Genomic DNA, 72089 nt, shown 5'->3' on the forward strand with positions numbered 1-72089 from the left:
GTTAATATTAACAAATAAGTAAAAACAATGTCTCCCTTGTTTCCACAACATAGGATTGAGCAGAATGATATAAATTCCAAAATTTCTTTAAAAGGTGGGGAAAGATGTGGTCCTAGGGGAAAGTCCTTTCACTCCAATGCCTGTGGTCCTTACAGAGACTGTTGGGAAGACTGGATGAGACAGTGAATATGCTTGTGCTATCAGAAGTGGAGGCATCCAGGAAACAAAAGGGATCTGAACAGCAGGTTGACCAGTGGTCTAAGCAGGACCCAGAGTACAGTTCTGAGACCTGATCAGTGCCCTGTGCACAACTCATCAGGATGGTGAAGTCTCATATATAGAAAAAGTGTGCTCCAATTCAAAGCAGGATTTTTAAGATGGCTAAGGGGACATCTCAGGGTAGGTGATTCAGGGAGATATAAGGCACACATTATTTTTCTATGTAGGTAGCATCTGGGCCACTCCTTACCCCTTTCGTTGCTAGGTGGCCTACATACTAGTGAGATGATAACACCAATGTGCCTTGAAAACCAAGGAGGAGACAAAGTGGGCAAGTTAACATGGAAGGAAGTCCCATGGTATATGGTAATTAATTATTTGTTACAGTTTCTAGAAATAAAGCATGATGAGAAACAGGCTGTTCAGGCTGGACACTAACAGGTAGGCATTCAATGGAACCATTGTCTCCTTAGGCAGCTGTACTGAGGGAAGAGATCTTCTGGGAGAGTGACTGCAGTGACCTCACATACACAGGTCACATGGCCTCGGGGTGGAGGGACTAAGTTTTCAGGAGGAAATGAGGGTGGAGCCAGGCAAAGGCCAACCATGCAGACTCTAAGGGGTCAGTGTGTGGGTCACTTGTCCTGTAGTGGTTAAGAATGTGACCCTAACAGCTCAGAATCGATCACAGCTCCACTGCGACCTTAGATAATGCACTAAGCTGTCTGTGCCTCAGTATCCTCAATCTGTAAATGGGAATACCATCGACAGGAGCCACTCCATCAAAATGTGGTGAAGATTAATGGAGACACTGCATGTGGTATGTTAGCATAGTGTTAGCACAAGGAAAGCTCAGTGAATGTACATCATCGCTGTGAAGGTGCCGCGGGGAGGGACACATGCAGGCTGACCCCAGCCCCAGCTCTCACCACCACAGGCCCCTCCTGAGGAATTGAGCCATTTCCTTGTCAAAGGTGTCCAAAGCCCAACACTATACAATATGGCCACCTGAGAAATTTTGAGCAACAGTGTTGGGATGCAGGTTGGTGGTAACAGAATCTGCTAAGTTGCTGTGGGAGACATTTTACTTTAAGGGTCTATTTTCCCCCATCCTACACCATCCCTGCCGACACCAATGGTTCTCAACCTTTTGGGGACCATGGCCCCTTCGAGAAATATGTGATTGCTAAGGATCTTCTTGCTCAAACAATGCATATCCACATAGCTGTAGCATTCTTCAGTTTATTTCAGGGGTTCTATGGATATGAAGGTTTGAATCCTATTCTAGACTTTGAGACTCAAAGACCTCGAGGCATCTCTGCTGTCTGCCTACTCTCTCTGAAGCCACAACTATACAACTCCAAGGTGCAGATAGACCTGCTTTTCTGGATCATACTCTGAAAATTGCTGTTCAGAAAAATGGATGAGGTGTCAGTATTGCCGTCAGAGTTGCAGCCCTAATGAGGCCACTAGGATCAAAAGGAGCCCCTTGAGCCATGTCTTCCCTAGAAACAACAACATCAGTAGTAACAATGAAGGCAGCTGACTTTTCTGGGCACAGCTATGTGTGAGATACTGAGCTAAACTCTTTACATGCATTAGCATATTTGATTCTCCAAGACCCCCATGATGAGGATGCCATTATCTGATGGCATCAAATGGGGATTCTCATTTTACAGATGAGAAGCTAAGGCACAGAGTGATTAAGTAACCCACCCAAAGTCACACAGCTAGTGAGTGGTAAGGTAGGCCAGTCCCACAACCCTGCTGTCAACCAGTATACTTTTTGGCTACTCAGGGACATCACGGGTACCATACTCCCATCTCCTGTTTTAATGTCCTGAGCTTTCACCCTAGTAAAGACACATTAGACGTGAATGGGTGCAAGTTCTGGAAAGAGTGACTCTCATATCCTGGGCCAACCTTTTTCTTCAAAACGAACCTGCATGGGAGCCAATGCTGAAGGATGGAGAGAGGTCCCAGGCGGGCCTGGTATCCATGAGAATAAGGAGAGAAAACAATCTCCCTGCATCCCACCCCGCCGTGAAATTGTCATGGGCATGTTTGAGCCGATGAGTACTTCAAAAAATTCTGGGAACACCCCTTTGTCAAACCACAGCTCTACAAAAGGCACGCACCAGAATAGGGGAGGTTGTGCACCCTGTCCTGCCTGCCGGGGAAGGAAAAAGCATGCTTTCCCCAGGAAGGTTGCATGTGACAGTGGCCTATGGATATATCAGGGCAGGACAGAAGGATGGATTTCTTGCTCTGCTGGGGAGAAGGAATGGGAGTGAACAGGAAGGAAAGGCCACCTGCAGGAGGACTGAGCAACCTTTCTGAGGGAGGAGGGGAGAGGGAGGGAGGCTCTGGCAGGAGGGGAGGCGGGAGCAGAGGGAAGGCAGGACCTTTCAGGCAGTGAGAGAGGGCAGCCCCACTGTATTTCCCAGGCTGCTCTCTGGGATGCAGGCAGGAAGGTCGAGTGTATTACACTGGCCCCACCTCCTGAAGCTCTCTCTGCAGCTGCTGGACTGGACACAAAAGAGTGAGGGACAGAGACACCACCTCCGCTGATTTGTACCAAACTCTGGTTCCAGTGGCTGAGAGGCCACATGTGACAGAAGTCAGGGTGGGGGACCCACGCAGCTGTGTGCATTTCCCAGGTAAGCAACTATTTGTGTCAGAGCCAGAGGTAGAGAGCAAGGCCTGAAGGCAGAGGAGAAGGCGGGAGGAGGTGGCTGCCCGGGGATGGACCTAGAACTATCGATAAGTTACCTTATTGATAAGTTACTATCTATAAGATTACCTAACTAATCTATAGAAGGAAAGTAGGAAGAGGGGCAGGGGCCAGCGCCAGAACAAGCCCTCAGGCCAGGCTTCTACAAGGTGTCCCTGTCTGAGGTAAGTAAGGCTTACATTTGGGCCACTTCTGGCCGGCAAGTGTGGTGGCAGTTCCAGGGCAGGGCTGTGCTCTGACAGCCTCTGGGGGTCAGCAGATCCGGAGAGCAGAGGCACCCGCCACACCATGGCATCAGTGTTCTTCCAGACCAGGAATGTTTGTGTAGGCTTTGCCAGAAAGCCCTCCCCTGGGCCCCTGCCTTCCTGTCGGTCTTCTTGGTGGTCAAGAGAGAAACTCTGGAAGCTACAGAAGGAAGAAAACAGGATATATTCCCTAGGGCTGTGGCTTCAGACAGGGGAGGAACTCCCCACCTGAAAAGACAGTCTCCTGTCAGGCTTCTGAGAAGCTGTGAGCTGGCGGAGCGTGCCCTGAGGAGGCTCACCTGTGGCCCAGAAGAAGGGGAACGGGACACGTATGTAAAACAGGGTCTGTGTGCTGGAGGGGGTTGGGGGCGGGCGAAGTAAGTGGTCTGCAAGCAGTTCCTTATGAACGTGCACAGAGTGTTGTCCCAGAGAAAGAAAGAAGCTTAAGAAGTCTATCTCAATCAAATCCAGCATCCCTTTGCTGTCCCTGCTGGTGGACCACCGTCCCTGATCGGGCATGCTGGCCTGTGCTGTGACCCTTCTATTGACTAGACACACACACACACACCCACACACACACACACTCTTCTAAGAACCAGTGTGCTGAAAATACATCCAGCCTGGTTTCCTTTCGAGGGATATGCTAGCCATGACATGGTAATGCTCTGACATGGTGATGGGAATAGAGCAGAGAGGTCTGAGGGAGGGAGTGGTCCCTGGGCTTCAGGTCACAAAGGGACATTAGATGCTGAACCCCAGCCACCATTGCACCATGTGCTCCCTCCGTCTGTGGCTTCTGTTTCCAGGTACAAGGTGAGGGTTCCCCCGGTTTGCTCCCCTCCTATAAGCACACACACACACACACACACACACACACACACACAATAACTGGGATTATGATCAGGCAGGAGCTGGGGGAAGGACAGTTTGATGAGCTGGGGCTAGGACATGACTTTATTGTGTGAACCTTGACCACCAAACTATGACTGTCCATCTAGACACCTCCCAGAAGTCCCGCTTGGGTGCAGAGGAGCTCATGGTACAAGGGACAATGCGCTAGTCATTGAATGCCAGCTGCGTGCAGGAGCTTCCCACAGACTACACAGTAGGGTATTACCTTCCATCTTTCAGAGGAAGAAAAACAAGGCTCTGAGACCCTAATTGATGCACAAGCATATGCTTTTGAGTTTGATACACATCTGCTGAATGAATGACTACTCTTTGCTGGGGTAATAGAATGCCTCCTGCCATACGGGGAGCACACTGGAGCCACACCAAGTGCACAGATCACTCCTCTCATCCCGCCCTAGACGTGGAAGGTGGGAGGTGGGAGGTGGGAAGTGGGAGGTGGGCGGAGGAGGAAAGAAGGAGCTTTCTGAAAGTAAATACTCAGTGACTAATACTCTTGACCACCCCAGGCAACAGTCTCCACAGCATGTGTCCTGGCCTCTCTCTGCGGAGGGCAATTTGGGTCAACACGAGCAGGGAGGAGCCCAGTGGTGGGGCCCCGGAGCCAAGGTTCCTTGGCCCGGAAAACACAAGGCGCTTTGATGCCTACAGAAAGCAGTGGCTCTCCCCCAGGACGCTGTGGCTGCTCTTGGGCAGGGCCCTGCCCCAGGGCAGGCCTCAGTCTGGAGGCCACATCTGGGAGGTAGGCCCTAAGGCTCAGGGTGTAACATGATGGCCTCAAGTTAAAGAGAAGCCTCAGGGCTGCTGTCTATGAGCAGTGTGGTCTTGGGCAGGTAGGAAACCTCATTCACCCTCACTTTCCTGGTCTGTAAAATGGAAAGATTAACAGTAACATCATTCCTCTTAAAGGCTGCCGGAAAGAGTAAATGAAATCACGCTTATGAGGTGCTCAGCATTCTGTCTGGCTCATAATGTCTGCCCAGAAAGTGGAACTGCTAGCATTATCCCCTCTGAGAGTCCCAGAAGGTTGCCTCCAGACAGAAGCAAACTCAGCCCTCTGGTCTGAAATTGCTCCTTGCCCCCGGGCCTGCAGGAGCCCGCTTCTCACTCCAGCGGCTCCTGTAAAATGTGTCACTCACACAAACAATCCTTAGTAAGCCAACCCCGGCAGGCTTTCTCTGTGTCTTCAAGCTAAAATAAAATCACTCAGAAAACAAAACTCAATGGCTTCCTTGTCTCATGCCTTGCTCTCAAAACCTTAAGTCTATGCTTCTCAAATCGGGGTACATGCATCCCTGGGGGCATATGGGGTTTGCCAGAAACACATGAGGCCATGGGATAAATATTGCATGTTTAAGGGGGAAAAGTTAAACATTTAAACCAAAGGTAACTTAAAACACGATCTTTGGAAAAAAAAAAAGACAGTATTTAGTGGAAAAGAAAAAGAAACACAGGGTAAATGTGTGTATAAATACATATATACATGTGTATATGATTTACTTAAATTAGAAATACATAAATATAACATTGTATGTCAATTACACTTCAATAAAACTATTTCCGTAAGAATACATAAAAATGAGATATGTTAAACAAAAAAATCAACATGACATAGAATGTAAATTCTCATGACTGTTTAAGATGAAGCAATGTATTTTTTTAAATATAATTTATCATCAAGTTAGCTAACATACATTGTATACAGTGTGCTCTTGGTGTTGGGGGGTAGATTCCTGTGGTTCGTCACTTACATACAACACTCAGGGCTAAGACATTTTAAGGATAGTTCAAGTTTCTACAAGCACCCCCCCACTCAGGGTGCATATGTTCACTGCCTCCCCAGCAGCTGGGGGCTCTTTATTGCAAAGGCCTGAGAAGCTCTGTTTAAGCAGGGAGGAGCGGCTGGGTATCTTCTTGGGTACGTCCTGACCCAACTTCCTGACCCACCTGCATTCTCCCAGTGGCTGCTCCTTATCTTTGGAGGACATGGCCTCACAGCCCGGAGCCTGGGAGGTAGTCCCAGCTGACGCCACCGAGAGATGGCAGACTTGGACATGTGGCAGGGACATCAGGAGCCAGCCTGGTTTTCAGCTTCCCAGGTGGGCCAACAGTTTAAGAAGCCTGAGGAGGCCAAGACCTTGCTTCCTGCCCTGTCTTCTAGTCTTCCCCCATGCTCATAGAGAAGCCACCTGGCCAGCAGCTGGGGTTTGAGCCCCCTGGACAGGGCAGGGCCCAGCTGGCACTGGGCAAATATCCTGCCCTTGCCACTCCTGACAACATGCTCTCCTGGGGCTTCTGGCAAGTGGACCATTAAAGTGATTAAGGATGGCCGTGTGGGTTTTTCGGGAGCGCCCAGCTCCCCCTTGCCAGTGAGGAGCAACAATGTGCCAAGCACAGCTACCAGCTGGAAAGAGACCTGTAGGGAGAACCTCAGTCCCCGTGGCCACGAAGGTGATGAAGTACATTCTTTGTGATTTCTCTTCATACCTCCCTTTTTTGCAGGTATCCTGAGCCAAGCAAAGGTTCTGTCTAGGAGGAGCAGGAATAGAAGTGCCTGAACATCATGACACAGGTGGACCCCCAGGACAGGTGGGGCAAGGTGTCTCCTCTTTGCAGCGTGACCGAGGAGGCTCATGACCCCCGGATGCTGAACATGAGCTTAGAGAGTGAGGATGAGGACGGTGGGGAGGCAGGAGACAAAGGGAGCCCTAGGGGCCATGATCACCAGGCCTGTCCAAGAAGCAGCCCCCAAGTGACTCAAGACAATCCTGACTTGCCATGGGATCATCCATCCAGTGAGGAAGAGAGATTCTCTGGCTCCTTTAGTTCTGGGAGCCCGGGGAAGGAACCGATGGGGGTACCTCGGAAGAAGGCCAGCTGGGGGAGAGATGAGTCAAAGATCACCCGGACCCAGGACTCCTCTGGGGCAGGCGTAGCTCCGGGGGCCGTCCCCAGTGACCCCTCACACAAGTTGTTAGGTCCAGCGCAACTGCTTAGGGACTCACTACCTTCAGGTGCTGACGGAGACTCCACGGAAAACCTGGACGCTGCCTTGGGTGTCCCATCCAGTTTCCCTGATACTGGAAGGTATTTCTGTGCACAGAGGGGTGTAGATACCCCAGACCACTCCTCCCTCATGCGTTTCCCCAAGCCCGGTGGCAGCTGGGACCTCCCCACGCAGGAGACTCGCACACCAGCGCGGGGATCGGCCTCCCCAGCCGGCCTGGCAGCAGCGCTGAAGGCCAAAGCGCGGATGGGCAGGAAGGGCCAGAATCCCGAGGGCACGTGTGAGGGTGGGCAAAGGGAGGCGCACCCCTACAAGTGTCTGCGAGGAGGAAGGGCCTTCCAGAAGTCCGGCAGCCTGCTGAGCCCATCGCAGCCCCGAGGCACGAAGCCTTACGCCTGTGAGCTGTGCGGCAAGGCCTACTCCCACCGGGGCACGCTCCAGCAGCACCGGCGCCTGCACACGGGCGAGCGACCCTACCGGTGCCCCTTCTGCGACAAGGCCTACACCTGGTCCTCGGACCACCGCAAGCACATCCGCACCCACACAGGCGAGAAACCCTACCCCTGCCCGGACTGCGGGAAGGCCTTCGTGCGCTCCTCCGACCTGCGCAAACACCAGCGCAACATGCACAGCAACAACAAGCCCTTCCCGTGCGCGGAGTGCGGCCTGACCTTCAACAAGCCGCTGTCGCTGCTGCGCCACCAACGCACGCACCTGGGCGAGAAGCCCTTCCGCTGCCCGGCTTGCGACAGGGAGTTCGCGGTGGCCAGCCGAATGATGGAGCACCAGCGCGTGCATTCGGGCGAGCGGCCCTTCCCCTGCCCCACCTGCGGCAAGTGCTTCACCAAATCCTCCAACCTGATCGAGCACCAGACCCTGCACACCGGCCAGAGGCCCTTCAAGTGCGCGGATTGCGGCGTGGCCTTCGCGCAGCCTTCGCGCCTCGTGCGCCACCAGCGCATCCACACCGGCGAGAGGCCCTTTCCTTGCGCCCAGTGTGGCCAGGCCTTTGCCCGCTCCTCCACCCTGAAGCGGCACCAGCAGATTCACTCTGGGGAGAAGGGCTTCCTCTGCGCCGAGTGCGGCAGGGCCTTCCGCATTGCCTCCGAGCTGGCCCAGCACATTCGGGTGCACAACGGGGAGAGGCCCTATCAGTGTGAGGACTGCGGCCAGGCCTTCACCAGGTCCAATCATCTCCAGCGGCACCGAGCTAAGCACAGTGCCGGCAAGAAGGAGCCCATCCCCTCCTCCTCTGATGAGTGAGGGCTCTGTCAGCTAACTCTCAGGACGGTGAAGACACTGTCGACCTCATTACCTGGAACCCTCCTCCGTGGGCAAGCCCGTTCACATGGTATTGTCACCTCGCCCCACTGGTCAGCCATTTCTCCCAGCGGGTCGCCGGCCATGGGGCGATCCATTTGATTTGTATGTTTGGTCTCTTTGTGTAAAAACGAACAGGAGGGCTGGCATCCCTGTGTGTGGCTTCGTGTCAGTCTTCTGAATCTCAGAGGTCATATTACATTGGAAAAGGATAAGAAAAAGTGGCAAGAGCTGGTCAAGAGTTGAGTTCCTTGGCTGAGGGATCTCGATGGATTGGGAATTATAGAATTCAATCGTGGGCACTGTGCAAGGCTCCAGAGATAAGTAAAGAAAAAGACTGTCGTGTCCTGCCCTGGAAGCCATATGCAAATACTAAGAAGGCATGAGGGTCTGGGCCTCTTGGGGAGAAAGGTACTTTCAGTTTTTACATGAATAAAGGAATCCCCAGACGTGGTCTCTGTGAGCAACTCTTCTCAAGCAGCAAAGCCTCCCTGGGGCTAGCTCAGACCCAGCCAGACAGCATATTATTTCACTTTCCTCCCAAATTACTTTACCCTTGGGCAATGAGTCTTGGCTTTGAAGTAGAGAAGGTCTCTATCTTAAAGAGAGGGGAGCTTATGTTCTGTGTTTTGGAACCAGTTATTCTGGTTCCAGAACAACCTTAGCATCTGAAAAACATCCATTCCTCTTTTCGGTCAAACTCAGTAACTGGATCCAACCTGAGTCTCACCCACAAAATTCACATGTGCCTCCTGTCTGGCCACCTCTTTTCCTGTTCCCACCCTGGGACCTTACCTCCTGTGTAATAGAGAGTAATATGCCCATTTACAGACAGATATATAAAATTTCTCCATATGGGCCTGACCATAACTCAAGAAACCTTTTAGATTCATTGAAATCTTTGAGTATCATTAGCTCCAATTTGAAGTAAAAAAATAAAATACCTCTTGCCCAAGTGCCAAGTGTCTGTGTTTCAAAGTCATTAAGACCAGGTTTGGAAACCAAGATGACTCACAATTACTCTGTAATGAGGTTATTTGCAATTTGGATTACCAACAGCCATTCTCCATAATGTATTGATTTTCTGTAGTTTATTTTTATTTTTAAAACATTTTAAAATGTATGATTTATTTTTGGGAGAGAGAGAGAGTGAGGGAGGGACAGAGGGAGGAGGAGACACAGAATTTGAAGCAGACTTCAGGTTCTGAGCTGTCAGCACAGAGCCCGATGTGGCGCTCAAACCCGCAACCTGCAAGATCATGACCTGAGCTGAAGTCAGAGGCTTAACCAACTGAGCCACCCAGTGCCCAATTTTCTACAGTTTAAGGTCAGTGGTTCTTAGTTCTGGACCTCAACTGTGAAGAATCCATGACCTCACAGAGTTCCCTTGATGCCTATGGGAAAAGAGCGCTTCTAATCTTACCAAAGTTAAATAAGCTATTCCATAAGAATGTATAGTATATTCCTTTTGTAGCTATCATTAGCATTTTTTTTTAAATTGCCACCAAAGATTCCATCTTGACACATGGGAGCCAAAGAGAAGGGGTACATGTCATGTCTTGTTTGACAAAGGTAACCTTGGTATAAGAGTTCTGACTGCATGTCTGGAGGTTTTGTGTCTCACCTCCCTTAGATACATCTGCATGTTCAAACAACAGAGTTGGCCTGGTTCTGAGTCTGACATGACAGCCAGTGGTTGAGTTATTAGTCCATTCCCATTATTTACCAGTGATATGACCTTGGCTTCAACTTCTGTATCCGGCTAATTAGGAAGGACAATAGTGGGGTAATGAAAGTTGGAGTTATCCTGCCAGGAAAGGAAATTAGGTTGAAGTCACAGGTATTAAATTGGTAGATAAGTCATAAAAATCAACCATAACCTCGTGATTATGAACAAAATAAAGGCTAGTATATTTTTCCTAGGTAATCAATGAAATCTTTGAAGATTGAAGTTATTGCTTTTCTTTGTATTTTTTTAAAGATAATTGTCAGTACAGTTTTAATAGTTAAAAGTTTTAGTTTGCTTCTATAAATTTTTAAGGCATTGTTCCCCAGACCAGTTCATAGAATGGCTGTGTAGAAATCACCTGGGCTGTTTGTTAACCATAGAACTTCCTAAATCCTAGCTTGGAATATTGGAACAGGTCTGTAGCACATCTTGGATTCTAATCTTTTAAGCTTCCTGTGTGTCCTGATGCACAGCCAAGTTGGGACCACTGGTATAATTAATGTGTTGGTAATAATTAAGTTTTATCATCTAGTAAGCAGACAATATGAAAATAAACAGGCAATCAGGATGAGATCACAACAGAACGAAACTAAAAATAGGTTCCAACTGCTAGAACTCCTCCTGACTTGGATATGGAAAACTCAAATTAGCAAGCAGGTTTTGATATGGTCCCCTAATCTCATTTCTGCAGATGAGAGGCAGTATCTAGGTATAGGTTTCTGGATGGGCACATCTTTGGGGAGATGTTGAACATCCTTTTTTGTTAATATGCAGAGAAAAGCTAGATTAGCTTGTTCTGGGTATCTTTAGAGCTACATCCTGTGTTTCTGGAATATAAGGGAATATAATATAATGAACAGACTGAAGAGAAGTTCACTAATCCTTCAGTGCTATCATATAATCAAGTCACAATTTAAGGAAAAGTCTCCCAACCAGTGTTTTCTCGCACCAGCTGCAAGGGTCATGCTGAATAGGTATTGCAGGGGAAAGCAGACCCACTACTGTAGCCACAGGTCACTGGGCTGGGCAGTGGCACTCAAGTGGAAGGCAGCGATACAGGCAGTGGAGAAGCCAGTACAGAAGAGAGGCCAACCAGATGCAAAGTGGCTTGGCACAAATTCTTCCCACTAGAGTCTGTCCTTCCAAAGTGGAGGCAGTTGGAAGAAGGAAGACCTATGGTTTACTTAAGAATGGATTTAGGAGAACCTGGGTTGGCAGCTAGTAATCATTATTTTCTTAGAAAAGGTGTCAGTAACCTGGCCAGGAGAAAGGAATTTGAGTTAAAGGAGTGATGGTTCCTGGAAGGCCCACCAATGTTTTACCTCAATGACTAACAAAACATTCTGTGTCTATGCCATTCACAGAAAAATACACCAACAATGAATCTTGACACAGTATTTACTCAAAATTTTATAACCTAAATGCATACACATCAAAAAGCTATATTATCTCTGATATGAAGCCAACAGATCACACGGGAGTTCCAGCTAGGCCTTGACAATTCTTGCAGGGAAGAAAATCATTGTTTAATTGATAGAATACTTGAGCAGATGTCACTGTTAAACCCAGAAATAGGCTGTGAACCACAAATTCAAGGATCCATGAAAATATTGCCAAAGATGGAACAGCAATGTTTCATCAAGCCAGAAAAATGGTATCTTTTTAAAGTTGAGAGGGAAGCTCATCTTTAACATAAGTTGCCCTCTCTCCATTTTGCATAAAATTTTGCCAGAACAGTTAAAAATTTTCCACCATGGTACAATAATAATTTCCTATGTTTTCTTCTTAGCCAATTCCCGCACCCTCAGTCAGAGTTGGCTCAGAGTTTCAATGTCTTAGGAGTGTCAGGCACTCAGTAGAATGGTTCAGTGAATAAATGGAGCCTCTGTAAAACCCAAGCTATAATTAAGATGTAAAGTAAAACATTTCTTCTGTAAAGGAAAGAGGATGTAGAGGAGGCTGAGGACAAGGAGGGAAGCAAGGATCTTCTGTGGTAGTTTAGGTGAAGTCAGGACAAGTGGGGGCTAGTAAATAAGATGAAGAGATGCCCAAGATTTCAGAGATGGAATCAATAAGGTTTGGTGGCAGGAAAATAACAGCTACCATTCAGTGACACTTTTTAGGGGTCTGACACTACACCCATTATCCCAATTAGCCCTTACAACAATCTGTTATGTGAGAAACTTGAAAATATTCCCACATGAGGTAAATAACAGTGTTCTTTTCTAGGAAAGCAGGTAAGACTAATAGGTCTTGGCTATTGTCTATCAGTATGGTTAAGCAAGGGTCACTAAGGTTTATGTGCTCCTTCTCAGAAATAGGTTGCATATCTGCCACCAGGAGAATGTGCTGCAAATCCCCCATTTTTGGTTTAGAAACATGCTTGCTTACATTTTTATTTTCTACCATTGTGGTGGCTTAAAAAAATGTACCCACAGAGGTGTCCATCACGGAATGATTGGGTAAAGAAGATATGGTGGACACATACACACACACAATGGAAAACTATTTAGCCATGAGAAAGAAGGACGTCTCCCATTTGTGACAATACAGGTAGACATGGACATTACATGTGCTAAGTGAGATAAGTCAGAGAGAAAGACAAATGCTATATGATATCACTTATATGTGGAATCTAAAAAAGTCAAACATATAGAAGCAGATAGAATAGTGGTTGCCAGATGCTGGGGGTGGGGGAAGTGAGGAGATGTTGGTCAAAGGGTACATGCTTTCAGCTATAAGATGAACGAGGCGTGAGGATCTAATGTAAAACATGGTGACTGTAGTTGATAACATTGTACCATATAACTGAAATATTTTAAGAGAGTAGAACTTAAGTATTTTCACCAAAAATAAGAAAAGATGAATATGTGACATGATGGATGTGTTAACTAGAAAGAGAGAACCCTTTCACAGTGTATATGTATATCAAATCACCACAAGGCATACTTTATCTTAGAGTTTTATATGTCAACATACCTCAATAAAGCTGAAATAAAAAACCCAAAGAATTAAAAAATTAAATAAAAATAAAAAATATACCCACAAATTCTTTGATACCCTTCCTTTTAAGAAGTGAGCTTAATCTCTCTTCTTTTTTGTGTGGGCTGAACTCAGTGACTTGGTTCTAATCAATGGAATAAGGTGGAAGTGTTGGTGCATAACTTCTGAGGCTAGATCATAAAAAGCATTGTGGCTTCCATAGCGCGCGTGCTCTCTCTCTCTCTCTCTCTCCCCACCCCCACCCCTTGCCCTCCGTCCCCACTATTACTTGCTCTGAGGGAAGCCAGCTACCATGTCATGAGCAGCCTTATAAAGAGGGCTTGGTGGTAAAGAAATCTGGAGCAGCCACATTAGTGAGCCTAGAGGGGACCGTTTAGCCCCAGTCAAGAGTTCAGATGACTACAGACCTGGCTGACTACTTGACTGAGACCTCCTAAGAGACCTGAAGCCAGAACTATTTATCTAAGCGGCTCCCAAATTCCTGACCCTTGGAAACACTGTGAAATAATAAGTGCTTGTTATTTTAAGCTGCTAAGTTTGGTTGGTAATTTGTTAATGCAGCAATAACTAACAAACCATAATACAGAGAATAATTCACTCCTAATGAGTAAGAGAGAAGTCACTAGATGTCATCATGAGCCCTGATTTCTGCCCTAGAAAAGTTGACAGATGGGTTGGAACACTTTTCCACTTCCTGTCACCACATTCCCCATGCTCACCCCTAGTCGGTGGTTACTATTGAGGCTGGCAGAGGCCCAGCTGGTATTCAGGAAACCCCTGTGTCATCTGCCCCATTGCCAAATGAGCCATCCTAACTCTAGGACCCAGCAAAAGGGAAACTCTGGGAAACGGGCAGAAACACTGCGGGTAATATCTAGACACCAGCACCACATTTGATATGGAATGATAAGAATCAAACCCTTTTTAAAAAATTATTTCTTATTTTTTAAAATTTACATCCAAATTACTTAGCATATACTGCAACAATGATTTCAGGAGTAGATTCCTTAGTGCCCCTTATCCATTTAGCCCATCTCCCCTCTCACAACCCCTCCAGTAACCCTCAGTTTGTTCTCCATATTTATGAGTCTCTTCTGTTTTGTCCCCCTCCCTGTTTTTATATTATTTTTGTTTCCCTTCCCTTATGTTCATCTGTTTTGTTTCTTAAAGTCCTCATATGAGTGAAGTCATATGATTTTTGTCTTTCTCTGACTAATTTCACTTAGCATAATACCCTCCAGTTCCAACCACGTAATTGCAAATGGCAAGATTTCATTCTTTTGGATTTCTGAGTAATACTCCATTATATATATATATATATATATATATATATATATATATATATATATACCACATCTTCTTTATCCATTCATCCATTGATGGACATTTGGGCTCTTTCCATATTTTGGCTACTGTTGATAGTGCTGCTATAAACATGGGGGTGCATGTGTCCCTTTGAAACAGTACCCTTGTATCCCGTGGATAAATGCTTAGTAGTGTAATTGCTGGGTTGTAGGTGTTTTTAGTTCTATTTTTAGTTTTTTGAGGAACCTCCATACTGTTTCCCAGAGTGGCTGCACTAGCTTGCATTCCTACCAACAATGCTTCTTTCTCTGCTTCCTCTTTCTCCACATCCTCGCCAACATCTGTTGTTGCCTGAGTAGTTGTTAATGTTAGCCACTCTGACAGGTGTAAGGTGGTATCTCATTGTGGTTTTGATTTGGATTTCCCTGATGATGAGTGATGTGGAGCATTTTTTCATAGTGTTGGTTGGCCATCTGGATATCTTCTTTGGAGAAGTGTCTATTCATGTCTTTTGCCCATGTCTTCACTGGATTATTTGTTTTTTGGGTGTTGAGTTTGATAAGTTCTTTACGGATTTTGGATACTAACCCTTTATCTGATATGTCACTTGCAAATATCTTCTCCCATTCTGTCGGTTGCCTTTTAGTTTTGCTGATTGTTTCCTTTGCTGTGCAGAAGCTTTTTATTTTGATGAGATCCCAGTAGTTCATTTTTGCTTTTGTTTCCCTTGCCTCTGGAGACATGTTGAGTAAGAAGTTGCTGTGGTCAAGATCAAAGAGGCTTTTGCCTGCTTTCTCCTCGAAGATTTTGATGGTTTCCTGTCTTACATTGAGGTCTTTCATCCATTTTGAGTTTATTTTTGTGTATGGTGTAAGAAAGTTGTCCAGGTTCATTCTTCTGCATGTCGCTGTCCAGTTTCCCCAGCACCACTTGCTGAAGAGACTGTCTTTATTCCACTGGATATCTTTCCTGCTTTGTCAAAGATTAGTTGGCCATACATTTTTGGGTCCATTTCTGGGTTCTCTATTCCGTTGCATTGATCTGAGTGTCTGTTCTTGTGCCAGTACCATACTGTCTTGATGATTACAGCTTTGTAGTATAACTTGAAGTCTGGGATTGTGATGCCTCCTGCTTTGGTTTTCTTTTTCAAGATTGCTTTGGCTATTCAGGGTCTTTTCTGATTCCATACAAATTTTCAGATTATTGTTCTAGCTCTGTGAAGAACCCTGGTGTTATTTTGATAGGGATTGCATTGAATATGTAGATTGCTTTGGGTAGTATTGACATTTTAACAATATTTGTTCTTTCTATCCAGCAGCATGGAATCTTTTTCCATTTTTTTGTTTCTTCAATTTCTTTCATAAGCTTTCTATAGTTTTCAGCATATAGATTTTCCCTTCTTTGGTTAGATTTATTCCTAGGTATTTTATGTTTTTTTGTGCAACTGTAAATGGGATCCATTCCTTGATTTCTCTGTTGCTTCATTGTTGGTGTATAGGAAGGCAACCGATTTCTGTGCATTGATTTTATATCCTGCAACTTTGCTGAATTCATGAATCAATTCTAGAAGTTTTTTGGTGGAATCTTTTAGGTTTTCCATATAGAGTATCGTGTCATCTGTGAAGAGTGAACGTTTGACTTCCTCCTGGCTGATTTGGATGCCTTTTATTTTTTTGTGTTGTCTGATTGCAGAGGTTAAGACTTCCAATACTATGTTGAGTAACAGTGGTGAGAGTGGACATCCCTGTATTTTTCCTGACCCTAGGGGGAAAGCTCTCAGTTTTTCCCCGTTGAGGATGATATTAGTGTTGGGTCGTTCATATATGGCTTTTATGATCTCAAGGTATGCTCCTTCTATCCCTACTTTTTTGAGGGTTTTTATTAAGAAAGGATGCTGTATTTTGTCAAATGCTTTCTCTGCATCTATTGAGAGGATCATGTGGTTCTTGTCCTTTCTTTTATTGATGTGATGGATCATGTTAATTGTTTTGCGGATATTGAACCAGCTCTGCCTCCCAGGTATAAATCCCACTTGGTCGTGGTGAATAATTTTTTTAATGTATTGTTGGAGCCAGTTGGCTAATATCTTGTTGAGGATTTTTGCATCCATGTTCATCAGGGAAATTGGTGTATAGTTCTCCTTTTAATGTGGTCTCTGTCTGGTTTTGGAATCAAGGTAATGTTGGCTTCATAGAAAGAGTTTGGAAGTTTTCCTTCCATTTCTATTTTTTGGGACAAGCTTCAAGAGAATAGGTGTTAACTCTTCCTTAAATGTTTGGTAGAATTCCCCTGGAAAGCCATCTAGCTCTGGACTCTTGTTTTTTTGGCAGATTTTTGATTACTAATTTGTTTTCCTTACTGGTTATCAGTCTGTTCAAACTTTCTATTCCTTCCTGTTTCAGTTTTGGTAGTGTATATGTTTCCAGGAATTTGTACATTTCTTCCAGATTGCCCATCTTATTGGCATATAATTGCTAATTGCTCATAATAATCTCTTATTGTTGTTTTTATTTCTGCTGTGTTGGCTGTGATCTCTCCTCTGTCATTCTTGATTTTATTTAGGTGGGTCCTTTACTTTTTCTTTTTGATCAAACTGGCTAGTGGCTTATCAATTTTGTTAATTATTTCAAAGAACCAGCTTCTGGTTTCATTGATCTGTTCTACTTTTTTTTGGTTTTGATAGCATTAATTTCTGCTCTAATCTTTATTATTTCCTGTCTTCTGCTGGTTTGGGGTTTTATTTGCTGTTCTTTTTCCAGCTCCTTAAGGCATGAGGTTAGGTTGTGTATCTGAGATTTTTCTTCTTTAGGAAGGCCTGGATTGCTATATACTTTTCTCTTATGACCGCCTTTGCTGCGTCCCAGAGGTTTTGGGTTGTGGTGTTATCATTTTCACTGATTTCCATACACTTTTTAATTTCCTCTTTAACTGCTTGGTTATCCCATTCATTCCTTGGTAGGATGTTCTTCAGTCTCCAAGTGTTTGTTACCTTTCCAAATTTTTTCTTGGGGTTGATTTCGAGTTTTGCAGCATTGTGGTCTGAAAATATGCATGGTATGATCTCAATCCTTTTGTACTTATTTAGGGCTGATTTGTGTCCCAGTATATGGTCTATTCTGGAGAACGTTCCGTGTGCACTGGAGAAGAATGTATATTCTGCTGCTTTAGGATAAAATGTTCTGAATATATCTGTTAAGTCCATCTGGTCCAGTGTGTCATTCAGAGCCATTGTTTCCTTGTTGATTTTTTGATTAGATGATCTGTCCATTGCTGTGAGTGGGGTGTTGAAGTCTCCTACTATTATGGTATTACTATCGATGAGTTTCTTTATGTTTTTGATTAATTGATTTATATATTTGGGTGCTGCTACATTTGGTGCATGAATGTTTACAATTGTTAGGTCTTCTTGGTGGATAGACCCCTTGATTATGATATAATGCCCTTCTGCATCTCTTGATACAGTCTTTATTTTAAAGTCTAAATTGTCTGATATAAGTATGGCTACTCCGGCTTTCTTTTGTTGACCATTAGCACGATAGATGGTTCCCCATCCCCTTATTTTCAGTCTGAAGGTGTCTCTAGGTCTAAAGTGGGTCTCTTGTAAACAGCATATAGATGTATCTTGTTTTCTTATCCAATCAGTTACCCTATGTCTTTTGATTGGAGCATTGAATCCATTGACATTTAGAGTGAGTACTGAAAGATATGAATTTATTGCCATTATGATGCTTGTAGAGTTGGAGTTTCTGGTGGTGTTCTCTGGTCCTTTCTAATCTTTGTTGCTTTTGATATATATATCATTTATAATATATAACTTATATATATAATTTATATAATATATATATTATATATATATATATATATTTTTCCCATCTTTTCTCCCCTCAGAGAGTCCCCCTTAAAATTTCTTGCAGGGCTGGTTTAGTGGTCACAAACTCCTTTAATTTTTGTTTGTCTGGGAAGCTTTTTATTTCTCCTTCTATTTTGAATGACAGCCTTGCTGGAGAAAGAATTCTTGGCTGCATGTTTTTCTGATTCAGCACACTGAATATATCCTGCCACTCCTTTCTGGCCTGCCAAGTTTCTGTGGATAGGTCTGCTGCAAACCTGATCTGTCTTCCCTTGTAGGTTAGGGACTTTTTTTCCCTTGCTGCTTTCATGATTCTCTCCTTGCCTGAGTATTTTGTGAACTTGACTGTGATATGCCTTGTTGACGGTTGGTTTTTGTTGAATCAAATGGGGTCCTCTGTGCTTCTTGGATTTTGATGTCTGTGTCTTTCCCAGGTTAGGAAAGTTTTGTGCTATGATTTGCTCATATAACCCTTCTACCCCTATTTATCTCTCTTCCTCTTATGGGACTCCTATGATTCTGATGTTCTTCCTTTTTAATGAGTCACTGATTTCTCTAATTCTTAAATTGTACTCTTTTGCCTTAATCTCCCTCTTTTTTTCCTGCTTCATTATTCTCTATAAGTTTGTCCTCTGTATCACTGATTCTCTGTTCTGCCTCATCCATCCTTGCCGCTGCTGCATCCATCCGTGATTGCAGCTCAGTTATGGCATTTTTAATTTTATTCTATTTTTTACTTCTTTTATCTCTGCAGAAAGGGATTCTGATCTATTTTTGACTCCAGCTAGTATTCTTATTATCGTGGTTCTAAATTCTGGTTCAGACATCTTGCTGTATCTGTGTCGGTTAAATCCCTGGCTGTCGTTTCTTCGTGCTCTTTCTTTTGGGGTGAATTCCCTCATTTTGTCATTTTGAAGGCAGAAAAGGAATTAATGAGGCAGAAAAATTAAAATTAAAAAAATAAAATAAAAAATATTAAAATTAAAAAATTAAACACACACACACAAAAATCGAATAAATGATGCTAAATCCTAGGTGTGTTTTGGTCTGGGCGTTGAAAGTGGTTGGACAGATTAGAGAAAAAAAGGGGGGGAAGAAAAGAAAAAAAAAAGGAAATCATTTGAGAATTTGAAAAAATGAATACACTGAAGCAGACTAAAATGAGATGATGGGTGTAAAATAGAATTTGAAAAAATATACACAAAAGTAAAGAGTATAGTAGAAAAAAATTAAAGAAAAATAATCTTTAATAAAAATTAAAAATAAAAATGAATTTTTTCTCTTTATGTATTCAAGAAAAAAAAGAAATGAAAAAGAGAAAAAAGAAAAAGAAAAAAGAAAAAAAAGGAAATCGTTTGAAAATTTTAAAAAGTGAATACACTGTAGTAGACTAAAATAAAATGATGGAAGTAAAATAGAATTTGAAAAAATTTACATGAAAGCAAAAAAAAAAACTAAAAAAGTAAAGAAAAATGTTTTTAATAGTTGAAAGTAAAAGTGAAGTTTTTCTCTTTCTGCATTCAAGAAAAAGAAAAGAAACAAAAAAGAGAGAAAAAGAAAAAAAGGAAATCGTTTGAAAATTTGAAAAGGGGAATACACTGAAGTAGGCTAAAAGAAAATGATGGAAGTAAAATAGAATTTTAAAAAATTTACACAAAAGTAAAGAATATAGTAATACAAATTAAAGAAAATATTTTTAATAAAAATTGAAAATAAAAATGAATTTTTTCTCCTTCTGTATTCAAGAAAAAGAAAAGTGTAAAAGGAAAAAAAGAAATAAAATTGAATAGATGGACCTGCTAACAGATTGAAGTAGGACTGAAATTACTTCATTTTCCCCTAGAAGTCAGACTATGAAGTGCTTTTTGGTCCATAAACTAAGCAGGCGGTGAGACTTGTGTTTTTGAAGAACGAGGTTGGCCCAGTTGGGCGGGGCTCAGTGTAACAGCTCAGCTCCCCACTAGATGGCACTACTAGCCTACTGGGGTGGATCGTTGTGGCACTCGTAAGTGCATATGCACCTGTGCAGGAGTGGTGAAAATGGCACCATCCAGTTACCCAGTCTGTTCTCCCGGATCAGCAGTCACGCACCTGTCCTGCATCTTCAGCTCTCGTCCACTCCCCGCTTCTTCACTCTCTGTGACCAGGCCCCAGGCAGCACCTCTCTTCCGAGTTCTGTCTCAGATGCGGCTGTTTTCCCCGGCCCCTTACTTCTGAAGGACTGCGGCTTTGACCCGTTCCGCCCCTCTGCGGGAGGGTCTCACGGAGCAATGGCCAAATGCTGGCCGCACCCAGGAACGCTTGCTGGACCCTGCTGCTGCTGCTGCCTCAAGACTGCGGCCGGGTGCCACCCGCCCCAGAAAACGTTCACAAGATAGTGTAGCAGCAGCGTTTCAGGGATTATGGAAAATCACAACACACATCTGGCATCAGAGTTCACTCTTAAGGACCTTGCCCCAGCACCAGCAAATGTGGCCGCCTTCCGGAGTCTGCTGGGACCAGGTGGCTTCAACAGTCTCTACCAAATGTCCTTTCAGCAGTGGAACCGCTTCTCCCCGTGTGGCCCGAGAACCTCCCAGACCCCACTCTGCTCCTGGGGATTCGCCCTTCCCACCAGAGCACCGCCAGGTATGGAGCTGCAGAGTTGCAGCCTTTGCGCTCCCCTTGTTAACAGTCTTAATGGAATTGAAACCCTCTCCTTTCTCCTTTCTCCCTTTTTAGCTTAGTCCCTGCGGCTGTTTCCAATTTTCCACTTTCTCTCCAGTTGCTTTTGGGGAGGGGCGCTTTTCCCGTATTCTCCCCCGCCCCCAGTCTCTGTCCTCTCTCCGCTCGCAAAAACACCTCCCTTCCTGCTCCTTTTTGTTCCCCAAGTTCACCTCTCTGCACCGCGTACCTGCTGAATTCTGTGGTTCAGGTTGTGCAGATTGTTGTGTTAATCCTCCAATCAGTTTTCTAGGTGTGTAGGATGGTTTAGTGTTGGTCTGGCTGTATTTCATGGATGCGAGACACACAAAACAATGAAACCCTTTTGATTACCTTTTTTGGGGGAATACTGCAATTCCTAATCCATGGAGAAAAATGAACTAAAACATGGTCTTCCCTAGTAAGTGGAGAAATCTCTAATTCTGTAGCATCTACAACACAGTCCTAGGAAAGTAGTGTTGTTATCCCCACTTTTCAGATAAGAAAACAAAGTTGTGGAAAGCATAAGCAATGTATCCAAGATTCCCTAGCCAGTAAGCATAGAAGCAGAACATCTGTTCAGATCTGCCTAGCTGTACTGCCTCCACCTCAAAGTGGGGGCAGAGTGTGGAACCAAGGCCAAACCCAGCTTCCTCCCTTGGCTCACTGGGAAGTTAGTGCTCCTTCTGCTATAAATACTGTCTCTTCGCCTAAACCCCATTTGTTCCCACTTCCCTGCCCTCCGCCTTCTGCAGTGGGCAGTTCCCCATTTCTCCTTTTCACTCTCACCTTTGAATTCCTGTCTTTAAGGACCAAGGGGGCCAATGAGGGAGAGGAGTTGAATGAGAGGGTAATGTAGATGCATATGTGAGGCAACTGAAGCCCCTATTTGGTCCTCCTCAATTCACGTTCCTGAAAGGAAAGTGGTAGGAAATAAATACATAGATACCTAGTTTTTCCATTTTGAGACTGCAAAAGGTGTATCCTAAAAAAAGGGACTTTAGGCATCAATGGAGGGGGATAGCTGGGAGAGGCACCTCCCTGATACTTCTGCAATCATAAGACGTACATCTGGAAACATATGTTTAATAATTCTCCATCAGCCTGGGATTTGTATAACTCTAAACAGACAACACAGAAATGCAGTCGGTATGCATCTATCTTCCCCCATATAATTAGGTCCACAATCATAATGCCTGGATGTCTGCATATGTGTGTGTGAGCCACTTGTATTAGTTTCCTCTGGCTATGTAACAAAGTATCATAACCTAAGTATCTCACAACAACAGAAATTTATTTTCTTAGTGTTTTGGAAGCCAGAAGTCTGCAATCAGTATCACTGGGCTAAAATCAAGATGTGGGCAGGGCCAAGCTCCCTCCAGAAGCTCTAGGGGAGACTCGGTTCCTTCTCTCTTCCGGCTTCTGGTGGCTGCCAGCATCCCTTGTCTTGTGGCTGTATCATTCCAGTCTCTTGTCTCCATGTTCGTACTGTCTTCTTTTCTGTCTGTGTCAAATCTCTCTGTGCCTGTCTCCTGTAAGGACACTATGATGGCATTTAGAGTTCACCCACACAATCCAGGAAATCTCTCTATCTCAAAATCCTTTATTGCATCTGCCAACCCACCTGCCCCCTTTTTTAAGAGGTAACATTTACAGGTTCCAAGGATTAGCATCGGCAAGTACTATCTCCAGACACTGCTGGTGGCTGTTGTTCAGTTTACCATACTACTGCGAAACAAATAGTATCCGGACCCTCTTGCAACCATGAATATTAAATGATAATCACTTATGTCACTTCAGGTAGCTGAAAGCACAGTGGAAATAGAATTCATCCTGTCACTTAAGCAAAGAAATTTTGGAACTGCACTGGACCTTAGAAATCACTATTTTGCAAGCGAGGAAGCTGGAAATTGCACAGCCCCTAATGGCAGCCCAGAGCTCTTTCCATTCTACTAGATCTTCTTTTTCGTTTTTATGTGATTTGATTTCTATCTGTTACACTTACTAAAGATCATCACTTTAATGGGATCTATTAATTTCAGAAATTATGGTAGACTTAAATAATGCTTAGAACAGATATTACAATGGAAATGTTTATATTTTCTTTTTATCCTGATAAAATGGCTTTAAGAGTACATTTAAAATTCTCAACTCAGAGCCATTTCTGTCTTCTAAGAGCCGTTCATAATTCCCCTTGCCATTTCAATGAAAACTATTTACCTATGCTTTCAAGTTGTTCCATCACCATATTGCTTATTTTAGCTTGTTTTCTACCATCACCAGTTATTAACTGCGTAAAGACATAAAGCAAAAACAAGTTTGCAATTTTAGCATGCAAGTTTCATCAAAAATTCAAAAAAATCTTAAAACACACATCATGCAAAAGAAGTTAATGCCAATACAATCATAAATGTAAAAGAAGACATTCATTAGAGGTATATTAAAGATGGTGCTTTCGTAATGATACATCAGTTCTGAGAGAATTCATAAAGAACAAAAGACAACGATGAAATCAGAGTGAATGAGGCTGAAAGTCACTCCATAAATTTTGTAAAGTAGTTCTGAACCTTTTCTTGAATCACAGGCTCCTTGAGAATCCAAGAAGATATGAATCCTATCAAAATAATCCACATCACTGATGTTTTCCTTTGGACTTCAGGAGACCATAGACTTTGTAAAGCCCAACAATTGGCTTGAATTTAAGAATCTGTATTAGATTGATTCCATTTCCAAATGTGTGTCCAGCACCCTAACCCAGGAGCTTAAGTCAGTTACAATAGGAAAGGACCATAACAGACTTACAAAGTAAGCTCAACCAAATATTCTCTTTTTGATGATTTTTAAAAAGGAAAAAAAAAAAACAGAAGATGACTAAGACAACACATACTCCTAAGGGGTGAGTGGATTTCTTGAAATACATAAGTGAATTCACTACTTACTAATATGGGAAGTTCACTACTAATATGGGTCATATTCTCTCTCAAAAGGTAACATTACTCCTGGAATACATAAAATTTGTACCTGTAGTTTGAAGTTCATCCAAGTAAATACTGTCAAAAATTTTAAGAAAATATTTTATTTTGGAAAAAAAATGCAACAATTAATGGCAAAAATAAACCAAATTATCAAGATACTCAAGGAAAGAGACTACATTTGCATCCCAAACAGCATGCAAACAGCAGAGAGATTACTATAATGGAAAACTCCAGTAAAGACTAGTCCTGAAAGTACCAAGCAAGACACCAAATTATGAAAAGGGCCAGGCGTCTTGATAAGGAGTCTGCTAACTGTAAAAACTCAATTCTCAGTCATTAATAACAGTGTTCTCTGCACCTGAAAATACCTACTTTACTCCTGCTAGAAATGACCATAGCATTTCCAAGGGGAAAATAAACTGCATTCTTAGATTTATTTTGAGCCATTCATGAAGGGACAGAGTCTGGGAAAAAAAATCTGGCCTAAGTTAACGACCATATTAGAAACCTTGATTTAGTTAATAGATCTTAATGGAGATAAAAACAAAAGGTGATAATAAACTTATCTGTCCCTGCCACCAGGATTCCTCCACCTTAGGAAGCTGTTCCTGCCTCCTCAGAGCACTGACTCAGTGAAAGAATGGCCACAACAAGCACAGGAATATGGTTTCTCTCCACTAGGAATCCGCTGATGGGGCCGAAGGTATGCCAGCCTCGTGAAGGTCCCTCCACACTCATCACAGTAGAGGGAGTGCTCTCCAGAGTGTGTTTGCTGGTGTCTTTTTTTTTTAATGTTTATTCATTGATTTTGGGGGAGAGAGAGAGAGAGAGAGAGAGGGAGAGAGAGAATCCCAAGCAGACTCCACACTGTCGGTGCAGAGCCTGACGTGGGGCTTGATCTCAACTGTCAGATTATGACCTGAACCAAAATCAAGAGTTGGACACTTAACTGACTGAGCTGCCCAGGTGCTCCTGTTGGTGACTTTTTAACCTGACCAAATGAACAAAGGCCATTCTTGGCACTTGTATGGCTTGACCTGTCGATGGATCATGTTTGGATAGAGGGTTTAGATATGTTTAGATAGAGGGTTTGGTTTGCAAAATCACTGCAACAAACAGGACAAATGTATAATTTGGAGTCCTCTTTTCCTGTATTTCACCCATCTGAACTGTGATGGTTCTGATGCAGTGTAGCAGGACTTTTTCAAGACACCATTTCCCACGGCCATATTAGCACACGCCATGTTGTGTACATTACACCATTGCCTCCACACATCTGTGAAGATGAAACCTTTATCACATTCAGGGCACTTATAGGCTGGTCCCTAGAATGAATCAACTTGTGCAGGTGTAGGTTGGCAGCCCGCGAGGGTTCCTGGCTCCAAGAGGGGGCAGCAATAGGAATGTTCTACTACATGATTCTTTATGTGCTCCCAAAGTCCTGAAAAGATTTCCTGCAGTTCTTATGTTGCTAAGAGCAATATTTTCCAGAGATTGGTTCTAGGTTTTCATCAGATGAATCAATATGGATAATATTTTCGTCATCCTCCGCAGGATTTTCTGAAGTTCTTCCGAGTGCCCAGAGGATGGTGGTTCTAAGTCGCCATGCTATAAGTCCGACTGGGAACCACAAGTGACAGAGGCTCCTACAGTGGTTTCCCTTTGTGAGTGGTAGTCAGTTTCATCAGTTTCCTGAGTTCCACCGGAAGCACTTGCCTACCTGAGGGGTCCGCAGAGAGACAGCCAATCTTGGAAAGTGGCAAAGACTCTGCTTGAACTTCCAGATGGATTTCTGGTGCATCTTCTGCTGGCTCAGGATGTATTCCTCTGAATATGATTTCTCTGTGTCCTGGGCATCTCTTAACTGCCATGCTGCCTCCATACCCATCCTGGGGCCACTGGGCAGCTATTCTTGGCTTTTTATTGAAGTTCTGGTCCTCTGGTCTTACATACTTTCTGAACAGATTTGATACAGCTTCATTTTATCTTTTAAAAATTCTAAGGCAAAAAAGGATAACTTTTATTCACAGAAATAGTTAAAATTTACTCTTGGAACTATAAAATTATTTCTGTTTTTCTAAACAGTTAAATAGTTTCTAATTCTACAAAGAATTAGAAAAATGATTGCCTGACTCTCAGTCAAGATGGTTCTGTGAATTTACAATTTAACCACCACTCCCAAAATACATGGCAACACAATGATAAATAAAATATAAGAAAGGAAGAACAATTAAAATACAGCTGTGCTTAGAAGCTAGATTAAAATCCTCATGGACCATAACTGAATAGAAACAATGCAGTAATTGGGGCTAATAATGTACACCTGTTGGGTTCTGGGTCAGAGAATTGGCTGATGTGGCTGGGAGTCTAATTCTCAACTTATGTGTAAGTGAAGTAAATAGTGGAGCCGGGCTTGAAGAAAATGTGATCCCAACCTGTGAGATGGCTTATCTAAAGCTTCGTACCTAGACTAGCAGATAGAACCAGATACAGCCTCTCAACAAGGATGTAGTCAAGATAGAAATAAATAAATAATATAGAAAACAAACGACTAAAGAATCACAACCAGAAGCTGGTCCTTTGAATACACTAATCAAAAAGAGAAAACACTAGTAACTGACAAAGGGAAAAGGAGGGAGAACACAAAAATACTAGAAATTAAAAGGACAAAATTGTATTTACAGGAGAAAACTTGAAAACTAGAATAGAATAAACGTTTCAATAAATTAAATTTTCCCACAAGTTTAAAAACTTAAATGAAATGGAAAACTTTCCATAAGACTATATATACATCATCAAAGTGGCATCAAAAAGCTAAAAATTTAAATAAGGCAATAACCAGTAAAAAAAAAAATCTATTGTTGAAAATCTTCTTTTCCTCTAAACCTAAAAAAAAACCAAAAAACAAAAAATCACAAACCTTAGGCTTATGTGGTTTTAAACTAAATTCACTGATGAGCATTAAGGAGGGCACTTGTTGGGATGAGCACTGGGTGTTGTATGTAAGCAATGAATCACGGGAATCTACCCCCAAAACCAAGAGCACACTGTATACACTGTATGTTAGCCAGCTTGACAATAAATTATATTAAAAAAAATTTAAAAATAAATGAAATTCACTGAATCTTCAAAGAACACAATCCTTTTCTAATATAAGCCACCCTAGAGAAGAACAAAGAGAGAAGGGAACTTTATAACAAGACTGGATTAGGACAACAAAAAGAAAATTATGGCCATATCTCACTTATAAATGTAAATACAAAAATCCTAAGTAAATATTAGCATATCAAATCCAGCATGAAAAATGAAAATCCAAAAGTCAACAAATGAACAATCAAAACCAAATACATCATGCAAGTGGCATGACTTCATTATTTTTTATGGCTGAAAATATTTCATTACATGTATCTATATATATATATCTTCTTTATCCATTCATCAGTTGATGGACACCTGAGATGCTTCTGTATCGTGGCTATTGTAAATAATGCTGCTATATACATAGGGGTCAACTTATCCCTTTGAATGAGTGTTTTTGTATTCTCTAGGTAAATGCCAAATAGTGCAATAGGCTAGGAGCAATAGTGCAATTGCTAGGTCACAGGGTAGTTCTATTTCTAGCTTTTTGAGGAATCTCCACACTGTTTTCCAGAATGACTGCACCAGTTTGCATTTCCACCAATAGTTCATGTAGTTTCCTTTTTCTCCACATCCTCGCCAACGCCTGTTGTTTCTTGTGTTTTTGATTTTAGCCATTCTGACAGGTATTAGGTGGTATCTCATTGTAGTTTTGATTTGTATTTCCCTGATGGCAAGTGATGATGCACTTGTGACCAGCTCAGAGTGTTGAATGGAAGTGTGACATCACTATATTGTGCACCCGAAACTAGTATAACACTGTATGTTAACTAACTGGAATTAAAATAAAACTTAAAAAAATACAACAAAATCACACACGCACACACACAGAAACCAAACCCAAAAAATAAAAAAACACATCATGACCGAGAAGGGCTTAACCCACCCCTCCCCCAAAAAAGATGTTTCAACATCAAGACATTTTATTGAAGTAATTAGCCACATTAACTGATTAAACTGAAAGAAACGTAGGATCATCTTAACAGATATGATGGAAAGCATATTCAATAAAATACACTAGAAATTCATGATAGAAGCTCTTAGAAACTATGAAGTAAAAAGATACTTTGAAATTCCTTGAAAATAGCTTAAGACAAGGACCAAAGTACTAAGTGCTTTATTTGGGAGATGACCCCAGGAAGCAGCGGTGAGGTTTCAGGAGAATGACACAAGCAAGGAAAGTAAGTCAATATAAGGGTGTGTTTTAAAGACTGCTGTTATAAGCAGCAAGGTCTCAATATTTATATCACTGAGGCCCCGAGGAGCATGAAAGGAGTGGTCCATCAGACAAAGGAAAGGCTAGGAGCTGGGGCATCTATCTATGAGCTCCCATTCACAATTGACTGAGGGGCGACCCCAGGAGCATTAACACTCCTAGCCCAGCACTTCTAGAATGTACAGCCCACAAGGACTGAGTGGGCTCCTGTGGTTTCTGGAAAGGCCCGCAGAGAGGCCATAAAGGGGAAAAAAGTCACCAGAGACACACGGCATACACTTGAAGTAAGATGCTGTTAGAATAAGTCAACTATGTTCATTATAGTATATGTGCAGCCGAAACGAGCACCAACTATGTTCATTATAGATGCAGCTAAAATTAGAGATGGAGGGGATGTGATACTAGACCAAAAATGTCTGCTACAGCTACCTAACAAAAACCTACAACTGACATCACAATGGTGAAACTCTCTAAAGTCAGGAACAAGACAAGGAGGCCTCTTCCTATGACTACTACTATTTAACACTGTACTTAGGACCTATCTGATCCTTTCAAAGACCCTATCTGATCCTTTCAAAGGATCCTATCTGATCCTGTCAAAGAAAAAGAAAAAAAGAAGTGCAAAAACTTGAAAAGAAGGGACAAATTGTCTTTATTTGTAGATGATATATCTGTCTACAAAAAAGTCTAAAAAATTGACAAGCCATTGGAACTAAACACAAGATTAACCTATAAAAATTGATAATTTTTTAAAAAAATGCTTATTTATTTTAGAGACAGAGTGTGTGTGAATGAGTGGGGGAGGGGCAGAGAAAAAGGGAGACAGAAAATTCAAAATGGGATCTGCACTGAGAGCAGAGAGCCCAAAGGAGGGGTTTGAATTCATAAACCGTGAGATCATAACCTGAGCTGAATTTGGACACTTACCCAGTTGCGCCACTCAGGTGCCTCCAAAATCAATAGATTTTTATACACCAGCAATAATCAATTTAAAATGTAAAAAAAAAAGGTAATATTCACATTAGCAATAAAACCACTGTGATCTCTGGGAATAAAATCCAATAAAAGATTAGCAGGACTCATGGGGAAAATTATAAAATGTTATCAAGCAACATAATGTAGAACCTGACTGAAAACAAGATATATCAGATTCATGTTCATAGTTGGAAGAACTCAATATCATAAAGATTGCATTATCTATAACTTAATTCACAAAGTCAATGGGTTCCCAGTTAAAACCCCAATATGAATGTTATGGACTTTAAAGGCCCACAAACAATCAAAATAATTTTGATTTTGGGGTGGACAAAAAAAACAGAAAGGGCAGCCTAAGTAGTTAGTAAGACATGTGATACAATAAGTAATTTTGGAGTAATAAAGTCATTATATATTTATTATATTATATTGTATTATATTTAACATAAATGTTAATAAAATGTTAAAAACTATAAGAAGTAACCATAAGCAATCTTTACAGCATAGGAGAGAATTTATTTTAACAAGAACCAAAGGAATCGTAAAGGAAAACATGGTAGAATTAGACTACATTAAAATTTTAAAGATCTGCAAAGCAAAGCATAACTAAATATAAAAGACAAGTGACAGTTTGGAAGGACATCTATGACACATTACTCTCAAATAACATCTGAATCAAAGAAAAATGGACAAAAGATTATGAAAAACCAATTCTAAAAGAAGAAACTCAAATGGCCAGTAAACATAGGAAAAGATGCTCAGTGTCATGATCCATCAAGAAAATGCAAAATAAAATGCAATTCCATTTCATGTCCATTAGATTGGAAAACTTAAAAGAATTGACAATCTCCTGATGTGATTCACTGAGGACACAGCTTCACTTATGTCATATTCTCGCCAAAAATGTATAACTGAATCTCACATGCACAAACCATTAGGCAAATCTAAATTTAGAACAGGAAACAAAATAACTGGCCTATACTCTTCAAATTCGTCAATGTCATGAAAAAGAAAAAAAGTCTCAGAAGCTTTTTCAGATTAAAGGAGACTTAGACAAGACAACTAAACTCAACACGTGTCCTGGATCAGAAAAAATTGCTAGAAAGGATTTGATGGGAAAATTGGTGAAATTTTATAATTCTATACCAATGTTAAGTTTCCTGAATTTGATAATTGTACCATGGTTACAAAAGAAAATGCCTTTGTTTTGGGGAGTTACATATGGGAATACTTAAGACTGACAAGTCATAATATCTACAATATTCAAACGGTTCAGGAAAAAAATATGTAAATAAAATACAAATATATACGAAGGAAAAGAAAGGAAAGAGGAAAGCAGAGAAGGATGGAGAAAGAAAGCAAATGTAGCAAAAGTATTAATAGTTGGTGAATCTATGTGGAATTTACATAGGAGGTCGTTAAACCATTCTAGCAACTTATCTGCTGATTTGAAATCTTATCAAAATAAAATGTTTGAAACATATGTTTATATCAAGTGTTAGTAAGGATGTAGGAAAATGGAAATTTTCATATTCTGAAGAAATGCAAATTAGTATAGTTGTTTGGATACTACTACTACCAATAATAATGTGGCATTATATTGATATATGATAATATAATATGATGATAATATGATAGTAGTGTAAGTAAACTATACATATCTATATCCTAGAATCTAGCAATTCAAATGGAATGTGGGAAGAAAATAATAGAAGTTTGTATTTATTCATTTCATCTTGTAAGAAAAATTTTACATTTGATAATGGATGTTATATATTTGTGTAATAGAGCATTTATATAATTTATAAATAATATAGAAATACTGGGGTTAGGCAGTTAAATTCTTTTTTTTTTTTTTTGGCAGTTAAATTCTTATTGGTAGGGCAGTCTGGTCAGCAAAGTAGGAGACCACTGCATTCAAGAAATTCTAACATAAATGAGGATATATATATATATATATATACACACACACACACACACACACATATATATACATACATATGTATATATACACATGTATATATACACATATATATGTATGTGTATGTATATACATATATATGTGTATATGTATGAATATTGGGGCACCTGGGTGGCTCAGTTGGTTGAGTGTCTGACTGTTGATTTCTGCTCAGGTCATGAGCCCAGGGTCATGGGATTCAGCCCCAGGTTGGGCTCTGCACTGAGCGTAGAGCCTGCTTTAGATTTTCTTTCTCTCTCTCTGCCCCTCTTCCCTGCTCTCACTCTCTCTAAAATAAAAACAAAACAACTATATTTTTTAAAAAGGAATATTAACTGCTACATGATTTGTAATAGCAAAAATATGGAAACATCCTAAATACCCATCAGTAAGAAAAAGATAGATGAATTGTGTTTAATAATATGATGGGATACTAAATAGCAGATAAAAATAAATGAAATAGAGTTTTAAATACTAACATGGATAAGTTTAGAAAATGTTGGGTGAAAATAGCAAGTTGCAGAGCAATAAGGAAGTAACACTGTAAAACTATGTACTGTTCGTAGGTATTTAAATCTATCCTTGAAAAACAAAAGCACTGACCAGACAACAAATTCAGGGTAGCGCTTACCTCTGGGGAGGAATAAAGAATAGAGGACATCAGCATCAGAAAAGAGATTATATGGAGTTAAAATTTAATTTGTAAAGTTTTATTTCTTTATCTCCCACCCCCCACCCCCATAGAGATAAAGAAATCTAAAGAAAATATTACTGTTAATATTGGTTAATTCTGTGTGGCAGATACATAGGTGTTTGGTCTATTATTCTTTAAACTTTTCTGTATCTTTTGTTTTTTCAAAGAAGCAAAACATACCTGAAGTTTTTAATTTTTCTGGTGGATTACAATTCCCATACATGAAGATTTTGAGGGTTGAGACTCATTTCTTCAACTCATGCCAAAGCAACTCTAAATTGGAGCCCCTTAAATGAAATACTTCTCAATGGAAAATTCATGTTTCCTATTTTCATAATATATGCTCTTAATTTTATGGAAATGTCAGTATGGTAAGGAGCATGTAGAACTACAAGTGATGTCTTCTTGAACCCAAATATTCTGCAGTGATAAGTCATTGGTTATTATCTTGATTTATGCAGAGATAAAACTGAAGATTCTCTCAAAGTTTAAAAAGTATTTTAACAACACAAAATTTGCATATTGCTGAGTTACATATGTTAAAGTCCATTACAACTTCTACATAAAATTACCAAGTTCTTGCTAATGGCTCCCTTAGTTTAATATTTTAAGTTGTGTCTAGATAATAAAAGAGCTTTAATTATTCAGGAACTTACTGATTCAGATTTCTCTAACATTTGGCTTCCTAATGGCATTTTTGTTTTGCACTTTGCATGCTACTTCACCTTCACTAGAGAGAAAGATGATAAAGCTTAAAATTGGTCTTAAATTTTATTATTTGTCTGGGTCATAAGTTATATTAGAGTGATAAAAAAACTGGCACTATTGATTTAAATTTTTTTATTTTTAAAATCTTTTTTAACGTTTATTTATTATTAAGAGACAGAGAGAGACAAAGCATGAGCATGGGAGGGGCAGAGAGAGGAGGAGACACAGAATCCGAAGCAGGGTCCAGGCTCTGAGCTGTCAGCACAGAGCCCGATGCGGGGCTCAAACCCACCAGCGAGATCGTGACCTGAGCCAAAGTCAGATGCCTAACTGACTGAGCCACCCAGGCACCCCTAGCACTATTGATTTAAAAGGCACTTGAGGTTACCCCCTAAATTTAATTGTAGGAACTTCCTGTGGCGTTCATCTGCATTAATAACAAGGAGATAGCTACCATATTATTACTGCCAAAAAGTCTGTAGGATAAACGTGTCCAAGGTCTACCCAATGATCCACTTATTTTAAGCAGTAATTTTGGCAGTCTCTAAAAGCTGGAGTGTAGAGAGAATAAGGCATTAAGAATTTCTGTCTGAAGGAGTTGCTTAGGTTCTCCTTTTACCATATTTTTAATGCATGCTGGATCTGTAGTGTTGTCTCTTTTTTCATTTCTTATACTGGACATTTGTTTTCTCTCTCTCTCTCTCTTTTTTTTCCTTAAAAACTCTCACTAGTGTCTTCTCAGTTTTACTAGTCCTTAATTTTTTTTTGTTTGGTTGATTTGTGTTTTCTCACTAGTTTCTGCTCTTATTTTTGTTATTTTATTTCTTCTACTTTTCTTGTATTTTCTAGTCCTTTTCTAATTTCTCTAGATGAATAGAATGCTTGCTCACTAATATTCAGTCTTTCTTTCTTTCTAGTCCTTTTCTAATTTCTCTAGATGAATGGAATGCTTTCTCATTTAATATTTGGTCTTTCTTCTTTTCTACTATATGCCTTTAAGGCTATAAATTGTAAGGATTTCTTTGGCTAAATTGTATAAATTTTGAAATTAACATTTTCATATGGTTCAACTCCAAATATTTTCTAATTCTGTTAGGATTTCTTCTTTGATTATGGGTTATGAGGATATATAGTAAATTTACAAATATATGAGAATTTTCTGGTTATCTTTTATTACTGATTTATAGCTTAACTATATTGGGGTCAATAATGTATTCTATCTAGTCTGTATAATTTCATTCATTTGAACTTTGATGAGAATTGCTTTGTTGGTCCAGCTTGTAGTCAATTTTTGTAGATATTTTATGTGTGCTTGAAAAGAAGGTATATTCTTAAGTGCTTGAGTAGAGTGTCCTATATTTATTCATTTGGTCAAATATCTTGAGTATACTTTTCTGGTATTATATCCTCATTAAGTTTTTGTTTGCTTATTCTATAAATTACTAAAAGAGGTATATATAAAAAGCTCTCACTACAATTATGAACTTGTCTACCTCTCTGTGGTTTTGACCATTTTTACTTTATATATTTTTAGACCACATTATCTTCTCCAGTTAAAATGTGGTGGGGGGATAAAAGAAGAAAAATTGGTGCAAAGGTAACTCCAGTTCTTTTTAATAAATCAGAAATGTTGCTGGAAAAATAATTCACATTGTAGGACATTTTCCTTGATGACATTTATTATGGGTTGTGTTTTGTCTCCCCAAAAAAGATAATGTTGGATTCCTATCCCCTGTACTGCAGAATATAGACTTACTTGAAGATAGGGTCTTTACATAGTCAACCAAGTTAAAATGAAGTTATTAGGATGGGTCCTAATCCAATACTATTGCTGTCCTTATAAAAAGGGGAAATCTGGACACAGAGTCATACATGTATAGGGAGAAGGTGGCCATCTACAAGCCACTGAGAGAGACCTGGAACAGATTCTCTTTCACGTTCCTCAGAAGGACGAACCTTGCAGATACTTTGATCATAGATTTCTAGTTTCCAGAACTTTAGGTAAATAAACTTCTGTTATTTAAGTCACTCAATTTGTGGTATTTTCTTATGGCAGCCCTAGCAAACTAATGGAACATTATAACTTACAAGGCGATTTTGTTATTTAAAATGAAAGGTATGATTTAAGCAGAGGATGAAAACCTTTCTTCCCTTAAAAAGGTAAAATGAATAAACTAATATTTTATTTAATAGAATATCCTTTTGTAGCTTAGTATTAAAGTTAATTTTTTTACCTGATATCAAGAGAGATTTTGGTAGGTCAGTCTTATTGAGCCAAAGAAAACAATTCCCCTGTCCTCAGAATTGCATTTTATGATTTCCTAATTAAGGATGAGAAAGACAATTCTCAAGTTTCCTTCAGGGAAGATCAGTGCAATAAATATAATTAACTCTAACAGGTTTAATAATAAGCCACCAAATCTCATGAGCGTAATAGATTCAACCAGGGAATTATTGTAATATAGACTCAGTGGAATAATCACAAATTCAACTTAGGAACATCACGAATTACAAATATAGTGCAGGTATATTAAACTTTCCTGAAATTCAAAGTTTAAAGTTTAATTTTCTTAACAGAGATCTTAAGCCAGGCTATTTTTGAAGTTATTTATTATTGGAAAGAGAGGGTTGTGATAATATATGCCCTTGGCTGTCCTAAGATAATATCAGCAAGGATAACAATGTCTTCCTACAAGTTCTTAATAGTACCCTGCTAGAGAGAAAATATGAAACTGAATAAAGCATAGAGTATGAATATGGCCCAAGAGAGAACTTCTTAAAGGCCACTTGTAGAATTTTGCCATCACATACACAAGTTTTCTTGTTAGCAATGTGGTGGTCTCTCTAATTCTCAAAAGTACCCTGCTCTGATTTGTGAGTATTTTGAGGCTCTTGTCTCATATGTTCAGATCAGTGCCTGGGATATACATTGATGGATATTCAACTGGTAAATGAGATAAACAGTGTAATTTCATTCCATCATTATCTGATCTCATAAACCCAGAGCAAGCTTATTCACAGTAAGAAATATACCTACTATCTGCAAACTCTTGATGATGACACCCAAGCTGATATAATAGATATGTAGATAATTGGCTAGATCAATGAAATATGATTTAAAGTACTTAGGCTTAAGTATTTTCAAGTCAAAATTTTAATGAAGGGTCATTCTACTGTTTTTTAGTTTATAGATTCTTAGAAATGAAAGAAAAAACTCTTGGAAGTCATCTTTAATCAACTTAATGAAGGAAACTCATATACATGCTCACCTAACCTCTTCCTAGACATTTCAAATGGTTTGAGTGATAGAAATATCACATATTCATTAGATAGTCTATCCTACCATCTGATTGTTCTAGTTATTAGAAATGCTTTCCCCAGAGTGAGCCCCAAATTGGCCTATAGTTACGTCTACTCTTCATTTTGCCTCAAGGAGATATAAGAAATTCATCTTAGAAATGACAACTCTTCAGATATCTAAAGAGAACAATTATGTTTCCACTAAATCTATTTCTAATTATAAAACAAACATACTTCTATATTTCAATAAATGCCAGGGATACAGTTAATTTTCAGTGATGGGGTTGGAGATAAGTAGGGGCTGGAGAGAATAATTTTATTATAGTTATAACCTCTAGTAACTTGTGTCTAAGCTAAGCTTCACATGCCAAGTCCAAGGAATATTTCAGCAACAAGGCACACAGAGAGTCAGTTGGGACAAAAGGAAGCTTCAGAGAACATATAGTAAAAAGGTCTTAGATAATTTGTTTCTTTGTTTTCCCGATTCTGTTTTTTTTTTTTTATTCTTCTTCATATTATTTTCAAGATTTGAGAAATAGTTGACATATAACTTTGGGTAAGTTTACGGTGTACAATGTGATGATTTGATATATGTATATATTGCCAAATTATTGCCACAATAAGGTTAATTAACCCACCTATTACCTCAAATAGTTACCTTTTTTGGTGTGTGTGGTAAGAACTTTTAACATTTGTTCTCTTAGCAACTTTCAAGCATACAATACAGTATTAACTATATTCACTATGCTATACATTAAATCTCCATTAGATGATTTTATAAATTGTTCATGTTGCCTGTAATCTCGTTCATAATTCTTCTATTTCTGACCTTTTAAATTATAGGCAAGGAGGATCGTTATTAAGTAATTAAGAATAAAATGTGGTGAGATACCTTCATTCAGTCATGAATTCCTTCTCTCTGTGGTAAGCAGGATTTATACATTGCCTATCAATTCCATTCTACCCAAACTTGGTTTTATTAAGAATCCCCTGGATGGGGTGCCTGGGTGGCTCAGTCGGTTGAGCGTCCGACTTTGGCTCAGGTCATGATCTCACGGTCCGGGAGTTCGAGCCCCGCCTCGGGCTCTGGGCTGATGGCTCAGAGCCTGGAGCCTGTTTCCGATTCTGTGTCTCCCTCTCTCTCTGCCCCTCCCCCGTTCATGCTCTGTCTCTCTCTGTCCCAAAAATAAACGTTGAAAAAAAAAATTTAAAATAATTTTTTTTCTTAATGTTTTTATTTATTTTTGAAACAGAGAGACAGAGCATGAACGGGGGAGGGGCAGAGAGAGAGGGAGACACAGAATCGGAAACAGGCTCCAGGCTCTGAGCCATCAGCCCAGAGCCCGAGGCGGGGAAGAAAAAAAATTATTTTAAAAGAATCCCCTGGATAAAAGGATGTATATTAGTTCAATTAATTAATAATTTCTATAAAATAATATTTCAGTATTTTAAATTTTGGTGCCTATTCCTGAAAGATAAATACCTTGACAATGATAACTGGAATGATATTTATATGTGAATTTAATAAGTAGAAATCATCTTTCACTGTTCTAATTTCCATTAATAGCAACCTCTCTTTGTATGCACACAGTATTAATCTCTCAAATCTCCAGATTTTAGGAATGAACATTTTACATCCATATTATATAATAAAGATATAAACAGACTACTATTCCACTATGTTTATTTTTGCATCATGGGCATATGTTATCTTAGGCTACTAAGGCCACATAAAGGATGGGGACAGGGAAACAGTAGAAGGAAATTAAGGCCACATTTCAGGTCACATAAAAATAACCCTATATTTGGGACGCCTGGGTGGCTCAATCAGTTTAGTGACCGACTCTTGGTTTTGGCTCAGGTCATGATCCAGAGTCATGGGATAAAACTCCAAGTTGGGCTCCCTGCTGAGTGTGGAGCCTGCCTAAGATTTTTCTCTCTTGGGGTGCCTGGGTGGCTCAGGGGGTTAAGCATCTGACTTCAGCTCAGGTCATGATCTCATGGTTCATGAGTTTGAGCTCTGTGCTCCCTCTCTCTTAACAATAAGTGAACATTAAGAAAAGAAAAAAGAAAGATTCTCTGGGATGCCTGGATGGCTCAGTTGGTTAAGCATCCGACTTCAGCTCATGTCATCATCTCGCAGTCCATGAGTTCGAGCCCCACGTCAGGCTCTGGGCTGACAGCTCGGGGCCTGGAGCCTGCTTCGGATTCTGTGTCTCCCTCTCTGCTCCTCACCTGCTCGTGCTCTATCTCTCTGTCTCTCCAAAATAAATAAACATTAAAAACTTTTTTTAATAAAAAAAAAGGATTCTCTCTCTCCCTATGCTCCTCTCCCCCCCAAAGAATAATTTTTTAATAAAAAAATAACCCTTTATTTTTTCTTATATTTCCCTTGTCTTTTGATGCTGACTCAGCTTATCTACTGATGCTGTTTCTGCTCATTATTTTAGTCTGTCACATGTGTACAGCCACAAAGCATATAGTATAAACCATTATATTTCTCTCTTATTTGTGGTTACCCTTCTTTTACTAACCAGTCTCAGTCCCGGCCACTCTAAACCCACATAACTGTGTTGTGATTAGCATCAGAAAAATATATCCCAGCACCACCAATGTCTTTTGTAGAACATAGATTGCCAAAGTTTCAATTGTGTACACATGATGATGATACTACTTGATGTGGTAGGGACATTCCCTCTGATGGATGATCATTACAAAAGCAAAATTATCCAGAAAGCAAAGGCAGAGAAAGAATAATAAGGGCCCAGAAAAAAAATCCTCAAGTTATCAGATGCTTAAAGTTTTATGTTTCAGAACCCAGTTCCTTTTAAAGTATATCATTCCTAAGACCTAAAGAGGTATGTAAACATGACGTATCAGTTTGAGTTCTAGGAATATGTTTAAATCTCTCCTGAAATATATAAAGTTCATATACTTGAGAATAAAAATATATGCAACATTCAAAAGCACATACACACACCAAATCTGTGGGCTGAAAATAAACAGTGAAACCTTTGTTGGGTGATGGCCATGCTCTATGTCTTGATTGATATTTGGATTGCATAGGAATGTGTGTTTCACAAAAATCACTGAGTGATACACTTCAATTTATACATTACATATAAATTTTACTTCAAAAGAAAAAATCATAAGAAAATATAACCCCAGTTAGTGATATACATGCTGTAGTGTTTAGGGGTGAAGTGCACTGATGCCTGCAGCTTACTTTAAAATACTTTAAAAAGTCATGTGGATTGTTGGGTGAATACATGGTTAAGATATATGAATAAAGCAAGTATTGTAGGGGTGTCTGGGTGGCTCATAGGTTGAGTGTCCGACTTCAGCTCAGGTCATGATCTCACAGTCTGTAGGTTTGAGCCCTGTGTCAAGCTCTGTGCTGACAGTTCAGAGCCTGGAGCTACTTCAGATTCTGTGTATTCTTCTCTTTCTGCCTCTCCTTCCCCTTGCTCATGCTCTCTCTCTCTCTTTCTCAAAAATAAACATTTAAAAACATTTTAAAAAGCAAGTATTGTAAAATGTTAAAACATATAGTACACATCAGTTTAAATCAAATAGTATTTTATTAACCACACAATACATATTAAGTTGTCAACTAGAAGTTTGGACACTTCTTTACTGTTTAGTGCACAAATGACATTTATTTATAGACCCTATTTTGATTATCTCTTGACTTGTAAAATGTTGCCCATAATATGAAAGTTAGAAAAATAACTTTTAAGAGGTGCCTGGGTGGCTCAGTTGGTTGAGTGTCCAACTTTGGCTCAGGTCATGATCTCGCGGTTCATGGGTTCGAGCCCCACATCGGGCTCTGTGCTGACAGCTCAGAGCCTGGAGCCTGCTTCAGATTGTCTCCCTCTCCCTCTTCCCCTCCCCTGCTCACACTCTATCTCTCTGTCTCAAAAATAAAAAGCATTAAAAAAAGGAAAAATAACTTTTACGTGTTTTTTAATCTAAAAAATATGAAGAAACTATAATTAGTGGTTCTTCCCTTGGTTCGGACTATGTGGCAATAATGATCTCAAAATCTTAGTGGCTTATAACAAAGGTTTGTTTTTCATCTATAGTGGGGTCAGGATTGATTCAATATCTTCTTCACTGTAGAACCCATGATGAAAAAGCAGCCCTCATTTGAAACATAATAGTCTCATGTCAGAAGGAAAAAGAAACTGGTGGTGACTGACTGTGGAATGGCTATTAAAGTTTCCATTCAGAAGCATGACTATCATTTCCAGTTATATTTCAATGATCAAAGAAAGTCACATGACCATACCTGCTACAATGAGCAGAGACATTTCATCCTCCCATAGGCAGGGGCCCATGGAAGAGGCAATGAATATTTTGAGCAAAAATACAGTCTATTGCAAAGTAATATAAGTTTAAAGTTTCATCAGAAATTTATTGAACTTCTGTGTGCTAGTACTTCTATAATTAAGGAAACATGTTCAAAAAATGTTTGCTGAGGAATGAATTTTTCTGTATTGTGTCTTTCAAAATTTATGAAAGAATCACAAATTATTCTATAGGGTCCAGGAAAAAAATATAAATGACTAAAATAGCAGGGCCTGGAGTACATGCTTTATTATTATTATCATCTTGCATTCTAGCATGGCACATTGGTTACAAGTGTTGAGCTAATATTGATACATTATTATTAACTGAGGTCCATAGTTACATTAGCATTCATTTTTTTGTGTTGTACAGTCTCATGGGTTTTAACAAATGCATAATGTCATAGTATATCCAGTGCTTTAGTATCATACAGAATAGTTTCATTGACTTGAAAATCTCAGGCTCAATATATTCATCCCTGATGTCTCCCCCTGAATCTCTGGCAACCACTAATATTTTTACTGTCTCTATAGTTTTGCCTTTTCTAGACATCATACAGTTGGAATCATACAGTATGTATGTAGCTTTTTCAAATTGGCTTCTTCCACTTAGCAATATGCATTTTTTTTATTTTTTAAAATGTTTATTTATTTTTGAGAGAGAGAAAGAGACAGAGCGCGAACTGGGGAGGGACAGAGAGAGACGGAGACACAGAATCCAAATCCGGCTCCAGGCTCTGAGCTGTCAGCACAGAGCCCAAGGCGGGGCTGGAACTCAGGAGCCTCGACATCATGACCTGAGCTGAAGTCGGACACTTAACCGACCTAGCCACCCAGGCGCCCCTAGCAGTATGTCTTTAAGGCTCCTCCATGTCTTTTCTTGGCTTGATAGCTCATTTCCTTTTATCACTGAATAATATTCCATTGTATTGATTACCAGAGTTTGTTAATCAATTAACTTACTGAAGGACATTTTGCTTGATGCTGGTTTGGGGGTAATTATGAATAAATCTGCTATAAACATTTCTGTAGACATGAGTTTTCAACTCATTTGGGTAAATACCTATGAGAATGATCACTGGATCATATGGTAAGATTGTGTTTAAGTATTTATTTTCTTTTCTCATAAATCTGCAGGTTGGCTTGGGTTTAGTTGATCTTACATGTATGTGGCTGGGCCAAGCTGGACTCACCTGGGTCCAGTTAGGTTTGGGTCCAAGCTAGGATAGGATTGGTCCCCTCCAGATATCTCTTTCTGGGATTAACAGCTATCCAGAACGTTATTATGGCAACAGCGGAAACATAAGAGGTCAAGGTAAGCCACACGGACTTAAGGTCTCTGCTCATGTCATGATCATTAACAATCCATTGGCTAACAAATACATGGCCAAGACCAAAGCCAGTATGTCAGAGATGAATACTGTACTGATTTTGCTGGGAAACACTGCAAAGTTACTTTGTAGTGGAAAATCAGAAGGGAGTAAAGAATTGTGAACATTAGTTCCATCTATTACACTAGCCCATGTGGCTATAAGACCTAATTTCTTTGAGTCTCAGTTTCTTCATCTATAAAATATGAACAATTTCAAGTAACCACACAGAGTTATTGATATGACATTGTACATACAAATATTTCTAAATTTTATAAAGCTCTACGCATGTCAGGCATTATTAGAGAAAAAGGGCTGTTGCTATTAAAATGATTGCTTTCAGGGATTAGAGGCACAGAAGTCAATTGGTTTAGTTAACAACAGCAACAACAAAAAAAGACTTTAGATATCTTTCAAAAATAATCACACTAATGTGGGTTTCCTTACTGGATTTTCCAATTGACTGTTTAATAATATTTACACTAGAGATTAAAAAAGAAATGGAGACGAAAGGGGAAGGGAAATGTTAGAATTTTGCATTTTGAACACTAAGGATATCGAACTGGTATTATCTGCTCCTTACAATGTGGCATTTATTAACTTTAGTACATGTTTTATCAATATTTTTTCCAATAGAAAGAATGATTTCACTGAACCATTCTCAACTACCTCCCCTTTCCTTTTCATCAATCTACTTGAGCTGATATCAAGATCCTTTCAGTCTTTCCCAACCAGAGCATCCATCAAGATTCAGTCTCTAAACCAGTTTTATTTCTATCTACTCACCTATATATCTCTTAGTACAAACATCAATCTATTCATTTGTTTATCTATCCCTTCACTCCCACATGTATGCCCATCCTTCTAGCTATCCCTTCACCTGTACATCCGCCCATCATCTGTCCATCCATTCGTCCATCCAATATCTACACAATATCCACTGATACTGAGCCAGACATAGGAATACCAAGATAAAGATACTGCCCTAGCAATCCAGTACAGAAACTGGTAAGAAAAATTACATCACAATGTGACAAGCACCATCACAGATAAGTATCACAGAGCACTATGGTGGTAGAGGAAACTCCTGTACTTGGAGAAAAGAGATACTGGAATTTTCTAGGTGAGGTGATATATTTGCTGAATTTTGAGGCAAAAATAGTGAAGGAGCAGTATAGGAAATAGAAGAAAATGAGATGAGTCTGGAGAAACTGTATAGTTTGGCCTGGCTAGAATGCAGAATGAATAAATCAGAGACGACTCTAAAAAGGTGGACACAGATGAGATGGCAGATGGTCTTTCTTCAGTTCTGGTTTAAAATCTTATGAAGAAAGCTGCTGGATTTCTATCCACCTACATATTTTATTATCTTGGTTAGGTGTACTTTTTTTCAAAGGTACACTATTCTAGTTTCCCCAATTTTCAACTGAGGATGTGGAGACCTCATCTTAGATATATTTTGACAATTTTAAAAGCATCTTAAACAGCAACCTAACTAATGCAAGAGGAGGCAGGTATCATTAGTTCTTTCAAAGAAAATAAAATGCTGGGTAATTGTTACTCATCTAATACTTCCTCTCCCACAACTTTTGCTTCTATATACTTTGCATTTATTAATAACAGTATTCGTGCATCTGCAAGGGTGAAAAAAATCACCCTAGTTCGAACTAATACTTGAAGAAATTATAATCAACTATACATCTCTAACTGGTAGCATTAACATCCAAGCTGTGGTGTATCATTCTTTGGCATCAGTGGACTGCTTCTAAGTTGTTTAGGAGGTTTCCTGAATAAATCAAGGACTAGATGATGTGGCAGGGTGGGATGAGGGAACAGAGAAAGAAAAGTTAAGTGTAATAATGGAGTCCTGGTTTCTGAAAGGTTTCTTTCTCCCTGCTCATGAAGAATTATCTTCCTCCTGTCCCTGCATTGACTCCACGAATTCGGCTTCCCAATTAACAACTTATTCTGCACCTGCCACCTGAGCCACCCAAGGAGGATGTCACTTAGCTACACTCCAGGTGCAGCCCCTGCCCGCCCCCGCAGGCTGGGCCTCTCTCATTCCAGCTCACTGGCTCTCTCTGCCCAGCAAGGACAGCCATTTCTACTCCGCCCATCCCCACGGAGCCAATAAACAGTGTTCTTGGCCCCGCCCCTGGTCCTGACAGATAAGCCTCCCAGCCAACCAGGCTTCGAATCTTCTTCCTCTAAGGCACGCCCACTCTCTCGTTCCCCTTCTTTCCCCAGCACTGAGACCCATCTACAGTCTGCAACAGAGAAAAGTGAGCTAGTGGAAAGTTACCTGCCCTTTCATCCAAGGAACATTTATTGAGCGCCTGTTGATGCCAAGTCTGAGTGGGGAGGGGGCTGGGTGTGAGCTGGGTGTGGGGAGATGGGGTGAGGAGTAGAGGGAACATGTTTTTCCCAACTTCAGTACTTATAGCAAGAGGAGAGAAGTAAACAAGGGAGTAGCTGTTACATAAGGAAAGTGCTGGAGGCTCTCAGTAAATATCAAGCACAATAGTCCCCCCTTACTTTTGGTTTCAGTTACCTGCTCTCAACCACAGTCCAGAGGCAGATGATCCACTTTCTGACCTATCATCAGAAGGGCATAGTAGCTTAATGCTAGGTCACAATGCCTACCTCATTCACCTCACTTTGTGCATCACCACAGGAAGAAGGGTGAGTAGAGTGCAAAAAAATATTTTGAGAGTGAGAATAATATTCATATATTTTATTACGATATATTATTATAATTATTCTAATTTATTATGAGTTGTTAAATTCTTACTGTGACTAATTTATAAATTGAACTTTACAATAGGTATGCATGTATTGGGGGGGAAAAACAGTATATACAGGGTCCAGTACTACCTATGGCTTCAGGAATCCACCAGGAGTTTTGGAATGTATCCTGCAGAGATAAGGAGGGACTACTACAATCTTGCGAGACTAGTAAGTTAGGGAAGGTTCCTGTAGGAACCATCATTTGATGTGAGACCTGAAGAATGAAGGAGCTAGCTGGGCAAAAGGAGGTAAGGAACTGAGGAGAGAGAAGAGGGGACAGAGCTCCAGTAAGAGAAACAGTATGAGGGAATGTTTCTGTTGAGAGAGATCACAGTAAGTTCCAAACACTCAAACACCAGTTTGGGAGGAACATGGGATAGTCCAGCAAGAAAAAAATGGAGGTGGACAGGAAACCAGAAATCAGTTTCTGGAGAACTCTATAAGACACGGACTACACTTTATCCTAACAAAATGCCTTCAAAAGTTTTTTGAAGTAGCAAGGTGTCATGAGTAGATCTAAAATTTACGAAGATCACTCTGATGATGATGTGGAGAATGTATTGAAAGGCAAGACTAAAGGAAGGAAATCAGTTAGTAGGTTGGTGTTGATCCAGTAATGTGAACTAGGATGGTAGCAGTGGGGATGAAGAGATACAGATGGATTTGAGAGATACTTTGGACATAGAATTAACAAAACTTGGATGGAGTGGCAGGTAATTGAAGATGAAGAGTCAAGGATGACTGATTTGTGGCATCAGCAACTAGATGGATAGTGATCATAAAAGTTATCTCTTTCTCTCTTCTCCATGCCTTCACCACTTTTAAAGCCATTATCTATAGCTATTATCTACTCCCTTTAGTGATTCTCATTTGTGTAGAGACTTGATTGCCTTCCCAGATTATAAATTCCTTGAAGATATGGACACCATCTTTTTCAGGTTTTCTTTTGCTTAGACTGCATCACAAAGGATCCATTTGAATGATCAAATGAATGAATGAACTCGAGGTTTTGAGCCTCAAAACCAGAAAAATCAAAGTTGCCAAGGCCCAAACTATAGATGAACTTGAAGCTCCGAAAATTAATAGGCTTGTGGACCAAGAAGAGTATCAGCCAAGGCCTGAACTTTGAGAAATATACCATTTACATAAAGGATTAGATTACTAAATATTTTAGGCTTTGTGGGCCTAACTCTGTCACAGCTACTCAACTCTCTAAAGTAACACAAAAGTAGCCATTGACCATACATAAACAAATAGACATGGCTGTCTTTCAATAAAACTTTATTTACAAACACATGGGCTCAAATTTGGGGCCCATGGCTCATAGTTTGCTGACTCCTTTTCTAGATCATAATTTGTAGATTTGAGTGCTGCTTTGGGATAAGGAGTTGGCTTTGTATTACAAACAACCTTAGAAAATCACAGAAGTGGCCTCAAGTCCCCTCCCCCTAAGTATCTTTGTGCCTGGTACAATGCCAAATATATAGTAAGTGTCTAGTAAATATTGAATCAAGGTCACCTGTGAATGCAATATTAAAGAATCACAGAACCTGGTAAGACCTCTCCACCAAAAGCTCTTGGCAAATAACAAGGAATCAAATGGTAACAACCAAAGTTGTTATCATTTTGATATCTGGCTTTTATTCTTCTTTACTTTTCTCATATACTGTGTGCCAGATATTGTGCTAGGTTTTTAAAATATATATATTCACACAGGATTCTCATAACAATGAAAGGAGGGTACTTTTATTCCCACCTAAAGAATGAAGATAATAAATGCTATGCTTTGCATTATGCTCCCCCCCCCCATGATATGTTGAAGTCTTAACCCTTGTTACCTTAGAATATAATTTTATATTTGAAAATAGGGTTATTGCAGCTGTAATGATTTAAGTTAAGCTGAAGCCATACTGGAGTAGAGTGGGCTCCTAATGCAACATGACTGATGTCTTTATAAGAAGACAACTATGTGAAGACATAGAGACAAGGATAATGCCACATGAAGACAGACAATTGGAATGATGCTTCTACAAGCCAAGGGACACCTGGGGCTACTAAAAGTTAGAAGAAGGCTTGGAACAGATCTTTCCTTGGGGCCTTCAGGAAAGCTTGACCCTGCTGAAATCTTAGTTTTGAACTTCTAGCCTCCAGAATTATGAGACAATAAATTTCTGTTCTTTTTATGCCACCCAATTTTTGGTATGTTCTTATGGCCTAGGAAACTAATATACTGAGACTTTTAAGGAAGTTTTCACTTGTCCAAGATCACCCAGATAGTCTGAGACAGAGTGAATATTCAAACCCATGGTTGCCTTTTTCCCAAATCCATGTTCTTTTGCTTATACTGAGATGAATCAATTTTTGATCCTACTTTATAATGATAAAATGATATAGCATAAAATGTTGATATACACCAGAAAAGTGGCTCTCTCTTCTCACTCTACACTATTTCCTATGGATGATATCTATCTGTCTGTCATTATCTATCTATCTATCTATCTATCATCATCTATCTACTGATTGATTTCTCTACCAACACTATCTTTAAAAGAATGTTTCTAATACTTTTATAATCACAAGCTCTAAGTTCTACTTTTCACTCCCTTCTTGCCTCACCCTATTAATTTTTTGTACTATGTTTAAGTAAACCATCTTAATCTATTTGTGCATTTAAAAATTTTATCTATGCATATGTCTTTTAAAAAAGCTTCTCCAGCACATACCTTAATGAAGATTTTTATTATATAGTTAATAAATATCTCTAGGTGATATTTCCGGGAAATGAGGAAATGGAAGGTGAGAAAAAGTAAATATTTTGCACCTTTTAAAATATATTATCTCCAATCCCCATTCCAATCCCAAGAGGCAAGCATTTTTAACTCTATTTTTGGAAGAAGAAATTCAGGCTCAGAGAAGGTTAAGAAACTAGTTTCAGATCAAAGCTAGTATGTGGCAGAGCCAACATTCCTCCCAGGTCTGTCTGGCAGGCTGCAAAGACCACACTGTCCTCAGTTTATGTTAGCCACGTGTATTATTCTCCCCTCTTTCCCTCGCCATCTTCATGACATTATTTCCAAACTAACACTACCTTTCCCCATTTCCTTCACAAAGATTCATTTTCCATATTCACTTATATCACTAAACCCTTGTCGCTCCTTGCTTAAATTGGCCAGGACTAATATTGTGAAGTATGTAGAAATCCTTTCAGGGATCTCCTTATCTTTTGATTGTTTGGCAAACGTTAGCAAGGCCTTGTTCAGTATCTTGGAAGTTGACAAACACACCCAGCATTTTCTCTTCTCTTACATTCTTAGAGACTAAGATGCTTTTCTCCTATATGAGAGGCCCACCCTCTGGTCCATTGGTCCCATCCCATTTAGTCTCTTTAGGGATATTCCTGGGTCTCAGATCTGTATCTTAATCACCCCTTCCTCCCCTGCTGCTTTCTCTCTGCTTACTAATAGTCATTCTTTAAAAAAAAAAGTCCTTCCTTTATTCTGTCCACTCCTCAAGTCACCACCAAATGGCTCTCTTTCAATCTATTTCTTCCAGCCCTTAAAAGGAATGTGTAGTCTACAGTTTCGACTCCATTTCTTCTTCAACTAGCCCACATTGGTCATATTTTGCCCCCATCTTCCACTGAAGGTGCTCTAAGACTACATGAAAGCCTCTTAAATATCAAAGCCAATGCATTCTTTGAGGCCATTATCCTACTCCATTTTTCTGCTGCATCTAAAGTTTTTACTATCTCATTCTGCTTAAAACTCTTCCCTCTTTTGGTTTATGGAAGATTGCATCTACCTATGCTCCTCTTGATTTTCTTCTTCCTCTGCCTTCTAACACGGCCAGCACTGTTTGTCTCTCATTTCATGCTTTCCTGAGAATCCTTCCACTCCGATAGCTTCAACCAACACCTTTATTCAGAGCTGTTCATCAGAATTATATAGCTGATCCTGTCCTCACCCGACCTCCCCTTCAATATTTTCAAAGGACTTTTTCTTAACATGAGTTTTGAAGAAAAAGTAAAAATTTGCTATCAGACTCACAAAGTAGAGAGAGAGAGAGTATTCTGAGCAGGCAGATGCAAATCATATGCAAAAATAAAAAGATATGAAAGATTAGTGCAGATTGAGAGGGATGTAATCAGTTTAGTTGAGCTACAGTGTGAAGTGCAAGTGGTGGGCCAAAGGCAGATAGTCAGGGGTCAGATGATATTAGATTTTTAGCCTGTGTATGCATGGTGCACCACTGTGGAATTTGACATGGAAAGTGACTACCATGATGGCTCTGAATTCTAGAAAGTTCACTATGTTAGGAGGGTGAAGAAAGGCTGAGACTAGAGGCAGGAGACCAATGAGGTTGTATCAATAATCCAGGTGACAGATGATGATGGAGTGAACTAGGACAATAGAAATGGCTTGGAGAGTGGGGACAACAGGATGAAGAGAATCAAGAGAATTTCGTGATTAATCAAGTAAAAGTGTACATAAGAAGATGGACTCTAGGATGATGGGGTTTCTAGTTTGGGTAACTGGGTAGATGAAAAGCTATTCAGCATAATGGATGATAGAAAGTGAAGTAGATTTACTGGTCAACATTCATTCATTCACTCACCAAACAGATATTTCCTGAATGATTTCTATGTTGGGCACAAGTTTGAGATGCCTTAAAATATTCAGGTTTGAGATGTTTAGCAAACTCGTAGAGAAAGGCACCTAAAACTCAGAAGAGGCACCTAAAAGATGCCTAAAACTCTGCATTGTGTTGGTGTTATTAACAACATTGTGATATATGTTCTTGTGGGCAAATTTTTGCCCAGATGCTCAATTAACTATGTTGTGCAGAAGGTATTATTGAAATGAGAACTAGTTCAAATGTCTAATAATCCAATACCATGTTACTGATATTACTTTCTTAAATAATATCCTTTAAATTTGTGTTCTTGTACAATTAGCATAATTTTTTTTTCCAAAAAGAACAAATGTGCAACTGCATAATTGAGTAGTATATGACTGGTTTATGAAAAACTGACATAGAATAAAAGGTTAAAAAATCCTCTTCATAAGCATTTTTATTACCCCTGAAGGAACTGCTACCTTCACCATCTTTAGGAGTGTACTTTGAATTTACAACATTTTATATATATATAATACTTATTCATTGTTGATAGCTTTATGAATACTTACATTCCTTTTTGGGAAACGGGAAAATATACAAAGAACTTAAATATATGTATACTTTTTGATTCAATAACCAACTTCTGGAAATTCAACTGTTCTAAATAATCCAAGCAGTGAAAAAACCTATATGCATGATGATGTTTATCGCAAGTTTATTTTTATTTTTTGAAGCAAAGGAAGCAATCTTGACATCCAAGTTCATCTATATGTATTCATTAAAATTATGGTTAGGAAAATTATAGAAAGATATGGAAAATGTGTATTATAGAATGATAAGAGAGAAAAAGCAGAAAAATTTTTAAGTAGATTATAATTACAATTATATAGGAATATATATATATGTATATATATATGTATATATATATATATATATATATATATATATATATATATATGAAAAATAATGGGAGTAAATTTGCCAAAATACCAACAATAGTTATATTTGAATGGGGAAATTAAGGATTATTATTTTTAGTTTTCAAAGTATCTATGTATCAGAGATTGATCATTTTTGTTTTCCCAGAAACTACTGGCCCCTTTTCTGGTAAAAGTGCCCTGACTTTCCCTAGGGAATTGATAGTTCCTTCTCTGAGTTCAGGTGGTTTTAGTGAGGTTGATGCCACCCCTGCCAGGCTCATTAGAGGCAATTAGGTCATTAGAGGCAATTAGAGCCAATTCTAGGAAGTTTATTGGAACTTTTGGAAATGATGCAGGCTCTTTCCACTGTGACTTGCTAAGAAGATAGGATATAAGTCTGGAGCTTCAGGCAGCACTATTGTCATCATGGGGGTAGAATCCATCTGTGAAAAGAGCCAAGACAGAGCAAAGCAGAGATAAGATGGAAGGAGACTGAAGCCTGGGAACATTGTTTGAGCCTCTGGAGGTAGTCATGTCTAATGTGAAACTACTCCTGGACTTTTCAATTACACGAGCTCACAATTTTTTTTTTTTGTAAGCCAGATTTATTTTTTTGTCTTTTAGTTTACAACAGAAAAAGCCTTCAATCACTAATAATCAGATCATATTCATTTTATGTTTTTTTATTAAAATTTTTTAATGTTTATTTATTATTGAGAGAAAGACACAGAGTGTGAGCAGGGGAGGGGTAGAGAGAGGGGGAGACACAGAATCCAAAGCAGGCTCCAGGCTCCGAGCTGTCAGCACAGAGTCCAACACGGGGCTCGAACTCACAGACCACGAGATCATGACCTGAGCCGAAGTTGGTCACCTAACCAACTGAGCCACCCAGGCGCGCCCCCCCCCCCCGCTTTTTTAAATTGTGTTTAAAAAATGTGTTTTTTAAAAAGTCATACGCATCAATACACATTCCTGAAGCATTCTAAATAAGCATTCTGAAGTTTGAATTCATTTATTGAGCTGTACTAGAAGCATGGATGAAATATTGATATTAATTTCAAGATTCCAGAAAAAAGATCTTGACTTTGCCCAATCACATTGCCCTCCTAAAGTCACTAAAGTATTTAAACAGAGGGAAGAAATACAAATGGACTTATTAGAAATTGGGCTAGTGTTTGTAATTCCTGGCAACAGACATCTCTTTGTCTCTCTGGCACACTTCTCCTCCTAACAGCATCTCCTACTGTTTTTTTGGGAACTAATTCCCCTTCCAACTCTCCCAGGGGATCAGATTATCTAAATTAGGCCATTGGGGCCCTTTTGGGATTTTTTTGAATACAAATTAAGGAAAGAGATTCTTTTTTTTTTTTTCTCCAGAGGGAAAGCTTAAAGATGCAGGTGTTCAGATTCTAGCTTACAGAAGATGCTGGTCTGAGAGAAAGAAGCCAATTTGCTGAGGAAAGCAGGGGCAAATAAAGTCCAGAAGGCATATTTATCCAGTTATAGTCACCCCCAAAGATAAAATAGCTACATTCCTGCCCTTCCATAGTTTGATTGTATAAGGCAATACATTCTTTTTCTTCCCCTAAGCTACTTTCCACTGGATTTACTCATTTGCATCAGAGAGTCCTGACTAAAATTATCTCCAGTGCCATGCCCTAATGACCTAGGTAGGGTCCTGTGGCCAAGCCTAAAGGCCACTGTAGATCTGTCCTTTCCCTAAATCCAAATCTTGGGACTTGCCAACTTCTAGTCAATGGCATGTTGCTGGAGACAAAGCCACCAAGCCAAGGATATGCACTTAGGAATATGTCTGTCTTAGTGTTTTGGGGTTGCTATAACAGAATACTCTAGACTGAATGACAGCAGAAACTTATTTCTCACAGTTTTTTTTTTTTTTCAACGTTTATTTATTTTTGGGACAGAGAGAGACACAGCATGAATGGGGGAGGGTCAGAGAGAGGGAGACACAGAATCGGAAACAGGCTCCAGGCTCTGAGCCATCAGCCCAGAGCCTGACGCGGGGCTCGAACTCACGGACCGCGAGATCGTGACCTGGCTGAAATCGGACGCTTAACCGACTGTGCCACCCAGGCGCCCCAACTTATTTCTCACAGTTTGGGAAGGTTGGAAGTTCTAATATCAAGGTGCCAGCAGATCTGATGTCTGGTGAAGACCTGCTTCCTGGATTATAGATGGCCTTTTTTCACTGTGTCCTCCCATGTCACGAGGGAGCTCTCTGTTGTCTCTAAGAGCACTAATCCCATTCATGAGGGGTCCACCCTCATGATCTTTCCAATGGCCTCACTTCCAAATACCCTTACATTGGGGATTAGATTTCAACATATGTATTTGGGGAGGGAGCATGAACATTCAGTCTATATCAGTATGAATGACAAAGACAGAAGATAATGCAACATGACAGGACATATTTCCAATAGGGAAGCCCTCAGCCAATGTGCCCACTTAGTTGAATAGAAGGAGTGGGAGGGAGGGAGGGAGGGGAAGAGAGAGAGACAGAGAGAGAGGTTAAGACCAGTCAGCTGTGAAGAGGCAGATTCTTAGCTATAAAGAAGAAGGAATTAGAGATACCAGAAGGCTGATTGTGGTTTAATTTACCCAACCATCTACATGGCACTAATAAATGGAAGAAACAACAACTAGGAAATATGGTTCAGTCAATGACTTGGAACCCAACTGGATTAACAATTCTTTCTCCTCTGGGAAAGGGAGAAAGGAAAAAAAAAAAGTGATAGAAGAGAGGAGACAAAGGTAGAGAATCTGATGGAGGTTGCCTTCCACCTAGTCATGTGGCTGTTAAGCACTTGAGATGTGGCTAATACAACTGAGGAATTGAAATTTTAAACTTGCTTAATTTTAATTTTAAAACTGCAGTAGTGTAAAATATTTCTCCATTAAGCACAGCTTTATTGTTTTGGTAGGATCATATTTCACTTTAACCACTGTGTTGTCTCAGATTTTATTACCATAGTATAGTGTGTGTGTTAGGCCTGTGTGTCATTTCTAGTATTACACATAAACACATCACTGATCTAATCAGTGTCAACCTACTGATTCCATTTGAATGATATTTTTTTCTAATTTTTTTAATGTTTTATTTATTTTTGAGAGAGAGAAAGAGAGAGAGAGAGCACAGGAGGGACAGAGAGAAAGAGAGGGAGACACAGAATCCAAAGATAGGTTCCAGGCTCTGAGCTAGCTGTCAGCACAGAGCCCGACACGAGGCTGGAACCCACGAACTGCGAGATCGTGACCTGAGCCGAAGTCAGATGATTAACCGACAGAGCCACCCAGGCGCCCCTGAATGATATTTTTTCTAAGCACCAATGTAATGTAATGCATTTATCTGAATATTTTATGCAGGCAGTTTGGGTTATAGTGGTACCTATGTAAATTATAACTGGTAACTAAATTGAAATACATTATTGTAATTATAATACAATTCAATTATTTTTCCAGATTAAAAAAATAAGGATGGATGGATTTTTAAATTTAAAACAAGGGCGTAATACTGATGTAGAATCAAATGAAAACGCAAACGCTAGTGCTATGCCCAGAAAAGTAAAGAAAAAAGATAGATCGAAAGAAGGAAAGCTGCAAATTTCACACTGAATTGCAATTTGCTGTTACAAAAACCAAAAAAAACCAAAAAACTATTTGTCACATAAAAAGCATTTTAAAGATAAGAAAATGGACATGGTCAACAAATAAATAGTAAATTTGACCAATAGTCAAAAGAAGATCAATGAAGTTAATTGCCTGAAAACCATGATTAAATGACCAACAAAACATTCTTAAATGATTTTTAGCAAGATCTGAGTTTGTAACATTGTTCAGCTATAAAACAACTTGAATTCTTGTGTGCACCTGCACACATGAACACTTTTAGATGGAGAGATGGTATAAAAAGTTACGTGTTTTAGAAATCTTGTTAGAAAATTATGAAGAAAAGACTAAAACATGTATTTTACAAAAAGCGAAATATCTCTAGTTAAAGCCACCAAATAATTTTTCATAGCATACGAGAACTTTCTAACAACATCAAAGATCAACTGATTCAAATTTAAAAAATTGCTAATGAGAAACTCATTTTTTTGTTCCTTTTTAATATATATTGAAAATACTTGTGCCTAGTTTTCAGAAGCACAGTATGAAGTATCATGGATACAGTTAAAATTTTTCAGTATATATGTGCAAATGAACATGAATCATTGTTGGTTTATGAAATGGTGAAAGAAGTAGGAGACAATAAATTTAATAACTTTGTGTTCTTTTCATTTTGGTTGAATAGTAGAAGAGTTTTATAAAGATTTATTGTGCGATTAACTAAATTTTTTGGAAACAGAAGTAATGCTTGCTAAATATTTAGTGATCAAAGATGAAAATGTCAGTGTGTTACTGACTTATGATTTCTCACCATCATGTTTCTCAAGGAACACCTAAATTTGAAGCTCTAAGGGGGGAGAAAAGTTATATGAGACCTATAAATCTGCAAGCATTTATGTTGAAATTGAACATTTTCGTGATATAAATCAATCTTAATAACTTGTATACTTTCTCTAATATGGACCAAAATGTATAAGGTTTTATTCATGATTGGCAGCATTACATAAATTAGCTGGATAAACTGCAAGAAAATTTTGAATAATAGTTTAATATTTATAAACTTAGAGTTACTTTCAATTTATATAAAATCCTTTGGAATTTGATACTAATCATACAAGAGTTAGTGAGTTTATTTAACTTGGACAAACATGATTTTGAACCTGAAATATATTTGTTTTAAAGTCAAAGAAATTCTTCTATAAAAGATGAACTAGTTTTAGAAATGTGAATGGAGATATTAAAGGGATTGATATTTTGACAGTTGACTCAGTTATTGCAAAACTCTTCAACATGTCTGGATAGAACAACTTGGGTATATAAATCTACTTTTTCCATTGTAAATATTATGAAACTCAACCACAGATCAAGTTATTTCGAGGAAAATTTTGCATCTGCATTGAGATGTGGTGTACCTGCAGAATACACATCAGATTTCAAAAACTTAGTATGACAAAAGGAATGGAAAATACTCAATAATTTCCTATTGATTGCATATTGAAATGATAATATTAGAAATATATTAGATAAATAAAGCATTATTGAAATTAATTTATACCTCTTTTTACTTTTTTTGATCTGACTACTAGAAAATTTAAAGTTTCATATGTGGATTGCATTAAACTCCTACTGGAAGCACTGGTCTAGAATGTGAAGCGTGTGGATGGATGACTGTCCCCTCCATGGTTGGCCAGCTCTTGGAGGATGGAAACCACAGATTGCTGATCATTTGCTTCCTGTACATTACTTTGATGTAAAGGTATTACATGAAAGAATACTTTTCATGTAGTAAATAATCAATAAATGTGCTTGCTAAGTTTAATTTAATTTGGAATGAGACACTACTTTCTGAGAAGCTACTTTCATCTTGTGGATGTTAATATTTATTTATTTTTTTTATTTTAGAGAGAGAGAGAGAGGAGAGCATGATCAGGGGAGAGGGGCAGAGGGACTAGAGAGAATCTTAAGCAGGCTCCATGCTCAGTGTGGAGCCCAACACCAGGCTTGATCCCATGACCCTGGGATCATGACCTGAGCTGAAATCAAGAATCAGATACTCAACTGACTAAGCCTCCCAGTGCCCCTCATCTTGTGGAGTTTTAGAACATTACCAGCAATGACCACTCATCTTAGATTGTATTTTTTCAACCACAGGGATATAATATACTTCACATTTCTTACGTCTTCCATTAGGTGCCAGTTCTTTGAGGCATCTTTATTTGCTTCTGAGTTCACCACAGTGCCAAATACTTACAGGTACTGTAATTGTGCTCTTTCTGCACTGATTACTTCTGTTGACACCAAGATAGAAATACAAAGGTAAAATATCAGGAAGAATTTTGAGGAAAAAGAGAAGAGAGAGTGGGGGACAAAGGAGATCTTAAGAAAGAAATGGCTGAAACTGTATTTCATGAAGCAAGCAATGGGGTGGAGAGCTGTCATAAATACCAAATACCACTAGGAGAGAGATCCCAACAGAGCAAGGTAAATACAAAGCCCAAGGGTCAGTCACTGCTGAAATAAATGAACAGGAAGTTAGGGCTTAGAAGCTAAGATGTAGAATGATCAATTCAATCAATGCCCAAGCACAGAAGTTATAGATACGTTTGAAGATCTGAGTCCAGAAGGCTTCTAGGAAGATGTTTTTGTTCACCCAGAATGAGCCTGGCATATAACAATTTTATCTATTCAAGCTCTTATTATTATTATTATTATTCTGCTTGATGGAAGGGGGACCAGAGCTGGAATGTCTTATGTGATCTCCCATTACATTACTCAGGGAAGCACAGGGAACAGAAGAGACTTCCCAGGAATAGACTCCTTCCCCTAACTGGTTCTTCTTCACTGACAGAAAGTAAAGAATTAGGGTGGATCTCTGTGGCTCTTTCAAGGTTTGAGGAATGTGTGAAGTATGCTCAGGTGCAGTATGGGGTAGTAATTGTCAACACTTAGAAGGCTGCAGCACATACCCTAAGTATGCACATGTCAGTTTATATGGGTCAGCCGCAGATTCCAGCCTGAATTCAAGAGAATTGCCTGAGAATTCTCAGCCCTTGCATTTCCTGACCTCTGGCACTCTTCACCAGGTCCAACTCCAACTTAATCACCTTGACCTCTATTTTATCTCTGTAGGCCTGTCTGTATATATATCCTATCTTATAATTTGGTCCTAGCTTGACTCTGAATTTCTAGTTCATCCCTTTGGCTCCCAGCTTCCCCCTTTGCCTCCCACAGGAAATGCCCACTCTAGGCTCAGTCTTGAGGAATCTCATCTGGCCACAGCCATTCAGTTGGCTATACTGACAGTCAGGAACTGGGGTGAGAAAGCCAACATTTTGTCTAAAATCTATACCTATGAGGGACTCTCCCTGGTCCTATAGCAAGATGAACTTAGCTATTCATATGTCCTACTTTCAGTTTACAGAAAATAGGATACTATGAAAAAACAGAGTATTTCAGAAGCAACACCCCACACCATTGGTTCAATTACCAAAAGATATGAAGGAATGTTAACATTACCTATAAGCTTCATGGACTTTTACTCACCATGCCACTTTCTCTCTGGGTGTACCAAATAAGTGTGCCACTTCTTAGGAAGTTGGTCTGGGCAATGGAAGACTTGCCACACAGACAAAAAAGAAAAAAAAGTGTATTTCTAAAAAAAAATAATATATATATATATATGTATATATATGGAAAAGCTACTTGACATGCAGAAAATACATATATTTATAAAATTTATTATATGTATTATACACTTACATATATACATATATAAATATGTATATTATATACCTACACATATATTATATATATATACACATAGCAAAGCTACATACAGAGTTTATGCCAAGAGCCTTTGTCCCTACCAGAGGACGTACTTACTTTCTGAAGCTGTGGCTGTTGCCCTTCACAACTACAGCATGTGAGCTTCCAGAAGGTTTCTGTGCCCTCAACTTTCCCCTGGGAAAATTAAGTTGTCTTCCTCATAAGAGTTAGTGGGAACATACCTAAGTGACTTAGCCTCCCTAAGCCATAGATTCTTCATCAGTATAATGGAGATAAGAGTACCTACTTGAGAACTGTGAGAATTAAGTGACCTAATGGACGTACGAAGGTTAGGATGTAGCTGGCCCATAATGAGCACTCAGTCTAGGTTAGCTGTTGTTGCCCTGCTCCTTCAGGGTAAACTGCACAGGCCCTTTTCCTGTCAACACTTCTCAAGAAAGTGGTGGACGGTGTCTGCTCCCACATCCCCATGAGATATCCTCTACTGAGGTTTTGGAGCATAGTACATTCAGATTTTCTATTGGTGGCTTTTCTGTAAAGAGGCACTGGTGTTTGGTGAAGGGATATGTGAAGTGAACCCAAAGTGGAACTCCTGCCTCAGCCTAGAAGGAAAGTAGATACTCGTCCACTGATCAGTGGGGAGACTTGCATGTTTCTAGGGAAGTGAGGTTGGCATGTTATTGTTATAAAATCATCTGAGTGGCTCGGGATGGTATCTTGTGGAGAACAGGACTCTTCTAGTTGGGTGTTAGACCTCATTCTGACCCTAAAATACTTTACCTTAGAAAACACACTGATAACTTGCTGCCTTTTCTTTTTTTTTTTTTTTTTAATCATTTGAAAATTGGGCATTAAAATAGATAAGCTCAAAGTCCCTTTCAGGTCTAACATTCTAGAATTATGTAATTTGTGAATCACAATGGTTTAGGAAAAACATAAGGAAATAGGTCTCTCCTCCTTGTGGGATGCACTCATAATTTCTGAACATCTTATTAAAGATTAGAGGGGAAAAAACCTAACGGGCCCATCTGGCTATTTTAAGGGCCCATTAACATAACTTCATAAGACATTTTGTTACTGACTCTCATAATTCTGCAGCTCCAAGTTCAAGAAAGTTCTCATACTGTGCTGTGTTAACATTGAAAAGTGGGGGTGAAGGAGAAAAACGAGTATATGCCCACATCTCGGTACACTGTACCCAACTCTGCAGACACCTTGCATGGTGTCTGGGCCAAAGATTGATGAGATGAATGTGACTCAGATGAATACCTTTCCAGCATGTATCCTGTGTAGCCCACTAGAGACTACCCAACTACCTATCAAGGATAGAGTAGATAAACAAATAGTGAGCTATACATGATTAAATTCTATTAACGACAAAGAATGAACTACTGTGCATGTGACAATATGAATAAACATTACAAACATGGTATTGATCAGAAGTCATATACAAAAAGAATATATATAAAAGAATATATACTGTATGATTCCATTCATAAAGTTTTGAAAAAGGAAAATGTTCATTTATGATATTAGATATTAGGATAGTAGTTACTTTTGAAGAAGAGGGTAGAGATTAGGAGGGGGAGTGAGGGAGGCTACTTAAGTATTTATAATATTCTATTTCTTTCTTTTTAAAGATCTTTTTTGTTGTTTATTTGTTTTGAGAGAGAGAGGAGAGAATGCACATGAGCAGGGGAGGGACCGGCGGGGGGGGGGGGGGGGTGGAGAGAGAGAGAGAGAGAGAGAGAGAGAGAGAGAGAGAGAGAGAGAGAATCCCAACCAGGCTCTGCACTTTCAGTGCAGAAGCTGATGTGGGGCTTGAACCCACAAACCATGAGCTCATGACATGAGCTGAAACAAAGTGACACTTAACCAACTGAGCCACCCAGGTACTCCTAGAATACTCTATTTCTTGATTGGGGAAGTAGTTACATGGGTGTGTGTACTTCATGAAAATCCATCAAGTTGTATACTTAAAATAGATAGTTTGTAACATTAAGGAACATTTTTAAGTTGGAGTTCCACCCACAACAAATGATAAGATACACTGAAGGAATGGAATACACACAATTTCTGTAACTTCCTGAGATTTATTTTGCATAGAATTTGCACGCTCTCTGAGACTAAAGTGACAAATGAGATTTTGGCAAAATTGAGAGGGAGCAGGAGGAATAGAGACAGAAGCATGAGAAAAGCATAAAAGTGAGCAAATACACATCATGTTCAGTGACAAGTGAGAGGTGAAGTATCATGGGAAAGGTGGCTGAGAGGGACTTTGGGGCCATACTGTGGAAGGTTTTGAATAAAAGGCAGGGTTTGTTCTTCATCTCACAGTTCCTAGAAAGCCAGTGTGAGTTTTGAACAGGGAAGTAATATTCACTTACCCCAGTTCTTTATCATTTTAATAGGGTGAGGTGTGGGGAAGGTACCTGAACTTATTCAGAAATGTTTTTATCCTAGGCTGATGGGTACACATCCCCACCCCACCCCCACACACGTGCACATACAATGTATTTATTTATAAAATGAATATTTCCCCCCACAACAATCCAAGGAAGGGGGTCATTCTTATCTCACAAATGAGGAAATTGATGCTTAGAAAAGCTAAGTAACTTGTGAGAGGACCACAGAAATGGCCTTCTGCCCACAGTGGGACAACTTTGTTTTTCTTGTTTTTTGTTTTGTGTTTTGTTTTTGTTTTTTTTTGTTTTTTGTTTTTTGTTTTTGTTTTTTTTTTAGAGTGATCCCAGGGAACAGAGCATAGAGGGACTCAGCAAGTGATTTCTTCATTGGAAGTGGGAGGTGTGAATAGGGAGAGGAAACAAAGAAAGCTTCAGAAGCATTCTGCAGAGGCCACTTTGCAGGGCAAATGGCTGGCATGGTTTCCATGGTAACAGGTACCCACCCTGCCACAAAACCTCAATCTCCTCTTGGCCAGAGAAACTGATTTGATGATTTCACTCAAGCTGTGGAGTCAGCCACTCAATCCTGTGTCAGCTCGGGGCACTGCCTCTAGAAAAATACTTTTTATTTTAGCAGGTCATTATTAATGATTATTCTTTCTTGTCTCAGAAGTGTTCTTCTCAGTGATATGCTGGGTGAATGAGTGCTTTTTGAAATTTTCCGTCTCCTTCATAGCTTTCAGATTTGGCTCTTGTGAAAGAGTTGAGAAGGTGGAAAATTCCCTTTACTCACACTGAGGCCTGTATCACTGATTGTCTTTCTATATGTGAATCTATGATGTGCCATTTTCTCATTAACATCCAATAGTGGTTTTGAAGTCAGATGATGGTTTTGGTTCAGTTCTAGACCCACCCCTTCCTGCTTCGATAATTTGAAGCAAGTTAATAAATCTCCCAGATTCTCAGTTTTCTTATCTTTCTTTATTATGGGATATGATACCAGTACTTGCTTCATAATGAGAAATTGGTTGTAAAGTGCTTAACATACAGCCAGAAGCTAAATATATGATTATCGATCACATATCTAGACTGTTTTCTGGCTTTTCCATTACTTAACAGAGAATTTCTTCGTAATTTTAACTCCTATTATTCAAATGAGTTGGAAAATGGGGTGTTTCAAGCGATTGAATATTATGAGTAACTGAGTTGATGTGCGTGCGCACACACACACACACACACACACACACACACTCAACATACAAGACCTAGAATATTTAGGGAATAAGATTCACAATTGTATGCATGAGGCAACAGTATTGCAAAGCACTTAAAATTCAGAATTTGAATTCAATCGGCTAACTCCAGAGACCCTACTTTAAACTTCCAAAGATACGGACATAAATGGGTTCTGTGTGCACCCATTTTAGAAATACGTAAGCCGTGGCATTCCTTTTTATCTACAAGTTTATTACACCTGAAAACACAGACCCTCATTTTGTGGCCATGAGAAAATCATTTAACCTTTCAAGATGAATTTCTCCGAACTGTAAAATGGAGATAATCTTAATACCTCCTTTCTACAGTTATTCTGAAGTTTAAATGAGACTGTAAATGGAAAAGGACTTAGCATACCATATACACTCATTAAATGTCAGCGTAATGTATTCTTTTAGTGCCCCACCTGGATCCTCTTTACAGGCAATGTGCCCACCCCCTAGCTGCCGCCTGTGTTGACTGATAATAATTCACAGCTGCCCCCACTCCTGAAAATAGCCCTCCTCAGCCAAACAGCAGTCTTCTTGCCCAGGAGGCAACACCCCCTACTGCCCAGGGCAGGTCTCAGCCAATGGCAACAGGCTTCATGGCATAAAAGGCTGGCCTCTTTGCCTCAAGGTGGGATTACTTCGTGGTGCAATTTCAGTCCCTCTGTAGAATTAAACTGAAGCTAGTCTTCAGCAAACAAGAGGTACCAGTCTCTTGTTTAAGCTTTCTACCTCTGTCCTACTATGCTTTTACACCTCTTATCCTGAGAGCACTTTCCCAGTCACTTAAAAGAAACTTCATCTCAGTCCTGGCTACTCAGGAACCCAACTGAAGACAACTGACATCAGAAATGGCTTTAGGAAGCCAACCCCAGGAATGGAATTCTGGGGTTGGCTCCCTTGCTGGCTGGAGGGCAATGAGCACCCCACAGCTGAAGGTAGGTGAAGAATTGATCTTCCCTGTTACGCTACACAGTGTGATTGCTAAGATTTTCATCTGTAATGAGCTGGGATGGGATTCAGGTGGAAGGAGATGTGCTAATTGGTGCAATGTCTCTCCTCGAGAGGCATGAGAAAATAATGACCATAAGGTCTCTGAAACTGGATGGGTAGTTGAAGAAAGGAAATTACAGACTCAGATTTATTGGTCAAAAATTTAAAGTAAAACATGAGTTAGAAGGCCTTAATTCCTGTAGTTGGGATGGAGTTGGGGCAAAAACAGCTGAAGATTGGGCACAGGACCTAATTGCAATAGTGCAAACTTTGAAAAGACTCAGTTTTCAGCCTCGGCAAGTTTTTTAAGCCAACAATGGGGACTTAATGGGGGAGACAGTGTAATCCTGAGACTTGGGAGGGAGATGTCCTCGTAGATGCATTTTGAACTTTGATTCTTCTAAACACTTTGATTCTGCAGAAGCGGCCTATTTCTCATTATCAAAGATAGAGCCTCCTACCCCCACTTTGCTTGAAGACTACAAAGAGACTTCAAATAAGGCCTTATAAAATGGTGCAGGGTCCTTTTCAGGATATGCTCCCAATTACCCTCCTGGACATCAGACTCCTAACTAACATCAAATCTCAGCATAGCTTGGTCAGAAAAATGCTGGGCTAGCCAAGGGAGAGATGATATTATATATTGAAAGGGCCTCAGGACCTAATGAAAATTTATTGGCAGAAGCTGGGAGAGTGTGTCTAAGTGAGGACCCTGAGGATGCTTGACCGAGGGGGAACAGAATATAAAATTGCTTAAGGGAAAGTTTGTGGATATGGGAGCACTTCATCACAGCCATAAATCAATACCCTATCAAGAGCCTAGAAGTTGACTCCAAATTGTTGTGTTATCTTTCAGAAGATTGGAAAAAGCAATGACCTCCACAAAGGGTAGTAAAAATATAAGAACTGCTGTAGCAAATGATGGAGGAAAAATTGGAAAGCTCAGAGAAGGTGGGTATGCTGATTTGGATCTGCTCTATAAGATCAGAAAACCCACTAGCTGCCCAAATTCTCAGGAGGGACCAGAGGTCACTCCATTTAGTGAGGCAATAAGGAATATACTGGTGAGGGGGACGTCAATAAATTTGAGAATCTCAGTAGTAGCTGTCTTTTGTAGGTTAGAACTGATGGTCACATATCTGGACTCCCTCATAGCAATGGGATCGGATTCTGGAAAAAGCAGAGGCCAGATGGCAGCCCTTAACTGTTGGAAGCCAGGGTGACTATAATAAGCATAAGGTCAGAATGGTAGCCAGAGACTATAAGAGACTCACTTCAGATTTAAGGACACAGGCAGGCTCAAAGTGAAGGGATGGAAAAATATATTCCATGCAGGTATAAACTAAGAGAAAGAAGGGGTGGCTGTACTTATTTCAGAAAAAATAGAATTTAAGTAAAAAATGCTAATAAGCAAAGAAGGTCATTATATAATGATAAAGGGGTCAACTCATCAAGAAGATAAAACAATTGCACCTTCCAATTGTGCAATAGAGTGGTATTAACTATAGTCACCATGTTTTACATTAGATCCTTAGACTTTGTCTTATAGCTAAAATTTTGTGCCCTTTTACCAACCTTTCCCTATTTCCCCCCAGTTTCTAGCAACAACTTTTCTACTCTGTTTTAATAAGTTTGCTTTTTTTTTTTTTTTTTTTTTTTTTTTTTTTTTTTTTTTTGCTCCATACCTAACTGATACCACTGGACATTTTTTCTCTGCCTTATTTCACTTAGCATAATACCCTCAAGTTCTATTTATGTTGGAAACATAATTGTTTCAAGTGGCAGGATTTCCTTCTTTCTCATGGCTGAATAATATTCCATTGTGTATGTATGTTGTGTGTATATACACACACTGAATCTTCTTTATTAATTTATCTACCAATGGATGCTTGGGTTGTTTCCATACCTTGACTATTGTGAATAATGCTGAAATGAACATGGGTACAAATATCTTTCATATCCTGCTTTCATTTCTTTTGAATATATATCCAGAAGAGGGATTGGTGAATCAAGATGGTGTTTTATTTTTAATTTTTGAGGAAACTTTTGTTGTTTATCATAGTGGCCGCACCAGTATACATTCTTATCTGCTGTATACAAGGATTCTTTTTTCTCTACATCCTCAACATCACTTGTTATCTTCTGTCTTTTTGATGATAGCCGTGCTAACAGATGGGAGGTGGTATCTCATTGTGATTTTGATTTGCTTTTCCCTGATGAATAGTGATGTTGAGCACCTTTCTATGTACCTGTTGGCCATTTATATGTCCTTATGAGAAAAATGTCTATTGAGATCCTCTGCCCATTTTTTAATTAAATATAATTTATTGTCAAATTGGTTTCCATACAACACCCATGCTCATCCCAACAGGTGCCCTCCTCAGTGCCCATCACCTACTTTCCCCTCTCCCCCACCCCCATCAACCCTCCGTTTATTCTCAGTATTTAAGAGTCTCTTATGGTTTGCCTCCCTCCCTCTGTGTAACTTCTTTTCCCCCCTTCCCCTCCCCCATGGTCTTCTGTTAAGTTTTTCAGGATCCACATATGAGTGAAAACATATTCTCTGTCCATTTTTTAAAATTGGATTGTTCAGTTTTGTTTTTTGCTTGTGCTATGAATTATATAAACTATTTATACATGTTTTTATATTAACCTCTTATATTTTATGTGATTTGCAAATATTTTCCCCAGTTCTGTAGGTTGCCTTTTCATTTTGCTGATGGCTTCCTTTGTAGTACAGAAGCTTTTGACTTTGTAGTCCCACTTGTCTATTTTTGCTTTTGTTGCCTTTGCTTTGGGTGTCAAATCCAAAAAATCATCAGCAAGACTGAGGTCAAGGAACTTACTGCCTATGTTTTCTTCTGGGAGTTTTATGGTTCTAGATCTTACATTCAAGTCTTTGTTTTGAGTTAATTTTTGTGTATAGTGTAAGATGGTGGTGCATGTGGCTGTCCAGTTTTGTCATCACCTTTTATGGAAGAGTCTTTAATTACCCCTTTGTATATCCTTGGCTCCTTTGTTGTAAATTAACTGACCATAAAAGTGTGGGTTTATTTCTGGGTTCCTTATTCCATCGATCTGTGTCTGTTTTTATGCTAACAATACCATAGTGTTATGGTTACTGTTGTTTTGTAATATAGCTTGAAATCAGAAAGTATGATGCTTGCAGCTTTGTTTTATTTTCTCAAGATTTCTTTATCTATTTGGGGTCTTTTGGGGTTCAATACTAATTTTAGGAATGTTCTATTTCTAATTCCATTGGAATTTTGATAGGATAGATTTACATATAAGAACTTGTGACATATGAGACATTGGTGGACCATATGCAGACCACATTCTGTATAGTGGTGGTGTTGAGATGGGCTAACAATTGGTAGGGGTGCTGAGATGAATTAGCAACTAAACTGTTGGAGGGCAGGGATCTCTTGTATACATCTTGACCCTCCAGTGCTGCAACACAGGCACTAGTTAAATAAATATTGAACATATTTTATTATGGACTTACTAAAAATTAATCATAGTAAAACAACATGAAGTTAGGTGGTTATCAACTTTCTGTATCAAGATGTGCTTATGATTAATAAGGAAAAGATCAATAGATTTGATTACATAAAGATTTCTTAAACTTTGATATATTAAAAAATAAACTAAAAGGCAAGTATCAAAGGGTTAATACAGAGAAGTCCTGCAAAGTATTAAGAACTAAGCATTAGATAAATAAGTGGTTTTTGGAGTGATAATTCACTAAAATGAAATCATTGTAAACAAATATATGGAAAGATATATACAAAGGCATTTACTGCCTCTAAGTTAGCAAAATAAAATTCCCATGGGAATCTGTAATGCTAGTGAACTATGGCTAGACAAGTATGGGCATGTCTATCTGGATGCATTATATAAATTGGTGTAATTGTGGAAGTCGGTTTTTGTAAAATCTACTAAGAGTCCTGAACATATAAATTAAGGTTTGGTCCCATTTTTACAGTTTTGGAAAAAATTTTAAGGAAACATCCATCCTATGAAAATAATCCAAAATTTAAATTAAAATTTAGACATTAAGATATTCACAAGAGTCTTATAACAAGATTGGAAACAACATTAAAGTCAATAGTAAAAGAGTTAAGTAAGATATGGTATCTGTTCTGTAGAATATTTGTAACCATTCAGTGTAGTAGCTGTGAAGATAATCCAGTGTCATGGAAATAGAGTTATTGCATAATGAACCAAGCAGGCTCTGTGAGGTGCTTGCCAGTCATATTGTTCCTTTCTGTCAAACCAAATGCCAGCCATGCCTCCTTGGGCTTTTATTTTGCCCGCAAATTGTTGAATATTACAGCACTCCTGACCACAACTTTTTGCACAAAGGATAAATGCCCATGTCAGTGGGCTCTTTTAATCTGGAGAGTAGCAGGTTTTAGTTTGTGGATGATTTGTGTTATTATTTCACAGAAAAATTCCATTGCTTTTCTTTGTACTTTTTAAGGCATTCCTAATAATTGGATGTATGTTGGATAATAATTGGATAAATGTTTTGGACATTTTAAACTTCTTATCTATGTCTTTTATTATGTATGTATGTATGTATGTATTTATTTATTATATATAATTTATTGTCAAATTGGTTTCCATACAACACCCAACTTTCTCTAAATTCATCCCAACAGGTGCCCTCCTCAATGCCCATCACCCACTTTCCCCTCTCCCCCACCCCCATCGACCCTGTTTGTTCTCAGTATTTAAGAGTCTCTTATGGTTTGCCTCCTTCCCTGTCTGTAATTTTTTCCCCCTTCCCCTCCCCCATGGTCTTCTGCTAAGTTTCTCAGGATCCACATATGAGTGAAAACATATGGTATCTGTCTTTCTCTGCCTGACTTATTTCACTTAGCATAATACTCTCCAGTTCCATCCATGTTGCTACAAATGGCCAGATTTCATTCTTTCTCATTGCCAAGTTGTATTCCATTGTATATATAAACCACATCTTCTTTATCCATTTGTCCATTGATAGACATTTAGGATCTTTCCATAATTTGGCTATTGTTGAAAGTGCTGCTTATCTAGGTCTTTAAAAAAATAATTTCATGATAGAGTTCCTCAACTTTATCCTCTAAATTATCTAGAATTTTTCATTTCAGCTACCCTATTCTGAAAAGCTCTTTCTTGATAGTTCCTGTTGCAGGGATATTAGGCTCAACAAATATTTCACGTGCTTCTCTTTCCCAGCTTCACTTAGACTTGAACTAGTGTTCTGGCTAATGGTGTGTGAGCAGGGTGTCATAGGTCATTCCCAGACTGAGGCAGTTAAAAGCTACTGTGCCTCAGTCCATCCCTCTCCTCCTGATGTGGTGTTCTTATAAGCTACATGCGATGATGGTGGTGCCATAAAATGAAGGGAGACTGGATCTCTGAGTTGCAGATAAAGAACAACAACTTCTAAGTGCTTTGGACTTGGTATAATAAGTGAGTGATAAACTTGGTTGTCCTAAGTCCTTGAAAACTGAGCATGTGTTGCTACAGTAGAGCTTACTGCATTTTGACGAGTACAGTTCCCTTCCCACAGTACTCTGTCTTGTTTCATGAATGCAGGGGTGCTCTTGTTTTCTCCTCTCTCAGGATACTGTAAATAATTCTTCTGTTCTTTGTAGTGTTTTTTTCCTTTTCTGACTCATTTTTCTCATTTGTTGTTCCTCTTTTTGATGTTAGAAGTTCTCTTAAATGCCTTATCATTTTTTGACCATTCAAACAGAGGGGTGCTGGAGGGGTTATGGGAGGGGCGATGGGCTAAATGGGTAAGAGGCATTAAGGAATCTACTCCTGAAATCATTGTTGCCCTATATGCTAACTAACTTGGATGTAAATTTTAAAAAACAAATTAATTAAAACAAGGTACTAAAAATTTGGTAAGAAGTTTTATATGCATGAATGGGTCTTATAGGCTGTTGGATTTCACCATGATAGAATTAGGAGCTAACTCTGCATTGAGAGAACCACATGTGTCCATATATGAAAATCTTTGGGGCTATTCAATATCCCAATGGAAGTATCTTCCAGTATTTTGTCTGGAAAGTGGGATGGTACACATGTGTGTGTTCTATAAGCAAGACCAGGAAAGGAAATTGAGACTCCCATTGTTCAAATGCAAACTTTCTCTAAATTTTCCTGTTTTCAGTGACTGGGGTTTCCATGTTTGGAATCCCTCCTATTCAGTTTTGCTAGAGCATCAACTTCTGATCTCTCTCAGAGGTTGGTTATCTGGCTATCTAGTTTTGGAAAGGGGACCTGGGAGGATCCAACTGCTCCTTCTATAGCTTCCAACCCAGCCCCTTATTTTCAGTCCTCTGCCTCACCTTCATCTTTAGTAACGCCTGGGTCTCCAAATGCTAAGCCTTTCTAGGAACCTACTAGGCAGGTTACCTTTTGCTCTGCAGGCATGTGGGCTGGCACTTACTCCACTCTGCAAAGTCTGTCACTGCAACTCCATCTGGTATTTGGACTCAGGAGAAATGATCTCTTCCAAAACTGCCAAATCATATTATCTATAGTTTCCTTCTAAGTTCTCTTGTTCCTTGTGGATTTATATATTTTTATTCCTTCACTATGACTTTATTGTGTTAAGGGACAGAAGAGTTTTTGTTTAAGTAGATGGAGATATATTGCTTTTATAACAGAAGAATCTGAAATAATGAAAGGGAAATGCCAACACTCCCTCTCCCTCCCTCCCTCCAATATCTTCCAAGATCTCAGGGTTATGTAGGTGCTTGTGCAGTTCTTGGAATGTTAAGGTTTCGTAATTCAATTTCACAAAAATTTATTGATGAAAAAAACTACACTGAAACCTTTTCCCAGAAGTGTTTCCTGGAAATTGGCACAAATAGTACAAGCAGAAATTAATATTTTAGCTTTTTATTGCTTTATTCTTTGCTTATTTCTCTAAGCAAAACTGCAAACATGAAAAAATGGACTTTTTTTTGGAGAAAGAAATGGATACAAAAGTTATTTGGATTGACTGTATAACCTCAGACATATTTCATAAGTGTTGCTCATGTTTTTATTGTATGTTTTGTTGGTTCTTTTAAAGTTCCTGTTTCATCAGGTTAGTTTTCCTCCTCATTTCCAACAGTGAGCTATCAGCTGCTTATTCCCCTGATTCATCCTCCCTCCCTTCCCCCTATAGTATATCACTGTAAAAATATAAAGTCTCTCTCCATCTTACACTTCTTGAGAATCCATCCTCAGGAAAAATCCAACATTTAAGAATCATTAACAGCTGCATGACAGTCTTATTTGTAACAACAAGAAAATGAAAATAGCCCCTGCCTCCACCCACAATACACCCACACCCACCCATGCACAGCTCCTCCCCCCACACCTTCCCCAGTCAGTTACTCTTCAAGACACAAGGAAGAGGCCAGCTGTAGAGAAGAGCACAGAGAGTTCATCTTTCATAACAGGAAGAAGGCAGCATGTATGGGTACAGATGGTTGAAGGTGGGTAGATGAGGTAGTGTGAGTTTGTGGAAACTCTTCTAATTTGCTCCAAATTTTGTCAGGAAAGTAAGAAGCAAGGTCCTCTCTTGAGAGTGAGTATGGGGGCAGAGGTGTTGGACATGTGAGGAGAAAGGAGAAGGTATGAACTGAATCCTCTCATAGGGTGGGAGGGGGAACATACTGGGGGAATCCAGGGTGGCTGCTGGGAAGCCTGAAGGACCCCCTTGAGGTTAGGGGCACAAATCTAATGTAGATAAATCAACACCCTTGTGTGTGTGTTTCTAGCCACTTCCAGCTGCACTGAGTTCATAGGCCAGTGTGGCATTTCAAAATAATCAAATTTGAGTTTAGCCAAGTAAGTGCAATGAGATGAGGGGTATAGGAAGTCACACACACACACACACACACACACACACACACACACACAGAGAGAGAGAGAGAGAGAGAGAGAGAGAGAGAGGGAGAGAGAGAGAGAGAAATTACTAAGGATTGACTATAGAATGCTAGCTGGCTAAGGAGGAAAGGGGGTGGGGACATGAAGGGACGAGGGCAGTTAAAAGATAGCAGAATCACGGATTACAGGTCCAGGTGGGATCAGAGGAGCTTTTGCATCTGGGGCTCTAGAGGGAGCTAGCTGAAGGAGAGGGTGGCATGGGGTTGGTATGGTGGAATTGTTGCAATGATTTGTTATGACAAGGCTATGTGACGGACACATAACATGGGAGTGAGATCTTGAGGGAGGGTGGAGGACAAGATGATGAAAATAGAAGCATTTAGTGAACTGAGTGGCCAGGATGCATGAAGTTTCATTTTCTTGCGTGTTAAACTCAGCAAAAATTAAGACCAAAGTAACGCTGTAGAAAATGACAAGGAGCCCAACGTCATTAAGTTATAGCTATCGTGAGGGGTAGTGGGTGATCTAGTCTAATGACATGTGATTCCAAGCTGGAATATTTTGGGAGGAGAGAGGGAGAATGGTCTGAAAGTAGCAGTGAAGAACAAGGAGGACCTTATCCCGCATTCAAGTCCAGATGTCTGAGGGCTGTGGGAGGAAACACAGCCCCTCCTTTCCTGGACTTGTTTGTCCTTGTTGGGCGGGGTGGGGGGGGGGAGCCAAGCTTTCTTTAGAGGAAGCATGTGACAGGACTGCTTAGAGAAGAGGATGGGGACATAGGGGTTTTTCGCTGATGATAGGCCATGAGTTTAAGAGTGCACAGCAGATATTTGGGGAATTTGGGAAGAGTGGGATCTGGGAAAAGAACTGGAGTTACAGAGTCATATAGGGATGAAAGATGGGAAATGAGAGGTGACCTGGGAGTCTGAGGCTTCTTGTGACGACTGACACCAGGGGGATTGAAGCCATAAGGAGACTGGTTTGGGTGGACCAAAAGCAGTTGTTTAATTTTTTAAAAAACTTCAGTGAGATCTTTGACATATTAAAAACCGTATATTTAAAATGTACATTTACCCCAGTTTTATTCAGATAGGATTGACCTATAGTTTTGTAAGTGTAAGGGGAGCAATGTGTTAATTTGATGCACTTATATATTGCAAAATGATTACCACCATCGTGTTAGCTAACACCTCCATCACCTCCCATAATTGCCATTTCTTTTTGACAGTGAGGACATTTAAGATCTATTCTCTTAGCAACTTTCAAATTAACTATAGTCACCATGCTGTACATTCAATCCCCAGAACTTGTTTTATTATTGGAGGTTTGTACCGTTTGTCCAAGGTCTCCTCATTTCCCTCACTCATAATGTTTTGACATATATAAACCTTGTGAAAAGATCACCACGATCAAGGTAAGTAACTTACCCATCACTTCTTCATAGTTATCATTTTGTGTGTGCGTGTGTAGTCCAAAGACTTAATCTAAGATCTCTCAATAGATTTCAAGCATACAATTCAGTGTTGTTGACTATCTTCCCCACGCTGTGCAGTAGCTCTCCAGAACTCATTCAACTTGCATAACTGAAGCTTTGTACTCTTTGACTGTCTCCTCATTTTCTCTCCTCCTCCCACCCCCACTCTCTGCCAACCAGTATTCTACTCTCTGCTGCCATAATTTTAATTATTTTAGATTCCGTATATAAGTGAGATCATGCAGTATTTCTGGGCCTAGATTATTTCATTTAGTATAATGCCTGCGCGTTCCGCCCATGTTGTCACAAATGACGGGATCTCCTCTTTTTCTTGTGGCTGAATAATATTCCATTGTACGTCTGTACTACATCTTTATTCATCTGTTGGTAGACATTTAGGTTGTTTCCATATCTGGCTATTGTGAATAATACTGCAATGAACACAGAGGTACATATATCTCTTTGAGATCTGGATTTCATTTCCTTTGGATATGTGCTGAGAAATGGGATTGCTGGATCATGTGTTACTTCTATTTTTAATTTTGAGGAACCTCTATACTGTTTTTCCATCATGGCCATATCAATTTATTTTCCCACCAGTAGTACACAAGTTTCCCTTTCTTCACATTCTCACCAACCCTTGTGTTTT

The 72089-nt window shown here is 39.5% G+C and overlaps 1 protein-coding gene and 2 long non-coding RNA genes across 5 annotated transcripts; all 3 read left to right on the top strand.

Moving 5' to 3' along the window:
* The first annotated feature begins 2654 nt into the window (after positions 1-2654).
* Positions 2655-9391, top strand: ZNF648 (zinc finger protein 648). Of its 3 annotated transcripts, XM_045048972.1 has the most exons (4): positions 2655-2879; positions 3450-3527; positions 6069-6206; positions 6610-9391. In XM_045048972.1, exon 4 carries the CDS (start codon positions 6671-6673, stop codon positions 8375-8377), a length of 1707 nt encoding a protein of 568 aa, XP_044904907.1. In that variant the 5' UTR covers positions 2655-2879; positions 3450-3527; positions 6069-6206; positions 6610-6670; the 3' UTR covers positions 8378-9391. The 3 variants fall into 3 exon arrangements, with proteins under 3 accessions (XP_044904907.1, XP_019677322.1, XP_003999329.1); XM_019821763.3 differs by lacking the exon at positions 6069-6206; XM_003999280.4 differs by lacking the exons at positions 3450-3527; positions 6069-6206.
* A 280-nt stretch (positions 9392-9671) lies between these two features.
* Positions 9672-25705, top strand: LOC123382802. The gene is made up of 3 exons (XR_006591773.1): positions 9672-10006; positions 24561-24681; positions 25533-25705. It is a non-coding gene; the product is annotated as an uncharacterized LOC123382802 (long non-coding RNA).
* An 18143-nt stretch (positions 25706-43848) lies between these two features.
* Positions 43849-55475, top strand: LOC109495627. The gene is made up of 3 exons (XR_002151165.3): positions 43849-43970; positions 44236-44370; positions 55226-55475. It is a non-coding gene; the product is annotated as an uncharacterized LOC109495627 (long non-coding RNA).
* The last annotated feature ends 16614 nt before the right edge of the window (positions 55476-72089 follow it).

This window comes from Felis catus, chromosome F1 (genome assembly GCF_018350175.1).
Source record: "Felis catus isolate Fca126 chromosome F1, F.catus_Fca126_mat1.0, whole genome shotgun sequence".
In the NCBI taxonomy this organism is placed as follows: domain Eukaryota; kingdom Metazoa; phylum Chordata; class Mammalia; order Carnivora; family Felidae; genus Felis; species Felis catus.

Bases quoted from the DNA above. Each gene is read 5' to 3' on its own strand.
- ZNF648 (XM_045048972.1), top strand. From the start codon at position 6,671: ATGACACAGGTGGACCCCCAGGACAGGTGGGGCAAGGTGTCTCCTCTT.